Below are 72,089 nucleotides of genomic sequence, written 5' to 3' on the forward strand. Positions count from 1 at the left end.
GGTCCAGCAATAGGTTCCTACAGATCCTTTTTTTATTTTAACATCTTTATTGGAGTATAATTGCTTTACAATGGTGTGTTAGTTTCTGCTTTATAACAAAGTGAATCAGCTATACATATACATATATCCCCATATCTCCTCCCTCTTGCGTCTCCCTCCACCCACCCTATCCCACCCCTCTAGGTGGTCACAAATCACCAAGCTGATCTCCCTCCTACAGCTCCTTTTGAAGGAAAACTGGAAATTGTAAATGTCTCCAGTGTAGAGATTCCATTCTTTATATTCTCTGCCCTTTGACATAACATATCATTACTTCTACTGCTTACTTTTTCAACACTTTTTAGTGAAAGAAAAGGACAATAAACATCTGAGTAATCATGGTCTAGATTCCACAATTATTAACTTTTTACCCTATTTGTCCTATTATTTAAATTTCTGTTAAAATTTCCAAGTGAGTTGCAGACATCACGACACTTCACTACTAAATATGTTAGCTCATTTCTCTTGAGAATAAGCTCTCATACATAACCACAATATTACTAAAACACTGAAGAAAACTGACAAAAATAATTCCCTAATATCACGTCCTTATTGAATTTTGCCCAATTGTCCCCAAAATGTCTCTGCTCCAACATTTTATTTTGACATCTGTCAAAGAGCAAAGTTGAAAAAATTTTACAATGTACCCATATACCCACCTCCCAGATGGTGCCATTAATTTTTTACTATACTTGTTTTGCTATATCTTTACATTTATCCATCAATCCACGTTATTTTTTGACATATTTCAAGGTAAAGTGCATCCGCAGTTTACCCCTAAATATTCTGTATGCAAATTATTAGGTGGAGCCTAATACTTGTTTATAATTTTTTCTTTTGATGGAAAATTTACATACAATGAAATGCACAAATATTAAATTATATTTGCTGAGTTTCAACAAATACATACATCTACGTAACCCACATCCATACCAAGAAATAGAACATTACCAGGAGTTTCTTTCATGATCCTTCCTAGTCACTCCCCTCCCCCACACTCCACTCTCAAAGGCAAGCACTGTTCTGATGTTTTTCACCATAGATTCTTTTTACCCATTCTAGAACTTCATATAAATAGAATTATACAGTTTGTACTCTTTGGTGTTAGCTTCTGCCACTCAGAATGATGCTTTTGAGAATCATCCATGTTGTTGCATGAATCAGTCATTCATTTCTTTTATTGCTGAGAAATATTCCACCTGGATTGTTTCTAGGCTTTGGCTATTACAGATATAACTTCTATGAAAATTCTTGTACAAATGCTTTTCGTGAACGTGTGTTTTCATCTCTCTTGTATAAATACCTAGAAGAGGAATTGCTGGGCCTACAGTAGGTATATGTTTAGTTTTATAAGAAACTTCCAGACTTTTTTTCCAGAGTGAATATACCATCTTACACTCCCACCAACAGTGCATAAGATTTCCAATTGCTGTGTTTTCCTTTCTTCATTTCTGCTGTTATCTTTTTAAATTCCTTCCTTCTACTTACTCTGGATTTACTTCATTCTTCTTTTTCTATACCTTTTAAAGTAGATTCTTAATTACTGATTTTGACCTTTCTATTCTAATATAACAATTTCAAACTATGAATTTCCTTATAAGCATTGCTTTAGCTGCTTTCTTCACATTTTGATAGGTTGTACTTCTGTTTGTTTTTAGTTTAAAATATTTTCTAATTTCTTTTGTGATTTATTTCACTCATAAATTAACTGGAAGTGTTTTAATTTCCATAATGTTGGGGACCTCCTAGATATCTTATTATTATTGATTTATAATTTAATGACATTATGATCAGAGAACACAGTCTGCATAATTTCAGTCTTTTTTGAATTATTGAGGCTTATTTTATGGCTCAAAATATGGTCAGTGTATCTTGATGAGCGTACCGTGTACACTTGAATGTTTTTCCTTCAGTATTGGAGTATAATGTCTTATAAAAATCAATTAGGTCAAGATGGTTGATAGTCCTGTTTAGATTCCCTATATTTGCTGATTTTTTTTGCCTTATTTTCCTATTAATTGCTGAGAGATGAGTCTTTAGTCTCCAACTATGACTTTAGAATCATGTTTCCCCTTTCTTCTGTCAATTTTTATCTCATATATTTTCAAGCTCCAAAATGCATTTTACAACTTTTCTTTTCCAAAATGGATATAATCAAGTATCCTTACCAAAATGTTTAACCAGGGCTTCCCTGGTGGCGCAGTGGTTGGGAGTCCGCCTGCCAATGCAGGGGACACGGGTTTGTGCCCCGGTCCCGGAGGATCCCACATGCCGCAGAGCGGCTGGGCCCGTGAGCCATGGTCACTGAGCCTGCGCATCCGGAGCCTGTGCTCCGCAACGGGAGAGGCCACAACAGTGAGAGGCCCGCATAGCACACACACACACAAAAAAATGTTTAACCAGAATCTTATCAAGTCTTTAGGCCCATTTAATTTCCTGAAGAGGAAAAAGTTAAATAATATTATGAGGAAATAATCAGGCACATCCAGAATAAGGGACAGTCTACACAAGATAACTGGCAAGTTCTCTTCAAAATGTTAATGCTAATGTCATAAAAAGGGAGAGGTTAGGAGTACTGCCCTAATAAGACTTAGGAGATATATCAAGTAAATGCAATGCTTTCTTTTAAACAGCTGATCATTTTTGCATAAACAACCAAGACTTGAGAGACATAGCATTACAAATGTTCCAGTCTGAATATCAGAGAGGAAATATAGCCAGGTTACATAGTAGTGAGTGCACAAAGATGACAAGGCTGATTGAAGGCAAGAAGATCAACCCAATCCCAGGAAGAATCCTTCAGCAGTTTTCCTGCTAAATCTACACCATCAGGGTGTAGTGGAACTTTGTGTGATGGTGATAGAGGTAAAGAAAAGGAATTCTCACTGTACCCATTCATGCCATAATTCTGTTTCTGTCGGAAACCACCAACCACCATATAGGAAAGCAAAGTTGTTCACATAAGGTGCTCCCAACTTGGTCTTTGTCGTATATACCATGCTGTGCCGCCCAGATCCCCACTTCAAGAATGAAGGATTGGGTTCCCCACTGCTGAGAAGATTGTCAGATGACAGCTCTCTGCAAAGAGCCCTCCCTGGGAATTGCCTCAACAGAAAAGAGCCATGTCACCCAAAGTCACTGCCCCTTCATAGGTCAGGCTGTATTCAGTGCCTGGTCAACCTAGACACAGTGTCTGCTCCCTCACTCCAACTTGGTACAACTCTAAAGGACCACACCAGCCTCAGAGCTTCCCATGGGGTTGGTTGAGCCCTATTAGTTGGAACCACAGCCAATCCCTCCCTAGTACCCCTCCTGTGTGTTGATCTCCTTCTCAGAGTCGGTTTCCTGGAGAATCCAACCTGCAGTAAGGTTACACAGCCAGTTACCGTTAAAGAGCGCACAACACGTTCATTGATATTTCTATAGAAACAGAATTTACTCAGAATTTTCAGAAGGAGAAGTCAAGGCACAAAATTTCCGTGATTTTCTTGAGATTATCAGAGGTGCCAATACTGTGTGGAGCCAGTGTGCCACGGCATGCTCAAAAGCCACATAAGAATGCTGCCAAGTTTTCTTCTCTGTATAAAATTTATTTTTGCTACAATAGAGTAAAACTCACCATTCTAGCTATGTATGCCAGATGGAATGTTAAGATTCGTGGGTTTGCAGAGTGGGGTACAGAGCAGGGAGTAACAAGTTTAGAACAAGTGTTAAGAAGCAGAGTATTCAAAGAAAGATAGTGTGTTTATTGGAAATGTGATATACTCTCCTCATGAGTATACACAAGAATCTAGGCAGGACAGTAAATCTACTGAAACAGCAACATCACGCGGAAGGGTGACAGTGACTATTGCAATAACTGTGGGATAACTTTAGAGATGCTAGGAAAAATGGTTATACAGTAGGAGTAGTTACAGGGATGTTTCTGCTGTCCAGTTTAATATTTGGAGATTTGCCATCAAAATCTCCAGCTTTCAAACATCAGCACTGAATCCAAAAATGTTGAGACCCCTGAGCTGGGGATTAGAACCCAGGAAATAAGCATGCCTCTTCCCCGACCCGCACTGGCCCCACGAGTTCTGTCTGCACCCAGAAGTTAAAGTAGAAAAATAGATACAGTTTTTATTATCCCAAATTGAGAAGCTTGTGCTGTTTTCTAATAAAATTAAGCATATTGGCATTCAAAGCCTGTTACATAAGGACTGCTAATCAGAAGAGAATGTAAAGGATAGAGGAGGTATTTACTTAAGAAGGAAAACCAGCATTTTGATGTCCCTGGATCTGTTCAGCATAAAGATGTGGCCCCACAGAGTGAATACAAACATGGCACTTCATTTTGACAATGTCTAAACTGCCTTTTTCTATTTTCTTTTCTCTTAAAGTTTGTTGGCACATTTCCTCCAGCGGAGCCTATCAGCTCAGCACACAAAGCCTTCTTTGTACTCCTGAAACCGAGGTATTGATAAGCCCAAAGAAATCAGATGAGACAGGTTTCTGGTTCTTTCTGGCATCAGCGAGGTCCAGTTTTCAAAAGGTCTGTGGCTAAGGCTCCAGAGTCACATGTGAACTACTGTATTCTATGACTTATTGGCAAATCTGCAACTGTTTCACACAAACTAAAGCCAAAAGTCTGCTCTCCACCATCAAGACTGGTTGCGGTAATGACCGTAAATTCATCACGTTAACCACACAACTCTTTATTTCATATGAGCTAGTGAAAAGTCACAGGATTCACTTATGGGTCTTGCTATTTAAAACAAAAGAAATATTTTAACTATGAAGCGAAAAGTTGAGGAGAGTTTTAAATCTCGGCAACTTCTTATCTGCAATACCTCCTGATTATTCTTCTCCCGACAGGCTGGTCATTTTCGTTAATGTAGCTGGCAGCTCCGACTTCGCCTGGAGGGGAATGTAACCCAGAGCTGCCAACCAGAACTTGAAATTCTCTGGTTTTTGTCACTTGCAGTTAGCATCGCAGCCTTTTCTAAATTTAGGATAGTGAATCATACGAAACAGTGACCTGACTGCAAAGCTTCATCAAGTTTGTGCAGGGGTGCCATCGACAACACGTTGTATTGTAAAGGTCAACAAGGTGAACATTACAGAGCCTCCTACTGGTTCAACAGTAACAAAAGAAAATGACATTGTGAACTAGGCTTGCTTCACTGGACAGAATACAGATGTGCTCCCTTGCATTTTTTAGCTTCCTTTTCTAATGCTTCCAGTATAGTTTATGGATTCGTGGCATATGCATATGTCAGCTTGTGGCTCTAAAGGATTAATTTCACTTTATCCAATATGTTGCTAAACCTCTCAGGGAATTCGTGGTCTAGTGTGATGGGCTGACATAGCACAAATTTAACTCAGATTCTGTTTTTCATACTGTCACAATTTATGTGCAGCATTGTTTGTGGGAATTCAGATAAGGCTATTTAATGAAAGAAAAATGACAAGTAAGACATTCTTTAGCCATCCCTGGTTTTAGCCAATTCCTCACCCTTTACATCCAACAGATTACCAAGATCTAAAGACCCTAGTTCAGTCCAGCAGCCGGCATCTCCCCTCTCCCCGTTGCTGGTACCTGAGTTCAGATCTCTCTGGTTTTCCTCAGGGCCCTCACAGTGACCTCTTACCTGGTCTCCCTTTTGCCAGTCTCTGCTCTGAAACCAGGATTCATTCTGATCTGATCATGTCACTCCCTTCCTAGAATAGAAAAAAAAAAAAATGTGGCTTTATGGGAGTGCAAAGAAGTTCTGGCTTCATAACCTCGTTTGAATGAATGAATTCATCAAAGTCTGCAACCTTATCCTCATATCCATAAGCGCAGAAACTCGTGCAGTATCTCAGTGATGGACCCACATTAACTAATCCTGCAAGATTCATGTAAGAACCAAAATTGTCAGCATATTAATTTTCATTGAAATGTAGCTGCTAGGCAAGCCCTAATCCTCATCTTGGCCTGAGCTGCATGGGCCTCCCCCAGAAGCAGAGTTACATGAAAAGCCATATTATAATAAGGTTATTATAATACGGAGTCCCTGGAGGCCGCTCGGGAGAGTGAGTTGTTTGGCCATATGGGACCTTAAGAGCATGACGGTTCTGGCTGTGACCACGTCACCGCAAGTACGTGCACCACACACTGGGAGCTCTCTCCCATGACTCCGCTTTCCTGGGCTTCTATCTTCCACAATCCAGGCTGAGCAGCCATTTCCTGTCAGCACAAACAGAGGATTAAGTTTCCACATTTTGCATAGAATTCATGCACTTCCCGGAGATTGCTTCTGCCTTGGAATTCTAGGAGAGATTCTGGAAATCTTCAATAATAAACTCACGGATGGACCCAACTGATGAGTGCTTCACTCTCTCAATAACCAAACACATTCCATCTATGTCTTCTCAGCTTTATTTCCAGCTTCTTTGGGGTCTCTTCCTGTCACCCTTTAAAATCTGGCCCCAAACTGCCTCATCTCCAGCTACTCCCGCATATCTGTTCTCTCCAGACACACCAAACTCTTCACTCTTCTCCTTTCATGCTGGAGCAGTAGGTTCCTTAGGCTGCAAGCCCCAGAAACTGTTTCTGGTTAACTTAAGGGGCAAAGGGATTTACTAGGGTATATGGGGTAGCTTAGAGCATCAAGAAAAACAGGTTTGCAGAAAGGATGGAGACCGGGGTAGAGCTGAGGACCTAGATGGCGAGAACAGCTCTCTTCAGGGAGACCCCATGAGAAAGAATCAGCTCCAGCCACTTCCTATCCTGCCCAAGTCTCAGAGGCCCACATTCCACACTTCAGCTTGGGGAGGGCAGGGCACCTTTACTGGCAGACCTCCAAGACAGTTTAGAAAGAGATGAATAATTCTCAAAGGAAAGGCGGGTCCCAGAACTAAATACCACAGTGAGCGATGTGGGGAGCAAGGTTAATTGCGAGTGGATAAACTGGGAGACCGAAGTGTGGAGATGGACCTAAAGACTCAGAGAGCATAAATGCAGAGGCAATTTGAAAGTTAAAGGAGGAAATGTCCAGGGAGGCAACGCACTGTATAGAAAGAAAAAGGGAGAAATGGGGAGAGAGGTAAAGGAAGGAGCATTTTAGTCTATGTAAATGGTTCATGGACATCTTACATGCGATAAGAAAAGTGTAAGAATGCATAATGTGTATATACTTAATAATTAAAAACTTGGAGATTGAGTGAATTTAAAAGAATAGACGTTTACACAAATTCAAGGAATTAATTTTTGCAGCTGTATTTAAAGTCCCAGCTCTTCAAAAAGACCTTCATAATACAAAATTCTGGCCTGGATACTCCTCCCACTCTAGCTCTGCGTGCTTCGATGCTGCTCATTTTTTATTCCTTCAAACGCCAGCTCCCTCCCATCTCAGAGCCTATGCGTATGCGGTTCCCTCTTCTAAGGTCTTCTTCATCTGCTGTGTTAGCCAGTGTTCTCCAGAGAACAGAATCAATAGGAGATATATCTCTATCTGTTTATCTACCTACCTATCTATCTACCAACCTATCTATCTATCTATCTGGACAGATTTATTTTAAGGAATTGGCTTACTTGATTATGGGGGCTGGGAAGCTCAAAATTCTAGGGCAGCCAGCAGGCTGGAAACTCCAGCAAGAGCTGGTGTTGCAGTCTTTGTCCAAAGGCTGGAAACTCGGGCAGAATTTCTATGTTGCAGTCTGAAGGCAGAATTTCAATCCCTTTCTCTTTGGGAGACCTCAGTCTTTGTTTTTAAGACCTTCAATTGATTGGATGAGGCCCATCCATGTTATGGAATGTAATCTGCTTGAATCAAAGTCTACTAATTTAAAAGTTAACCACATCTAGGGCTTCCCTGGTGGCGCAGTGGTTGAGAGTCCGCCTGCCGATGCAGGGGACACGGGTTCGTGCCCTGGTCCAGGGAGATCCCACGTGCCGCGGAGCGGCTGGGCCCGTGAGCCATGGCCGCTGAGCCTGCGAGTCCGGAGCCTGTGCTCCGCAACGGCAGAGGCCAGAACAGTGAGAGGCCTGCGTACCGCAAAAAAAAAAAAAAAGTTAACCACATCTAAAAATAACCTTCATGGTATCATCTAGACTGGCGTTTGACCAAATACCTGGGCACCATTAGCCTAGCCAAGCTGACACATAAATGTTAACTATCACATTTCCTCTTCCTGTCCCCCTATGCATCCACACCTCCACCAGCCTTGATTAACACCACCTCCTTCACGCCTCAGCTCAAGGCTCAGTTCCCCGAGGAAGACTTCCTCAACCCTGTCTTACATGGACACTCTTAGAGCACTCTGGACCTTTCCTTCTTAGCACCTCCCACAGCCAGGGGTTAATATGTGTGTGCTTGGTGGGGGTGGGGGGGGTAGGTATAAAACTGTGTAACTGTTTACTACTATCTGTCTGTCCACTGAAATGTAAGCCCCATGAGGTTAGACTGTTCTTCTTATCACCCTTCCCCTAGCACCAGGCCCAGTGACTCCACATCATAGTCGCTCCATACATTTTTATTGAATGAATTAATCAAGGTATTCAGAAAAATGGTAGAGTTTGTGATCACAGCACATTTGTTGACTTTCAAAGGTTAAAACAGCCATAGACATCAGCAGAAACCTTTGCTTGCTCCCTAACTTTATTCCAACTTCCTACAAGGAGCATCACATAAAATGTTTTTCTAGACGTTTAATACAAGGTGCCTCATGGGACTGTACCCAGCCTGACAAGTAAATCCGGTCTAGTTTTCTCTTTCTTTTTATTCCTAATCCCAAGAACAGTGGAGATAAGAAGGGCCATTTGGGGTACAAAGAGCCTTCTTCCTGTAGTGAGCAGACCTCACTGGGGTCAGCAGGCAGAGACGCTGTGATGAATTGAAGTGCTCAAGGAAGCGTCTTCAAACATACGGAATGAAGACTGATATTACCCTGGGAATCATCTAAATACGTACAGTTTTTCATGCATGATGGATTTGTTAAGCATAGTTGGAATATTCTCCATTCTTAAATAGCTATGAATAATTGCAGTATTTGTAAATTACTATACATTAGCACGCTATGCAGGCACACTACAGTCAAATTAATTCATTAACCCTTTTCAGAACGCTGATCTTATAGGTTGAGACCCAGGAAAACTGAATTAATATATCCATAAATGTAAATCAAAAAACTTAATAAGATGCCTTCCTAAACAAAATACCACCAGTTTTCTTTTTGTCACGATGATTTAGTTTGATGAGACAAAAGACACGATGAAAAAGAAATGAACAAGCAAATATGTACGTATCATATAGTTGGAAAACATTTTATCCCTTTTGGTATCTTCCACATACCCTGAAGCCCATCTTTAACTTTCTTAAAACAAGCTTTTACTGCCTTTCCATTTTCCCCTCTTGTTCTTTCCCAACTTTTCCTCCAGATTTTTAGATAATGAGAAGGCAAAATAATAAGCCTAGACACTATATTGTTTTTATATTCTATTTGAAAGAGTACCTCTGAAAACTTATTTTGGACAATGCCTTCAATAATAAAATTCTGAATATGCCCTATAGCTGTCATTTGAAAACAAAGATATTGTAAAGCAATTATACTCCAATGAAGATGCTAAAAAAAAAAAAAGATACACCAGACACAGATGAGGCAATGAACAAAACATATGTACAGATATGGATGGTGGAGTCCTTTTTCAACATGACATGAGATGCCTAAGAAATAAAAGTCTATCTTTGTCCTTACAATCCAACTGGGATGGGCTAGAGCAGGGGTGGGGGACACCATTGATCACACTGGGTGTGTTAGAAATCCAAAGCAATGTATGAGAATACTCTTCACATGCCCACAGATTGATTTCTAAACTCAAGAATGTCTAGGTCAGTGGAACTGGACATGACAAACTTCTCAGGGAGTTGAGGGGAGGGGTGATGCACTAAGTCTAAGAGAATTTTTGGAGCTAGAAATGAGAGTGCAGAGTTGGAAGGAAGGAAGGAGAACATCAGACTAAGTATGAGATCACGAGTAAGGACAACGGGCATAAGACTGGTCCTTACACACCTGGTTGCAGAGGAAAAGAAATGATACTTAGGAAGGTCAGAGAGGTACGGATCAAAAATTCAGATGTGGAGGGTCTTGACTGCCAAGGGCTAAGAGGAGGTCTAATGAGCAAGATCAAATCAGCCCAGGGAATAATAGAAACTGCTGTTGGGGAAGTCAACAGTGGAATCAATAAAAGATTCTTTACTGCGTCTTCTTTTTGACTCAGAAAAAAAAAAAAAAAAAAAGCAACTTTAGAAGTAGCCCCTGATTCAGGACCACAGTAAACCAGTAAAAACATGTGGGTTTTACCAGCACTGGTGGAGTTCAGACCACAGCCTGGGGAAGTGGGATGTGTTCTGGTTAAACAGATATTTACCAGTAAATTATCTGTGTTTATTTTCAGGGGCAATTACATAGTTTATGCATGCTTTCAAGGGATTTAGATCATCCTCATTTGATACATGATGGTGATGAACTGTATCTAAAGATTTACCCAAGTGATTTCTAAATGCAGACATGTCAACTGAACAGCCATTTGAAAGAAACTCACCCTGGAGTTTGCATGGCACCATGGGTTTGAACACTCCTTCAAGAGCCTTCAGAACAATAAACCATGATGGTCTAATGCAAACCAGAAATTCACAAGCTCAGGCTTTCTGCAGTTTACTGACACTCCAGTCTCAGCTGGAAAACTAGCACTTCAAAAGCCAGGGTGGATAGTTCTAGCTGAAAAAGCCTCAGTTCTGAACAGCAGAAGAAAAGGGGATGGGGGCAGCAAAATGACCTTGCAAAGACAATTAAAGGAATTGGACAAGGCAGCATGAATAAAGAATAATTGATATTTAAGTTCCTCTTGCCCAGATGTGAACATCAGATTTCTGTCATTAAATTTTGGATTAGAAAGATGAGTAATCAGCAAAGCACAGCCAGAGCTAAAATTTGATTTTACTTTTCTAGGTTTCACTCCCAAAGAGGCTGAAATATCTGAAAAGACAGGCATTATTTTTTTTCATAGAATCATCGACCTAGACAGATCACTTGATTTGTCAGGAGAAAAATCAAATTTTACTTCCCAAAAGGATGGTTGATACTGTTTCAATCGTTAGTATGCTGGTAAGAACTATACTTCAGGTACTTTGAGTGTGTTTCCATGCAGAATATATGCATATTTAACTACAATGGCTGGCACTGAATGTTCACTACATGGGATGCACATGCTTTCCCCATATAGTCTAATCCTCCCAACTACCCAGTGAGGCTGGTACTCCTCTTATCTATATTTTACAAAAAAGACACTGAAGCAACTTTGTCAAGGGTAACCTCTGAATAGGACAAGCTGGGATTTGAACCCAGACAGTCTAATTCTCTTCTTAACCACTGTCATAGGTATGTTTGAAAATGTTTCAAAATAGCTTCTCTACAATGCTAATGAAAGTATTATTTCAGGAACAGGAAGGAATTACCTACACCAACTGGCAAGTAGTGTGTCAAAAAAATATCTAACTACTTGTGCACCATGAATTCAGGGTAGTTACTCTAAAGAGTTCAAGTAAGTAGAAAGTGTCAAGAAGACTCAATATGACCAAGGATTAAAATTTTTTGTCTGATGAAATCATTGCCCGTATAGCCCAAAGTTTAGTTTTTAAATTATCCAATGATGCTTTAGGGCTGGCCTCATGTAGACCACTTAAGGAAAGGTGAGCACAACTTGGTCACAGCGATGGTTGATTAACCTCTCCACCTTCACTCCGATCTCCTCTACAGTCCTTTGGTTTAATCAGACAAAAAGCTTTTAACAGAAGGTAAGGCCAGTGGTTACTCTTTTTTTAATGACAAATATTCATCAATGTCAAAACCTGAGAAAAAACAATTAGATATTTATTAGTGAGGATCCTGTTTATATTTTTTTTTACCAATTATTTAAAGGGGCTCTATCTTTTAAATGCACTAACATATATGAATTTTTAAGCTTGCTAGTAGATTCCTTCTCATAGTAGGTACCTAAACTCAGGTAACACCTTCAAGTATCAGCTCAAATAATCAAGTTACTGATTTTTCCTAAATCAGGAAATAGGAAAATTTTTCCTATTTTCACAACAAAACAATTAACAGTTCTAATGTGAAATTATCTGAGTTTACTAATTGCCCCTCTGCTTTTTGAAAATTGTTTCTGTTACAATGCAAAATGAAAGCCTGGGAGTAATCAACATTTTAAAAAGGAGAGAGGGTCCATATTAGCTTGAATGTATCAGCTAATATATCAGTAGTGCAATAGACAGGCATTCCGGCCAACCAACAGAAATCTCTCTTGCCTACAAAACTGCATCCAGTAAGAGAGAATTAGGCCCAGAATGGGGAAAAATTTCTTCCTTAGGAAATAAATTCTTAGCATTCTCCATGTGGGGAAAGAAGCCCATTTCTATGTTTAGAACTCAGTGAAAAAGCTGACAAGTGCAAAGCTTGTCAAATATATCAAAATGCCAAAATCCATCATTTTAGACACACGAAACTACACACATCTCTTTGAGCTTCTTGGCTTCACACTGCCCAGCAGGATCCAATTGATCTTGGTCCAGAAAATTAACAATGATGTAAATGTAAATAATCCTATAAATCAGAAGTAAATGGAATTATGTTTTCTCCCTACAGCCAGGACTCATCCATTTTTCCAAGGTTCTATGACAACCTTAGAACAGATCTGTGATTCATATTTAGATTTCCCCTCTCTAGCTAAATTTAAAATAATTATGTGTACCCTGCCTTAAGCAAAGCTAATGCATTGACAATTATTTACAAGAATAATTTACTTTCAGAATGATAGTTTATGGTACAAGATAAGTGTCTCTAGCATACTTTCATAAACTTGTACGTAGGTTATAACAAGTTTGCTTGATCTGAGCACGTATCTCCTCCTACTCTTAGAAAATTAGAAATTCTAAAGTATAACCAAGACTGTTTTGAAATTACTCAACAGCAGAGTGGTAAGAATGCAAGCTGAGGGTCTCATTGGCCCAGGGGATATCCTGACTGGGATGGAGTTTCAGTGTCCACACAGAAACATAAGGCATTTTTTTTTTTTTGATCCCATCATAAGCCAGAGGTTAGAACAGAGTCTCCTGCAAAACAAGGACTCCAGAAGGGCAGGCTCTAAACTTGCACTGCCTATGCAATAAAGAAATAGCAAACTGAGAAATTAATTTTTTAAAACAAGTCCTGGACCATTAAAACATTGGGACTCCCAGTAGAAACAAATATAAAATACCTTGTAGAGAAATGTCCACAACATGGACACAGGAAGCCTACGTAAAAACACCCCACTGAAGACAAGCTCACAATGAAAAACACAACCAAACGCTTGGAAATTATTTGCACTGGGGGAAAAATCAACAGACGTGACCAACAGGTCAATTAGGAATCCTAGAACTAGACAACAGAAGAGAGAACAATCTGAAAGAGACATAAAATAACAGTATTAAAAAAATTATAAATGGAAATAAAATTAGAAAGAAGTGACTAAAAGGCAAAAATATGCATTTGGAAATTTAAAAACATGCATCTGAATCATTCATAATCAATAAAGACACCATGCTGGAAATTTTTAATACTTGGAACTGAATAACAATGAAAACATAACATAAAATCTGTGAGAAGTAGCTAAAGTATTCTTTAAAAGGAAGTGTATATACTTTTAAATGCATATGTCAGGAAACAGAAAAAGAATAGTTATAAACCCAGCAACTCAAGAACTGAAAAGAACAGAGTAAGCCTGAAGGAAATAGCAAACGTAAAAGCCGAACTTAATAGAAGAGAAAACAAAGAAATATTAGTATTGATAAGTAAAACAAAAACTGATTTGGGGGGAAGAATACACACACACAAAGGAAATATAAATCTCCAGAAGACTGATCAAGGAAAAAAGGAAAAGATATTAGCAATAAATATTAGGGGGGGCTTCCCTGGTGGCACAGTGGTTGAGCGTCCACCTGCCGCTGCAGGGGACACGAGTTCGTGCCCTGGTCCGGGAAGATCCCACATGCTGCGGAGTGGCTGGGCCCATGATCCATGGCCGCTGAGCCTGTGCGTCCGGAGCCTGTGCTCCTCAATGGGAGAGGCCACAACAGTGAGAGACCCGCGTACCGCAATAAATAAATAAATAAATAAATATTAGGAACAAAGAAGTGATATAACTATAGATAGAATGGAGATGTTTTAAAGTGTAAAACTTTATGCCAATAAATGTAAACTTGAATGAAAATTCTAGAAAAATATAAATTACCAATATTGACTAATGAAAAGATGGAAAACCAGCATAACCCTATATAAAATTTAAAAGTGATCAGTAAATATCCAACTACAAAAAAAAATGCCTCCAAAGTTTTACAAGCAACCTTTACCAAATCTTCAAATAGCAGATAATTCTTATTTCATACAAATGATTCAGAGTTTAGAAAAACAGATAAAAGTTCACTATTCATTTTATGAAACTGGTATAACCTTAATACTAAAGCTAGCTAAGAACAGTATGGGAAAAAAATCACTGCCTAATGTCACTAATTATATAGATATAAAAACCCTAAATAAAATACTAGCAAAATAAATCCAGTTGTGCTATGGTTACCAAGGGGGGAGGTTGCAGGGGAGGGATAGTTAGGGAGTTTGGGTTGACATGTACACACTGCTATATTTAAAATAGATAACCAACAAGGACCTACTGTATAGGCCGGGAAACACTGCTCAGTATTCTGTAATAACCTAAATGCGAAAAGAATTTGAAAAACAATAGATACATGTATAACTGAATCACTTTGCTGTACACCTGAAACTAACACAACATTGTTAATCAACTATGTTCCAATATAAAAGAAAAAAAATTGTTTTTAAAAAGGGAAAACAGGGCTTCCCTGGTGCCGTGGTGGTTGAGAGTCCACCTGCCAATGCAGGGGACACGGGTTCGTGCCCCGGTACAGGAAGATCCCACATGCCACGGAGCGGCTGGGCCTGTGAGCCATGGCCGCTGAGCCTGCGCATCCGGAGCCTGTGCTCCGCAACGGGAGAGGCCACGACAGTGAGAGGCCCACGTACCGCAAAAAAATAAATAAATAAATAATAAAATAAAAAGGGAAAACATTATGCCCTTCCCCCCCAAAAAATGTTTCTCAAGGGAAAAACAAACACAATAATAAATGTAAACAAAATTTTCTTTTTCTAATCAATGTTAACATACATTTTTTTAATCTGGTAATAAATAAATAAATGAAGTTGACCAAAGCAAGTGGAAATTTCTATAAATAAATAAATCCAATTGTGTGTGTGTGCACACATGTGTGTCAAATTATGACCAAGTGGGGTTTATCCCAGATATGCAAGGATGATTCATTTATTGGTAATCTATTAATATAACTTACCCCTTAAAGACAAAAAACTATAAAATCATTCCAATATATGCCCCCCCCAAAAGACATCCAATAAACTTTAACATTGGTTCATGGTTAAAAAGAAAAACATACTCTTAGGAAACTAGGAATAGAAGGTAAAAACTTTAATCTAATGCATGTTGCTGCATTACAGTGAACATCATACTTAATTGTGAAGTATTAGAAGCAATTTATTTAAGATTGGGAACAAGCTGAGGATGTCTATTATTACACTTTCTGCTCACTATAACATTGGTGGTCTAACCAGTGCAATAAGATAAAAAAAAATAAGAAATTAATGATTAGAAAGAAAAAATATAATTCTCATTATATGCCAACAATTTAATTACACAGAGAAATATAAGAAAATACACAAATAACTAGAACTTAAGCAAGTTTAGCAAAGTTGCCTGATAAAAACTTACCACATAAATATTAATATTACTTACAGGACAACAACTGAAGAGAAAATTTTAATTTTTAAAAAAGGATCCATTTACAGAAGCAACAAAAAACATTAACAGAGAATACATGTAACATAAGATGTTCAACATTTCTGAAGAAAAATTTAACATATTGTCGTATGACCAAAAAAACTAAATAAATGGAGAAATATATAATGGTAAACAGTGGGAGACTCAATATCATTAAAATATTATTTCTTCCCATACTGATCTATAAATTTTAATGCAATTCCTATCAAATTGCCACAGGGTATTTTGCAGAATTTTACAAGTTGAAAGTCATATGGAGAAGAAAAGACTATTTGATGACTAAGGAGATATGCAAGTATGAAAACAAATGAAGTTATATTAACTTTAAGAAAACATGGTATCTGTCCAAAGGAAAAGAAAAAGACCAATGACTTAGAAGAGAAAGCTCGGGGGGGAAAAACACATGTATACAAGGTGTCATTACAAATCAATGGAAAAGTATGACTAGTAAAATGCATGTCACTGCAACTAAGGTTGTCCATATGCAAAAATAAAGGAACAACTTATTCCAACCCTACTTCATGGACAGATTAAAAACCCAAATGTCAGCATTAGAAATTTGAAAGAAAAAAATAGGGAGAGAATAGTTTTGTGAACATAGGGAAATAAACTGTTTCTTGAGAGAAATGTCATGGGAGCAAATCATAAAGGAAAAGGTTGATTTCCGTTTTTGATTATACTGAATTTGATTTTATTGAAAATTAAAATTTCCATGATATAAGATACAATAAACTAAGTTAAAATACAAACCACATACTTGGGAGAAGCTATTTGTCACACATAAATTTAAAAATAAGTATAATTCTTACAAATCAGTAAGAAAAATACAAATAATACAATAATAAAATAGTCAGTGGATATGAACAGGAAATTCACAGAAAAGAAAACTGAAACACCTAAAATTTCTCAGCCTCAGTAGTGATTAAGGAAATTCAAGTTGTTGTGAGATACCACTTCAGAAAAAGAAGATGTCTAATAGTTGAGGAGGATAAATTAGTACTAATTGTTGAGGAGGAAATGGAGAAACTGGAACTTTCCTAAGTGGCAGGTACAAATACTTTGATGGGTTATTTGGCAATATCTAGCAAAGCCGAAGAGGCACATTCCTATGGCTCAGAATTTCACTTCTAGATGCAAAACCCAGAACCATCCCACATGTGCCCAAGAAAGTCCATTGAAACTTTGTTTGAACAGCAAAAAATCAGAAGCAAGCTCAGTTAGTCACTAAGGGAAGAATAATTACATACAATGGGACACTGGACAGTAACTTAAAACTTGAAAAGCAATACTATGTATTATTTAGGGATATGTACATATATAATAAACACAAAAAATACAGATGGGGAAGATATACACCGATTTCAAGATAGTGGTTAACTCTAGGAAGGAAGGTAAAGGATAGAACAAGGAGCAATCAACTGCATTGCTAATATTTTGTTTCTGAAAAAAGGGGAAAATAAGGCAAATTTTACTAGTTTTAAAATCTAGTGGTTGGTACATGGGTATCTGTTATTCTCCGTATTTTTCATTTTTATAATTTAAAAAAATTAATAATTAAAATCAACAAATCACTTATATATCCATGATTTCATTTTGATAGACCCTCCTAAATAAGGTTGTTTGGTGTCCATTTTACAGATAAGAAGTAGGTTCCTTAAGGTTAAATTCATTACCAACCACCACAGAGCCAGAAAGGGGAAGAGCTGGGATTCCAACCTAAGTCACCTAACAAATACATTCCTCCTAAGCAAATAAATTCCTTATCTTGCAAAATGATTATCCATAGAATCCTGTAAAGATCAAGTTCTATTATTGCTTTGAATATTTATTTCAATTTACCAAAATTTGACTGGCAATCAACCTTCCAGGATAACACTGTTTTTTTTTTCCCATAAATTAGTGCATACCTGAATTCATGGTGGTTTACTCCGTACAGCTGACAAAAAAGAGTCTATAATAACGTCACTGTCTGGTTCCAGCTGGCATTTACATTGGAGGGTCTGGGATCCTGAGCACTGTGGCTCTAAAAGCACCCCTTTCCCCTGTCCAATACCCTTCCAAAGGGATAGAAAAGAGCCACCAAGAAACTCTTATCTGCATGGCCTGGAGCTATCTTGAGATTGCTGAAGAAAATCTGTGACTTGGCATTCATAATGACTTACAAGCTCAGTTTAAAAATATATGTTCAACAGGCAAGCAGCTGTTATTTCTCCTTCCTTTGCCAACTGATTATGTACAGCAAGTTTTGCCATTTTTCCATTATTCACAACTCTTAGGTTATCAAGTCTTCTGAACAAACGATAACAGGCTTTAGTGGAAGATAGACTGTTTGAAGATGGAGTTGGAAAATAAGTGATTCAGGGCAACTCAGAAGGAGTTTTGTGCATCAGATGGTTGTAATTAAAGGAATGATATCAAATCTGCTTCTACTTACAGAAGTGAGACACCTCCCAGGGTCTGAGATTAAAGTCTTTGTTAGTCTTTTCCACCAAAACTCTACCTGGGTCTTCTGAAGTTTTGTTTTCCTGTTAAATGCCAGAGAATCTTTGGTATATAACCATGGAAGGGAATGGGGAAAATGCTAGTGCCAGTGGCTTTCCCCAAAAAAGAAAGAGAGGGAGGGAGAGTAAGAAACTGTTATTGCTGTCATTTTTTCCTGTTTGTTTCTGATTTGTTTGTTATGTTTATGCAAAATCCTTATCTTCTAGAGTTTCGTTAGCATAGAATATGGGCGTAAAGACCGTAATCTTCCTCCAGCAATGATGGTCTCTTTTTCCAACAGAGAGTACATTTCTCAATTTCTCCTCCTTCTACTATCAGGCAATTGCTCTGAGCACCCTGCAGTTTATGATCAAGACCATCTCAATGTTCGAGAAGGCTGTTTTAGAACTCCATGTCATTGTTATAAAGATTATGGGTCTCCCACATTCACAATTTTTATCTAAGGCCCTTGACTTCACCTGTTATGCAGTTCCATGTGAATTTGTGATGCGCGCTCTACCTCCCCTGTCAAATTGCAGGCTTTTACTAAGTTCCTTTAAAATAATATTTGAAAAACATATTTCAAGATAAAATAATTCTTGTTTTTGTTTTTTTTCTTGTTTTCCAGTACGCGGGCCTGTCACTCCTGTGGCCTCTTCCGTTGCGGAGCACAGGCTCCGGACGCGCAGGCTCAGCGGCCATGGCTCACTGGCCCAGCGGCTCCGCAGCATGTGGGATCTTCCCAGACCGGGCATGAACCTGTGTCCCCTGCATCGGCAGGCGGACTCTCAACCACTGCGCCACCAGGGAAGCCCAAGATAAAATAATTCTTAATCAATCATCTTCCTGCTACCCAAAACTGCTTTGACCCAGAACTGTAGTGACAATAAAAGGTTTCTTTTAAAATTCAAATTGTGATACACCCTGGCCTGACCTATACAAAAAATACAATTCATCCATATCTCTATTATCCCAGAGACAGAGAAAAGAACTCATAAGGATACATTTACATCAAAAAGTAATCCCAAAACTTTATTTTCCTAAGTCTAGCCACCAACACAGTTGGGTGATAGTCTAATAGTAGAACTGATTTATTAAAAGTTTGTCTCTTTCTCATCTCTGATCCCCTCTAGCTCCACTAGGCAGATAGAAAAATTTCATGAAACCTAATTTCTAAAAAGTTTTCCAAAAGCACTTGACACAGTTCCTTAGATTTTCAAAAGGAAAAAATGGAAAAACTTGCCCCACAGCTTCCTAAGTAGTTCTGTCTAGGTAAACCAGCCTTGACCTCTGAGGCATATTCTGAATAAGCAGGGCCAGATCACCACATGGACTCGGAATGGAGAGAGGACAATCTTAGGTTTTTCTTGTTTCCCCAGTAATGATCACACAGCCCAACATATAGCAGATTCTCAATAATGAGTATGGAATAAACAAGCACACCTCCTCCCTGTAACCCACTTATCAACTCAGGTACAGTGTCCTCTGAGATTCATCTATTTACTCATTCATTCAACAAATATTTATTGAGTACAGCACAAGCATGGAGGATGCAGCAGAAACAACAATCCTGCTTCAGGGAGCTTACACTTTAGTGGATGGAGTCAGGCAATTAAAATAAATAAGTAAAATGCACAGTATTTAGGTACTAATAAGTGCCGTGGGGAAAAATTAGTCAAGGAGGGAAGATAGACGGTTTTGTGGAATGGGCTACTTCAATTATAAACATAGTAGTCAGGGAGAGGATTTCAGACAAAGGGACAATAAATACAAGGACTCTGGGGAAGGGCACGGAGGACACATGGCTAGAGCTGACTGAGGAAAGTGGAGAGTGACAGCCATGAGATCAGGGAGGAAATGAGGGGCTAGAAAATACAGGATAACATGGGTCATCTCTCAGGTGAAATAGGACAATCAAAGTAAAGGAGACTGTGGAAGTCAGGAGACCTCATGCCTTATCTAAAGGGAAGAGAACCGTTCAACCCCTGTCGAGAGTTTCCACGCAGGAATGTGGTCCAGTAAATCATCTGAGTTCTCAATAATGGAAATTCCTTTAAAAAACAAAAACAAAAAAAAAACGCATACAGAAGACAAAGGCTGTCTGAGGGTCATTCCTGCCCATGGCTGCCATGGAAGCTCAGGCCTGGACACTCCCTCCAGGCACTGCTTTCTGGTCTCATGGTCTTTGCACCACCAGGAGGTACAGTGCAACCCCTCAGAGGGTTCCCAGCCCCCTCCCCAGTCCAAGGGAATCATTTCCTAAAATTGGAAACAAGTCTCACTCTCTCCTTTGCTGTTTCTAAGCCTGGGAACTCTCTCTTTTCCTGGGGCTTTAACGTCTTAGAAACAAAAGCCAGAAAGACTTGCTCTCTGTTTCTGCCTGTGCACTGCCATCCCTGTCGTCGTCCCATGTACCTCCTCTGAGGGAATGTGAATTACAGCACCTGCCTGGTATGGGATGGGGGAGCAGGAACAGGAACGCAGAGTATTGAGATAGGACAGGAAAAACATACTAGGTGGCAAAAAAATGGTTAATCACTCAAAATATTATCCAGACACACATAAATCAGGACAGTGTGAAAATCACTTTTGGGAAAACAAAACAGTCCAAGGAAGAGTATTTGCCCTCTAGAAACTTATAATTAAGATGACAAAACACATACACACACATACATACAACTGTAAGTATAAAACATGAAATTTAAGACATCATGTTATTTCTAGCTGGAGTTATTAGGGAAAAGAGCTATGGAAAGTTGAATTTAAGCTTGGTCTTGAAGAGTAAATACATTTATATTTTTAAGTGAAAATTGTCACTTTTGGCAGGAGTGTAAATCGCATTTCTAGAAGACAATTTGCAACATTTACAAAAGACTTGAAAATGTGGATTCTGAATGCCCCAATGATTCTACTTAGAGTAATGTATGTTAAATGATATGTTCAATGATATATGAACAAAGATGTTCATAACAGGACTGTCTATAATAGCAAAAAAAAAAGAAAAAGAAAAAGTGGAAACAACCTAAATGTCCATAAGCAGGCAGACAGGTTAAAGAAATCATGGTATATCTATAAAGTGGAATATTACATAGGCAATCAAACACACAAAAAAATATATACTGACATAGAAAGATATCCACCAAAAAAAATGTAGACAAGTAATTTCACAGTATGAGTCATCTCATTTTTTAAAAGTAAATGTGTGTGTAGGTACACATGCCCTTGTACACTGAAAACTCTGAAAAAATGTATACAGCAAAATGTTGCTGGTGGTTATGGCAGATAACACACCCCTCCTGCCTTGGGTGGGGTATACATACCTCCTCGCAACAGTAATGTTGGGCTTGGCCACATGACTTGTGTTGAGCAATGGAATGTGAGCCGATGTGCCACCCGTCGAAGATAATGCTTTAAAAGTGAGGGTGTGGTTTGCTTCAACCCCTCGCTCTTCCCCTCTGCGGTGAGGATGGGGATGTCGCAGGGCTGCTCCTTCAGCCTGAGATTCAGAAAAGGATGACATGTGGGGCACATCCCAGAACCTGAGCTTATCCACAGCCAAACTACAGTCCTCCTGTAACAGGAGGGAAAAATAAAGGCTTGCTGTATAAGCCACTGCTAGTGTGTGTCATTTGGTACCAGAACAAATTTGAGAAATACAGTAACTACCACTAGGTGATTTTTTTTAATTGAAATTACAGGTAATTTTTACTTTAAAACAATTTATATATTTCTGTATTGTCTGAAATTTTAATAATGGGTATGAACTACTTTCATTATCAGAAAAAAGCAATAAAGATACAAAAAGAAAAAAATAAGTTTTTCTGTTTAAAATATCACTGAAAAAGTGTGGAAAAAAACCCTAAAAGTAACCCGTAATCCAACCACCCATAGATAATCTCTCTTGAGAGTTTTGGAATATGTATTTCTAGTGGTTTTTCCCCATTTTTTTAATTATTTGAGCTCATACTCTGTAGAGAATCTTTTCTTCTCTCCTATTGGAACATAAGTATTTTCTTACATTAACAAATTCGTTATGTTATGGTAATAAATATCTTAACAAACAACATATTTAACAACAATATATTCTCTATTTTATAAATGTGCCACACTTAATTCTCCTTTGCTAAACATTTAGGTTGTAACTTTTAATTATATAAGTAACTGTAATGGCCATTTTTGTACATTAGATGTTTTTCTATATGAAGAATTATTTCCTCAATAGTAGGAAAAGTTTAAGACCCAGTACATACTACCAAACAGCTTGATGGGTAAAAATTTGACCAAGAAAAAATGATGGAAGGGTATAAGTAGAAGCTCGGGGGCCACACTAAGTTGGGCAGGAGAGGAGCAAGTATACTCATACAGCTGCATAGGATAAGGTGTTTTAAGTTGATGAGGTCAGCAGTGGGGAACCACTGCAGGTCCTTGTGAAAGGATTGACAGAATGAACATGACATTTTAGGATGATTTCTGAGCCAGCTAGACCCACTGTGAACTAGAAGATACACAGGGCTGGAGGCAAGAATCTAGCTAAGAAGTTGTTACAGCAGCTTTGGTATAAGGTGATGAGGGTCTGGATTAAGGTGAGGGCAGCAGGAATACTGAAGACATCTGAGACAGCTGTATATGACAAAATAACAGCACTGGTTCTTTGCAACTTCATTATCAGCAGATCCATTAAGTAAGTTTCTCCACAGCTAGGCTCTGATAGATGAAAGCTTTTCATGGGCTTGCTATCCATGCATTTGTTTTTTTCATCAAAAAGCGGGGCCAGAACTATGCTTCTGCTTAACATTTGGTCACTCCAAAAGCTACCTAGGAATTTTTCCAATTACTCACAGAGTAACCTGTTTTGTTGTTGTTTTAATGACATGGGGGGCAGCAGTAATCTATATACCCTGAAATCCCACCAAATTACTGCTATATCAGAAAATCACACCAGGAAGTAACCCAGTCCTACACAGTTCACAAAACTGTCCAAAGTAGGCTCATCCTCAAGATGAATCTGGAAGAATCTGAGATCAGCTTGCTTTTTTAATGTATAATTATCATTCATAGTTTTGGAAATTCTGGTTTTGAAGGAACACAACAAAATAAATTGATCCTTGAACAAAAAGAGAGAAATTGAAAGAATTTTACTGTATTTTGTCATTAAAACCTATTCTACATGAAATTCTGATTTCATTCATATACAATTATTGCAAAATATGAGAGACAAGACAGATGAAGAAACAATAATGACAGCTCAGGAGGACATCGCTGGGTTTCATTGCTGAAATGTATGGCTTGAGCATGAGGACAAAGCCAACAGCATTTTTCTTGAAATGTACACTGAGTTCACAGATGTTATATAATCACGTTTAAATTAGTGGAATTATCTTTTCAAAATGCTTGTCTGTAAAAGTTTTTAGAACTGCAGTATGTCAGCCAAACATATACCGACTGAAACTTCATTTTTAAGGATAAATATAAGTTCTTCTTGAGGTGTTCCATGACTGGGATATTGCAGACGCTTTCATTTGAAGCTCCAGAGGATATGGAATTGGCATGAATAAGCGATTTTCAAATTATCTAATAAAAATGTCAAAACATTGACAGCCAGAATATCCTTCATACCCATGTAAAAATAATAGCAGAAAAACGGCAAACTAAAAGCAATGAATTCAAATAAAAGCTAATCAAAATAGACCTTAGCTATGAAATGTTTCAGCCCCCTTCCTAGAAGTCGTAACCTTCACAGAAAGAATCACAGAGATAATTCAAAGAAAGCATTTTTTGTGTCCTTCTTACCTCAAAAATTTATTCTAAAGTTTAAAAACCGCCTCAGATTTCTTTTAAATCATTCCTTTCTCAGTGGAAAAATTGTCCCACGGTTTAAAAATATCTTTCATCACATTAGCTGCCTATACATTTCATATATTACCTCAAAAGCATGAATACAATGAGTAACAGGGTCTAAGCTAAAATCATAGAAATCAGTAAATATTTCTATAGCCAGTTCAAAGTGTAAATATTTGGTTCTCAAAGAATCTCTATTATTGCCTGAAGACTAATCTTGTCTAATAAACTTCTTCAGATAAAGCAAAACTATGCTGGGAGAAAACTTCACTTAGTCCCACCCCCTTCCAAAAAAAAGGGAGCATTCTCTCTCCCCAACTGCCCCCCTAACTAGGCACAGGGATGTATGGTTCAAAAGTTTAACGTGGTATTTTTATTCCCACCACACCAAAAAATAACAACCTTTAGTGCTGTTTCAGAAATTTCGGAGCACCATTCAAACACATCAGGTTATTTGTTGAAGAACATGTGCTAAAACCCTGGAACTCAACCTCAAAGTCCATCCTAAAAAACAGACCAAATATTGGGACCTTTCCAAGCAAAATCAATTTATGATTAAAATCTCACCAAGACCAAGTCTTATATTTTGACAAGGAAAAAAACATTCTAGGTATTTTCATATGGCCAAGAGTTTCCAGAAATAGCAGCTTTGGGTGGATATCATCTGGTAGATTGGCAACAGCCTGATCCCAAACCTCCTCCAAGGAAAATCATGCAAAAACTGGAAAAGGAATCCTAAAAGTAGGTTAAGGGTCAACAGTGTAATTTCTAACAAGTATCTGCTTCCTGGCAACATGTGCAGTGGAGAAATCAAGAGTGCAGGTTTGAATCCAGCGACCCTAGATTGAAACTCTACCTCAGAATCTTCTTTCTCCCTAAATTGAAGGTGTTCTTTGACAGGAGCAAAAAAACAATCTACCCTTCCCAAAAGAAAACTCATAGTGACACAACTAGGGTTAGAGACCTCTCATCAGTAAGTCCCTCTCCATGACTAACAACAGCAAGGGCCACAGCGAAACCCCTAAGCCAGTACTTCTGCCTCTCATAACAGGCATTGTTCTGTTTCCTCCTTATCCCTAAGATTGTTTGTTTCTTTAATTTTTACATCCACTTCTATTTTAAAACTTAGTCAAATTCAGCACCTCTCAAAATGAGTTTGAGAAAACCCTACTAGAGGTACATAGATGCTCACAGGTGTTCCTCCCCAAAAAACTGTTCCATGATCCAATACTTTCAGGAAACTCTGAGTAAAATGTTTCACTAAATGTTTCCTTTCTTGTAGGACTTCTCAGAGCCTTTAATATGCTAATGTGTTTTGAAGATTGCTCATTTCCTAATTTCTTTGACCATGGGTGCTCTTGTTGTGCCACACTTATTAATATCTCACTAAAGAGTTTCACTAGTGAATGAAATATTTTTTGAGTTTAGCAAGAATCTATTTGACTATTTATCTGTTTGACACAAGACCAACCCTAGAATGTTAAACAATGACACACTTGTTCTCCTTTCTCCAGGTCACCTTCTCATGGTGCTAAACTTGAGGGATGTCTATTGTCCTTCCCCACAATCCCCATTTCCCTACAATAGTGTTTAACTCAAAATCAGTGGCAGAGAAATTTCAAAAGGCTTTCAGTTGGTCCTTGAGGTCCTTTGCACAGCTCCTTTGCCCATAAGACTTAGGGGGCCTTCCTACAAGCAGTGTCCTGAGTGTGTAAAAAGTATCCCACATCTCCTGAGAGACAAATGTGTAAGACATAAATAGCTGAAGTTGATGTATTAAGGAGAAAATGGATATGATAGCATTAGTTGTCATAAAATGAAAGAGATTATTTTCATTTTCACATCATTGTCAGCCCTTTTTCTATATCACCATGCACAATTAGGCACTTAACAAATACTTTTCAGTATTGTAATGATTGAGTAAACCGAATCCATACAATTTCAGTTTTGCAATTAAGTTTCTGAACCACAGAGATATGGAATGACATATAGTCAAAGTGGGGAGAGGTGGGAGCAAAGAGAAGCGTTGAAGCTAGTAATTAAGTAAATGAGTCTGCAACCCAGACCAACTGGTTTCACAAGTTGAGAGTTGCCCCCACAGGGGCCAGAGATGACATCATGGGAATACATATCAAGACCAGCTATGAGGTTTCATGGCTGAGAACCCCTAACCCATCTAAAAACCCAAGTACAAGTGTTCATTAGTGAGCCAGTGCTGCCAGGTATATGAAGACAAGAGAACATTCTGGATTAGCCAGAAATGTGAGCAATGACAGGGAAAGGGGGTCAAATATGAGAAGAAAGAATAGGAGGGAGGAGTTTAAAAGGCAGAGGTTCTCCCAATTCAGTACCATCAGAATTTCTGCTCTCTGGGAAGACTAGGACATTTGCATCTGACTTTAGAGTGACAGCTTCTGTGGGTCCCATGGCTTCCTGGAAAGAGTATCCCAGGCTCTACTGGTTCAAGAAGGGGCAACAAAGCATCAGCAACCCCAAAGCATCAGTTGATGTTGCCAACTCCCAGTCTATCTGGAGACCCCACTGAAAGGAAGCAAGAATGAGGGTGACTTCAGAAGCAGCTCTCAGGCTATCCCGGGGAAGAGGAGAGACTGGAGAGGGAGTCACTTAATTCCCATTTCTACCCCCGGTCAACTTTAATTCAAGGTAGAAATTAGGATTAACATTTCCCAGATATGATAACCTTTTGAAGGATGCAGTTTTTTAGGGGAAGTAATTAATATGAAAAAGCTTCTGCTAACTGGCTCTGGGAACTTGCAACATTTTTTTCTCAGTCCTTCAATGACCATATCTGTAAGAAGGGAGGAGCAAGAGATATAATGAAGGTGAAGGTGCTTTGGAACTGGCACTATGGCACATGAAAGGCCTGTTCTAGACTAGCCATGTACAACCTTTATAATACGTCTTACTTTTAATAGGCTGCAGCCATCCTCATACAGCCTAATGGACCCAGTTCCCTCTTTCATCCCACCTAAATGCCAAAATCATCCTGGGTTTAATCAAGAGACCCATGTTTATTCAACATACTTAGCTCAAGAAGGATAATCCATGAGACGCAATGCCTTCTTTTCTCTGTGTAGCCACTTGCCTTTTCTTAGTTATGTTTTTACTTTCTGTATGTGTCCAATTTTATTTTCAATGATTGACCTGGATTTTAGGTTCTAATAGCATAAATATCAAATTTTGTTAGTTCAGCTGTATAGTTAAAATGCTCTTATTCTTTTGCTCTTAATTAATGGATACCATTCAACAATGAAGGATTCTGTTTAATCTTTTTTTTAAATGAGTTTTAAATTATTCTTTGTTTGCACATGGCCCAAGAGAGGCTTTCCTGGGGGGTAGGTAGAAGAAGTGATATAAGTCCATATCCCTTAATAGAAAAAGATTCCCTGTGACTGAAAAATAGAGAGTTTCCCCACCTGGTAGTTATTTAGGAAACTGATTTTTTACCCTAATCACAGGATTTTCACACTTATATTAAATTCCACCTTTGTTAGTTTTGACTCAGCAATTCAGCCTGGATATCCGTTTCTAAATGAAGCTTTTACTGTGTTTTTTAAATACTTTTTAAGAATTCAGAGTACTGATAGTAAAGATGATACAAAATCTTGGAAATAGAATGGATAAAATAAAAGAAACATTTAACAAGACCTAGAAGAACTAAAGAGCAAACAAGCAATGATGAACAACACAATAAATGAAATTAAAAATTCTCTAGAAGGAATCAATAGCAGAATAACTGAGGCAGAAGAACAGATAAGTGACCTGGAAGATAAAAGAGTGGAAATAACTACCGCAGAGCAGAATAAAGAAAAAAGAAGGAAAAGAATTGAGGACAGTCTCAGAGACCTCTGGGACAACATTAAATGCACCAACATTCAAATTATAGTGGTCCCAGAAGAAGACAAGAAAAAGAAAGGGACTGAGAAAATATTTGAACAGATTATAGTTGAAAACTTCCCTAATATGGGAAAGGAAATAGTCAATCAAGGACAGGAAGTGCAGAGAGTCCCATACAGGATAAATCCAAGGAGAAACATGCCAAGACACATAATAATCAAACTATCAAAAATTAAATACAAAGATAAAATATTAAAAGCAGCAAGGGAAAAACAACAAATAACATACAAGGGAATCCCCATAAGGTTAACAGCTGATCTTTCAGGACAAACTCTGCATGCAAGTCAAAAGGGAGTGGCAGGACATATTTAAAGTGATGAAAGGGAAAAACCTACAACCAAGTTTTTCCACGCAGCAAGGATCTCATTCAGATTCAACAGAGAAATTAAAAACTTTACAGACAAGCAAAAGCTAAGAGAATTCAGCACCATCAAACGAGCTTTACAGCAAATGCTAAAGGAACTTCTCTAGGCAGGAAACACAAGAAAAGGAAAAGGCCTACAATAACAAACCCAAAACAATTAAGAAAATGGTAATAGGAACATACATACTGATAATCACCTTAAATGTAAATGGATTAAATGCTCCAACCAAAAGACATAGACTGGCTGAATGGATACAAAAACAAGACCCATATATATTTTGTCTACAAGATACCCACTTCAGGCGTAGGGACACATACAGACTGAAAGTGAGGGGATGGAAAAAGATATTCCATGCAAATGGAAATCAAAAGAAAGCTGGAGTAGCAATTCTCATATCAGACAAAATAGACTTTAAAATAAAGACTATTTCAGGAGAAAAAGAAGGACACTACATAATGATCAAGGGATCAATCCAAGAAGAAGATATAACAATTGTAAATATTTATGCACCCAACATACGAGCACCTCAATATATAAGGCAAATGCTAACAGCCATACAAGGGGAAATTGACAGTAACACAATCATAGTACGGGACTTTAACACCCCACTTTCATCAATGGACAGATCATCCAAATGAAAATAAATAAAGAAAACAAGCCTTAAATGACACATTAAACAAGATGGACTTAATTGATATTTATAGGACATTTCATCCAAAAACAACAGAATACACTTTCTTCTCCAGTGCTCATGGAATATTCTCCAGGATAGATCATATCCTATGTCACAAATCAAGCCTTGGTAAATTTAAGAAAATTGAAATCGTATCCAGAATATTTTCTGACCACAACGCTATGAGACTAGATATCAATTACAGGAAAAAAATCTGTAAAAAAAAAAAAACACATGGTGGCTAAACAATACACTACTGAATAATCAATACATCACTGAAGAAATAAAACAGGAAATCAAAATATACCTAGAAACAAATGAAAATGAAAACAAGACAACCCAAAACCTATGGGATGCAGCAAAAGCAGTTCTAAGAGGGAAGTTTATAGCAATACAATCCTACCTTAAGAAAGAAGAAACATCTCAAATAAACAACCTAACCTTACTCCTAAAGCAATTAGAGAAAGAAGAACAAAAAAACCCCAAAGTTAGCAGAAGGAAAGAAATCATAAAGATCAGATCAGAAATAAATGAAAAAGAAATGAAGGAAACAACAGCAAAGATCAATAAAACTAAAAGCTGGTCCTTTGAGAAGATAAACAAAATTGATAAACCATTAATCAGACTCATCAAGAAAAAAAGGGAGAAGACTCAAATCAATAGAATTAGAAATGAAAAAGGAGAAGTAACAACTGACACTGCAGAAATACAAAGGCTCATGAGAGATTACTACAAGCAACTATGTGCCAATAAAATGGACAACCTGGAAGAAATGGACAAATTCTTAGAAAAGCACAGCCTTCTGAGACGGAACTAGGAAGAAATAGAAAATATAAAGAGACCAATCACAAGCACTGAAATTGAGACTGTGACTAAAAATCTGCCAACAAACAAAAGCCCAGGACCAGATGGCTTCACAGGCGAATTCTATCAAACATTTACAGAAGAGCTAACACCTATCTTTCTCAAACTCTTCTAAAGTATAGCAGAGGGAGTAATATTCCCACACTCCCAAACTCATTCTACCATCACCCTGATACCAAAACCAGACAAAGATATCACAAAGAAAGAAAACTACAGGCCAATATCACTGATGAACATAGATGCAAAAATCCTCAACAAAATACGAGCAAACAGAATCAAACAGCACAATAAAAGGATCATACACCATGACCAAGTGGGGTTTATCCCAGGAATGCAAGGATTCTTTGATATATGCAAATCGATCAATGTGATACACCATATTACAAATTGAAGGATAAAAACCATATGATCATCTCAATAGATGCAGAAAAAGCTTTCAACAAAATTCAACACCGATTTATGATAAAAACCCTCAAGAAAGTAGGCATAGAGGGAACTTACCTCAACATAATAAAGGCCATATATGACAAACCCACAGCCAACATCATTCTCAATGGTGAATAACTGAAAGCATTTCCACTAAGATCAGGAACAAGACAAGGTAGCCCACTCTCACCACTATTATTCAGTATAGTTTTGGAAGTTTTAGCCACAGCAATCAGAGAAGGAAAAGAAATAAAAGGAATCCAAATTGGAAAAGAACAATTAAAGCTGTCACTGTGTGCAGATGGCATGATATTACATAGAGAGAATCCTAAAGACGCTACCAGAAAACTACTAGAGCTAATCAACGAATTCGGTAAAGTAGCAGGATACAAAATTAATGCACAGAAATCTCTTGCATTCCTATACACTAATGATGAAAAATCTGAAAGAGAAATTAAGGAAACACTCCCATTTACCATTGCAACAAAAAGAATAAAACACCTAGGAATAAACCTACCTAAGGAGACAAAAGCCCTGTATGCAGAAAACTATAAGACACTGATGAAAGAAATTAAAGATGACTAGAAGAATCAACATTGTCAAAATGTCTATACTACCCAAAGCAATCTACAGATTCAATGCAATCCCTATCAAACTACCACTGGCATTTTTCACAGAACTAGAACAAAAAATTTCACAATTTGTATGGAAACACAAAAGACCCCAAATAGCCAAAGCCATCTTGAGAAAGAAAACCAGAGCTGGAGGAGTCAGGCTCCTGGACTTCAGACTATACTACAAAGCTACGTTAATCAAGACAGTATGGTACTGGCACACAAACAGAAATATAGATCAATGGAACAGGATAGAAGGCCCAGAGATAAATCCGTGCACATATGGTCACCTTGTCTTTCATAAAGGAGGCAAGAATATACAATGGAGGAAAGACAGCCTCTTCAATATGTGGGGCTGGGAAAACTGGACAGCTACATGTAAAAGAATGAAATTAGAACACTCCCTAACACCATACATAAAAATAAACTCAAAATGGATTAAAGACCTAAATGTAAGGTCAGACACTATAAAACTCTTAGAGGAAAACATAGGCAGAACATTCCATAACATAAATCACAGCAATATCCTTTTTGACTCAGCTCCTAGAGTAATGGAAATAAAAATAAGCAAATGGAACCTATGGAAACTTAAAAGCTTTTGCACAGCAAAGGAAACCATAAACAAGATGAAAAGACAACCCTCAGAATGGAAGAAAATATTTGCAACGAAGCAACTGACAAAGGATTAATCTCCAAAATATACAAGCAGCTCATGCAGCTCAATATCAAAAAGCAAACAATCCAATCCAAAAATGGGCAGAAGACCTAAACAGACATTTCTCCAAAGAAGATATGCAGATTGCCAACAAATGCATGAAAGGATGCTCAACATCACTAATCATTAGAGAAATGCAAATCAAAACTGCAATGAGGTATCACCTCACACCAGTCAGAATGGCCACTATCAAAAAATCTACAAGCAATAAATGCTGGAGAGGGTGTGAGAAAAGGGAAAAGGGAACCCTTTTGCACTGTTTTAGGGAATGTAAATTGATACCGCCACTATGGAGAACAGTATGGAGGTTCCTTAAAAAACTAAAACTAGAACTACCATTTAATGCAGCAATCCCACTACTGGACATATACCCTGAGAAAACCATAATTCAAAAAGAGTCATGTACCACATTGTTCATTGCAGCTCTATTTACAATAGCCAGGACATGGAAGCAACCTAAGTGTCCATCGACAGATGAATGGATAAAGAAGATGTGGCACATATACACAATGGAATATTACTCAGCCATAAAAAGAAACAAAATTGAGTTATTTGTAGCGAGGTGGATGGACCTAGAGTCTGTCATACAGAGTGAAGTAAGTCAGAAAGAGAAAAACAAATACCATATGCTAACACATATATATGGATCTAAAAAAAAAAAAAGGTTCTGAAGAACCAAGGGGCAGGACAGGAATAAAGACGAAGACATAGAGAATGGACTTGAGGACATGGGGAGGGGGAAGGATAAGATGAATGAAGTGAGAGAGTGGCACGGACATATATACACTACCAAATGTAAAATAGATAGCTAGTGGGAAGCAGCTGCATAGCACAGGGAGATCGGCTTGGCGGTTTGTGACCACCTAGAGGAGTGGGATAGGGAGGTTGGGAGGGAGATGCAAGAGGGAGGAGTTATGGGGATATATGTATAGCTGATTCACTCTGTTATACAGCAGAAACTAATACACCATTGTAAAGCAATTATACTCCAATAAAGATGTTTTTAAAAAAAAAAAAGTAAAGACGTAAAAAGTCAAAAGAGCGTCTAGTCTTCTCTTTCTCCAGACCCCACTATGCCACAGTCAGAAAACAGAATTTTTGACTATCTATTCCAAACTCAATTTGGGTAGATGCATGGGAGGAATACCCTCAGAAGCTGTTTCTCAGCATTATGTATCCAGATATTATATTATTCTGAAAGTACCCCAAATGCCAGATGTTGTTTTGACCATCTACATGTTTCAGAGTTGATGGGGACATATAGCGCCCAACCCCTAAACACACACCTTGGCCTGTAGACTCTAAACATTTATTAGGTGAGCCCACTTTAGGGTATTGCTAAATTCTTTAGCTGGCAGCAATCTCGGTTTCCATCAGAGACAAGCTGCCTTAAAAAAATCCCTTGAAAGGATTTACTCCAGACCCTCAGAGAGAGGAGCTGCCAACTAATTTCAGGGGAGAATTCAGTTGCTCTGGAAACAGGTTTTGACAACGGCTCTGTGTGCCAAAGGGTTGAGCATGCAGAGGGCACTGGGTTCCTGCCCCTTGAATGACACTTGAGGCTCTGATCTCCAAACAGATGACTTCATTCTGACAACAATGCTTTTTTTTTCGAGAAGCTGCCAGTTCATACGCATTATAAAATAAATTCTCTCGTTGACACTGGAGTGGCAGGAACTGCAAACATTGCTTTTTAAAAAGCCTGTGAGTTGGAAAAGATAAGCTGGAAAAGGAACAGAATTTCTCCCCAAAAGAATTTGCGGTAACCATGGAAATGAATCACACAATCAGCAATCACTTTGTCAGCCCCAGTGTTAAGAAGGTATGTGGAGTTATGCACAACGACTTTATCTTAGGAAACTTTACCTCAGCCTGAATAAGGTGTTTTAAAGCATGGGTCTCAGAAATATCTAAGTCTTCTCTTCCCTTAGCCCTTCAGGAAGCCACAATACTAAAAGAAGAAAAGACCCAACACATAACCAGTCCCTATCCAACAGCTCACCAGTTTTTAACATCCCCTGTCCACCATCTTCCAAGGGGTACCAGAGAACAAGAGTACAGGCAAGGAGGAGTCTTTTACATCATTATTCTCCCATCAATGCAAACATTGAGGAGTTTAAGAGAAATCAAATTCTTCCCAGTTATGTTTAACCTGAGCCCACATACGCCATGGCTGTAAACACACCTGGATGACACAGAGAAAATGAGAGTTTGGACGTGATAAAACTATTTCATTACCTACCACCTTAAACCTTTGATTCCTTTCTCTATATGAGAGGTCCTCAACTTTTGCTATAAAAGTCCAGATGGCTTATATTTTCAGCTTTGCAGGCTGCATGTAATCCTCCTCCTTTTCCTCTTCTCCTCCTTCTTTTTATAACACTTTACAGGGTAAAAACCATTCTTAGATCGCAGATTTGACCCATGGACCATAATTTGTTGACCCTGTTCTACATTATGTCACAGAAGTTCTGACATCTCAGAATGTAGGTCACTATTTAATCCTAGTTTCAGGCAACCAATCAAGCACACTGTCAGGACCACCTCAAGCTAGTTAAGCTAACTCACTAAATCCAGTAGCTCTGGTAAATGCACCAATATCAATAAATTCAGCTTAACGTCACATTATATTCTATTCTCCTTGGTTTAATACACTTAGAATTTATTCCCACACATAGTCCATACTCCCCAGGTCTGAGCTGATATAAATTAACTAAATCATGCAATTCTCTTGGAATATATACTATCTCTTCACAAGTCAGATTTGCATTTGTACTCCTGTACACGGTGGGATCTGACTCTACCTATACGTCTAGAGGCAATAAAAAGTGGGTCTTGATGGCCTTGGCAGAATAAAATACTCTCACAAGACAACAGGGTCAGGTGAGATTAAATAGAGTTTTCAAGGAAGGGAGAGACCGTCTCCCATCAATAATATTTGTTCCACAACTATAAGAAATATAATGGTCTTTTATAAGACAACCATAGAAATTCTCTGTCTCTCTGAGGCTTAGGCAGAGAATTTAAAACACTGAGCTTGTCATTTTCTTTTTGTTATTCTTCTAGTGAAGACTGAAAAAAGCCATCATCCAACAGCCCTTGTCCTCATTATCACTACACAACAATCGAGTGCAGCTGTCACGTTGTCCCCCAAGGAACTTACTTTAACAGGAACTTTATTCCAAGTAACCATAGTTGATAAGGTAGTGATTATGCCACTGCATGCCATAGACTAAGAGTACAGTTGACCCTTGAACAACGCAGGGGCACCGACCCTCCCCAGCAGTCAGAAATCCGCATATAAATTATATTCGGCCCTCTTTTCGGCCCTCTACATCCAAGGTTCCTCCATATTGGCAGCACCACAGCCACAGATTCAACCAACCAGGGATCACGTAGTACTGTAGTACTTACTATTGAAAAAAATCCACATATAAGTGAAGCTACGCATTTCAAACCCATGTTGTTAAAGGGCCAACTACATTTTGTTTGTTTTTCTTTGGAAAGGAGCTTAGCGCTACATTCAAGGCCAACGTGATAACGGAACCAATCCAAGAATCCCATTGTTTGTAATATGTTTAATAAGACTATTCCTATTAGAAACATTCTGTTCATGGAAGGAAGGAAGGAAGGAAGAGAGGGAGGGAGGAAGGAAGGAAGGGAGGAAGGAAGGAAAAAAGGAAGGGGGAAGGAAGGAAGAAGAAAGAGAAATTACACCAAATATTTAAACATGATAACTGAAGGAAGAATCTACAACCCTTAGGATTAGGTGGAAAAAAGGGAAGTGGTTGGGATTATCAAAACCTAGAGGCTCAGAAGAGGGATACTCATTAAGCTGACTGGAGCTTAGCCCTCTGAGGAGACAATACTTCCAGCTGCTGAAAAAATCTGAAAATCTCAGAGAAGGATGTCCATGGAACTGGGAAAGGGGCAACATCTGGCTACCAGCAATATCCCTAAGCACGTAAAATATAGCTGGTTCTGACAAAGCTAAAAGAAGCCAAAGACAAGAGTAAACCTCCAAAGTCAAGGCAACACTGACAAGACTAAATAAAAATAAGAAGGAAACCTTTATTCCCCCGCTCCCACCTTTTCCAATCTAGTGATAGAAATTAACAGGACCCAACAGGAAGTCAGCTGGCAAAAGAGTATAGAATGGTGTGTTTGGGGCTCAGAGTCAATAAGTAAATGATTGCCACAGATAGTGGTAAGTTTCTCAGTTCCTTCTGTTTAAAATGGGTTGGGTGGCTTCTGTGATGCCTTTTAACTTTGTATACCTTTTCCATTCAGCATTTTACAATCCCATTCTTGTCTGTCACACCTGTGTCCAGGTCTCAGGCAGAACAACTATTTCTACAAGTCTTTTCCATGCAACATTTATGAATGACCACAATTTAACTTGAATATTCTTACCTCAGTTTTCTTCTTGGTTTTGGCTGGAAGATATTAATACTCAGGTAGATCTGTTATCTCAACCATCAAAATGTGTATCCTAAAGTATATGCTAAATAGAGTATGCAGATAAATACCATGAAAAAGCTAAAACAAGGCCAGAGGGGGGGCCAAGCTCATAGCATACCCTATCGAATGAGTCTTGGGATAATCAAAAAGCAAGATTATTGCATCTATAATGTATAATAACAGTAGTAAAACACATATTGAGCTAAGGCACTATGTACTAGGCACTAAGTTATTTACATGTATTAATTCATCACATCCTTCTACCCTTTACAGTGGGAATTAATATTACCCCTGTATTACAGATGAGGGAATTGAGAAACTAACCTCCACTAGTTTCATCTATACATTAAAACTGTAGTTATAATATATACATCTATAGCACATCTGTGTTTAGATAAATAGGTAGGTAGATAGTGTATGTATGTATATTTAACTTTCTAGGTCCACCCAGATAAAGAACCCAACAGCTTGACAAACAATGGTGCATTGTGTGATGGATGTCAGACACAGAAAGGGCCTTTGGCAGTTTCTTTGGTCCATTTCCAGTGAAAATAGAGAGCAATGAACTTGCTGTAGACTCTGATTCCACAACTTTTAGAGGCTGGAGATAGTGGTGATCTGTCTGTGAGGCCTCTGTGTTTATCATTTCTCAGAAGCCAGCTAGCAGACCAGGCCACCTGCCAGTATATGGTTAGCACATTTATGTCAACTGGTTTGTCAGCCAGGTACCATGGCACTTCCTAAGTTATGGCTTAAAACATAAAACCACAACGCAAAGCCAAGATAAGAGACCTCTCTATGTATCCCACACTAGTAGCTCTGTGAAAAGGTATGTGACATATTTTGTGCACTGTAACTGGCATCCAGAGCAGCACTGTCCCTTCTGATCTAATGTGTCTCTCCTCCATCTGTTTTGAATTCATTTTCTGTAGACAAGAACAGAGAAGGTGAGAAAATGAAGGATATTTTGATATTTGTTAAGAGAGAATGAAGCCAAGTTTCCTCCAAAATCATTTTGGAGTCCTGTCTGGTGGGCAAAGGACACATGAAATCAATTCACCTTTGAGAGTCTAGTTTCCTTACTGGTAATTCTTAATTTCTAAAAATTGAGCTAAGAGGATTTTTTTCAGTTAACCAGTCACCAAGTAAAACTATATATGCCTACAAAGACTAATGGAAAAGGATTATACCATTACCTTAAAATTCAATTTTATACTTCAAGTACGATATAGTAACTGATATTTGCCTTCGCAATATAAACCACTTAAAAAAAATAAATTTATTTATTTATTTATTTTTGGCTGTGTTGGGTCTTTGTTGCTGTGCACAGGCTTTCTCTACTTGCAGCGAGTGGGGGGCTACTCTTCATTGCGGTACATGGGCTTCTCATTGCAGTGGCTGCTCTCGTGCAGAGCATGGGATCTAGGTGCGTGGGCTTCAGTAGTTGTGGCACATGGGCTTAGCTGCTCCATGGTATATGGAATCTTCCCAGACCAGGGATCAAACCCATGTCCCCTGAATTGGGAGGCGGATTCTTAACCACTGAGCCACAAGGAAGTCCTAAACCACTTTTTTTAAGGGCAAAATATATGAAACAATTCTTTTCTAACATGGGCTGCAGACTGCACAGGACCTGACTCGAGAAAGAAAGGAAACAAATGAGATAAGTCCTAAAAATACCCCAGTTTTCTACTGAAGACTGGAGTGTATAAAAGCAAAACTCAAGTAGATCACAGGATCTCACTGAATTGAAGAGATAATATTAGAGTTTGGAGACTCTAGGGCAAAGTGTCAGAGAGGAGAGAGATATACAGAGAAAGAACTCCAGAAATCTGCATAGGTGGCCCCTTCAGTCTTTGACAAAATATCCATTTCTGTATGTGTGGTAAGACACCACTAAAACCAGGCAAAGAATAACTATGAGTGAAAGAACAACGAACAAGGAGCCGTAAGCTGAACAATTCCCAGAACTCATACAGGGCTGGGAGTCATCCAAGTTCTAACCAGTTGTGGTGGAAAAATCTCACTGAACAAGCAGGGCATTTAGAAGAGACTCAGAAGTATTAGGTCTAAACTATACTAGAGCAAGGCCACTGCAGACCTTCATGAAAAAACCTCAAAAGGGGTTTCCCTGGTGGCACAGTGGTTGAGAGTCTGCCTACTAATGCAGGGGACACGGGTTCAAGCCCTGGTCTGGGAAGATCCCACATGCCACAGAGCAACTAGGCCCGTGAGCCACAACTGCTGAGCCTGTGCGTCTGGTGCCTGTGCTCCACAACAAGAGAAGCCGCGATAGTGAGAGGCCCGCGCACCGTGATGAAGAGTGGCCTCTGCTTGCCACAACCAGAGAAAGCCCTTGCACGGTAATGAAGACCCAACACAGCCAAAAATAAATTAATTAATTAATTAATAAAATTAAATTAAATTAAATTAAAAACCTCAAAAGGATCAAGATCATCTGCAAGTAACTTATTTCTCTGCCCCAAAATAATCCAGTAATTTTTAAAAGAAGATACCAAAATCCACTTAACAATATGACAATTACAATGTCCAGTGTCCTATCAAAAATTACTAGTCCTGCACAACATTGTAAATCAACTATACTTCAATAAAAATTTTTTAAAAAATTACTAGCCCGGCTAAGAAGCAAGAAAATGGGACCTTTAGCTGGGGGGGAATGGGGGATAAGGGGGGGACAGGGACCGTGGGGGGAGTTAGCCAATAGAAACACACACACAAATTACAGAGATGACAGTATTCACGATTTTTAAAGTGATATTATACATATGTTCAAAGATTTCAAAGAAAATATAAACCAAAAAAACAGAGAAATTGAAGAAATAAAAGAGAACACAAATGGAATTTTTGGAGCTGAAAAATATATTATCTGAAATGAAAATTTACCGAATGAGATTAATGGCAGATTACACTAGAAAAGATCAGTGAACTTGGAGACATAAAAATAGAAACTATATGAAATAATGGCCAAAATTTTTCAAAATTTAATGAAAAATATAAGCTTACAGGTCCAAGAATAGCGATACAGCTTACACAGTGTAAACACAAAGAAAAACACATTAAGGCACATCATATTTAAATTTCTGAAAACTAGAAACAGAGAGGAAATATTAAACGTAACCAGAGGAAAAAAGACACACACTTGATATAGAATAACAAAAATAAGAAATCACTGACTTCATATCAGAAACAAAATAAGCCAAAGACAATTGAATGACATTTTTTTAAAGTACCAAAAGGAAGAAAAAAAAAAAGTAAATCTAGAGTTCTATATCCATCAAAAATATTGTTCAAAATAAAATGAAGACATTTTCAACAAAGATTGAGAGAATTTATGATCAGCAAACCTAAACTACAATAAATGTAAAAGGGAGTTTTTCAGGTTGAAGGAAAATGATAACAGAAGGAAATTCAGATCTACAAAAGGAACAAAAAAAGTCCAAAAATGCTAAGTATACAAATAAATACAAAAGAAGTTTATTTCATTTTTAGGGTTTCCCTGGTGGCGCAGTGGTTAAGAGTCCGCCTGCCAATGCAGGGGACATGGGTTCGTGCCCCGGTCCGGGAAGATTCCGCATGCCGCGGAGCGGCTGAGCCTGTAAGCCATGGCCGCTGAGCCTGTGCGTCCGGAGCCTGTGCTCCGCAACGGGAGAGGCCACAACAGTGAGAGGCCCGCGTACCGCAAAAAAAAAAAGAAGTTTATTTCATTTTAAAATTTCTTCAAAAGTTAACATACAGTTTAAAACAAAAATGATAACAGTGTACTGTGAGATCTATAATACATGTAGAAGTTTTATAGTTTTAGCTTCTATATCTAGTTTTCAGCACCTATTCTAGGTCCTTTGCTTTATAGCACTATAAGATTTTTAAATATCCATCAATTTCTTTTAAAAAGCTTCCTAAGATTTTGAATCTATAGATTCATTTTAAAATCTTATAGATAATTCAGGGAAAAGTGATCTATTTACAAAAATTAAGTTTTTTGATCCATGAACCCGTATATCTATTTATTTAGGGCTTTAAAAATTTGTCTCTGAAATAGTAATTTTTATTGTAGAGGTCTTAGATATTTTTCTTAAATTTATCGGTATTTTATGTTTTTTGATACTATTTGAATGGCACTGCTTTAGAGTTTTATTTTGCAATTCTTCATTGTCCTAGTATACAGAATAGCAAATGGTTTTTTAAATATTAATCTTGTATCTTGTAATCTTGCTATATTCATCTATTAGTTATAATGGTTTTTATCATAGATTCTTTAGGATTTTCAATATGTACAATCATGTCATCTGTGAATAAAGTAACTTTTACTTTTTCCTTTCCAATCTGTAGGCCTTTAATTATCTTTTTATTGCCTTATTGAGCTGGCAAGGATCTCCATTACAACACTGAATGGAAGTGATGAGATCATACATCCTTGCCTTATCCCCAGTATTAGGGTGAAAACATTCAGTCTGGCATTAAACATAACATTAGCTGTAGTTTTTTTTTTTTTGTAGATGCCTTTTATTGTGTTGAGGAAGTTCCCTCTACTCCTAGTTTGCTGAGGAACTTAAAAAATACATGTGTATGGTTGCTGCATTTCTCCAATACTTTTTCACCGTCTATCAGGATGGTTATACAGTTTTTCTCCTTTACTTCATTGATACGCTGTATTGCATTCATTATTTTCTAAGGGTAAACCAACTTGCATTCCTGAGATAATTCCCATTTAGTTACGATGTATTATCTTTTTCTATATTGCTGGATTCTATTTTGTAATATTTTACTGTTTATTGCATATATGTTAATGAAGGCTATCAGTATGTATTATCTTTGTCTGATTTTAGTATCAGGGTAATACTTCTCTCTTCACCTGTTTTCGGAAATACTTTGTGTGAAGTTGATATTATTTCTTCTTTAAACATATGCTAGAATTTACCATTGACACCAGCCAGGCCTGGAGATTTCTTTGGGAAAAGTTTTTAAATTCCAAATTTAATGTCTTTAAAAGAATGAGAGGTATTCAGATTTTAAATTTTTTTCTATGCCAGTTTGTGTCATTTATGCCTTTCAAAATATTTTTCTATTTCACTTAGGTTGTTCAATTTATTGGTATAAAGTAATATATAACAGCATATAATATTCTTTTATCTTTTTAATTTCTGTGGGATCTGTAGTGATGTCATATCATTCCTCATGTTGATAATTTGAAATTTTTTTCTTGATAACTCTAGCTAGATGATCATAAATCTTTTCAAAAAAAACAGCTTTGATTCCATTAATGTTCTCTATTTTTTTTCAACATCTTTATTGGAGTATAATTGCTTTACAATGATGTGTTAGTTTCTGCTTTATAACAAAGTGAACCAGCAATACATACACATACATCCACATATCTCCTCCCTCTTTCATCTCCCTCCCACCTTCCCTATTCCACCCCCCTTGGTGGTCACAAAGCACCGAACCAATTTCCCTGTGCTATGTGGCTACTTCCCACTAGCTAGCTATTTTACATTTGGTACTGTATATATGTCCATGCCACTCTCTCACTTCATCCCAGCTGACCCTTCCCCCTCCCCGTGTCCTCAAGTCCATTCTCTACATCTGCGTCATTATTCCTGTCCTGCCCCTAGGTTCTTCACAACCATTTCTTTCTTTTATTTTTTAGATTCCATATATATGTGCTAACATACTGTATTTGTTTTTCTCTTTCTGACTTACTTCACTCAGTATGTCAGGCTCTAGGTCCATCCACCTCACTACAAATAACTCAATTTTGTTTCTTCTTATGGTTGAGTAATATTCCATTGTATATATGTGCCACATCTTCTTTATCCATTCATCTGTCGATGGACACTTAGGTTGCTTCCATGTCCTGGCTATTGTAAATAGAGCTGCAATGAACAATGTGGTACATGACTCTTTTTGAATTATGGTTTTCTCAGGCTATACGCCCAGTAGTGGGATTGCTGCGTCATATGGTAGTTCTAGTTTTTTAAGCAACATCCATACTGTTCTTCATACTGGTGGTATCAGTTTACATTCCCACCAACAATGCAGAAGGGTTCCCTATTCTCCACACCCTCTCCAGCATTTATTGTTTGTAGATTTTTTGATGATGGTCATTCTGACCGGAGTGAGGTGATACCTCATTGTAGTTTTGATTTGCATTTCTCTAGTGATTAATGATGTTGCACATCCTTTCATGTGTTTGCTGGCAATCTGTATGTCTTCTTTGGAGAAATGTCTGTTTAGGTCTTCTGCCCATTTTTGGATTGGGATTTTTGTTTTTTTGATATTGAGCTGCATGAACTGCTTGTATATTTTGGAGATTAATCCTTTGTCAGTTGCTTCGTTTGCAAATATTTTCTCCCATTCTGAGGGTTGTCTTTTTGTCTTGTTCATAGTTTCCTTTGCTGTGCAAAAGCTTTTGAGTTTCATTAGGTCCCATTTGTTTATTTTTGTTTTTATTTCCATTCCTCTAGGAGGTGGGTCAAAAAGGATCTTGCTAAATCACCTTAAAACAACAAATATTTATTATCTCACACAGTCACTGTGGATTAGGAATCTAGGAATAGCTTAGCAGTGGTTTTGGCTCAGGCTCTAGTATGAGGTTGCAGTAAAGACACGGGCTAGGGCTTCAGCCATCTGAAAGTGTACCTTCAGTTCCTCACCACCTGGGCCTCTTCTTAACAATGTGACAGCTGAACTCCCCCAGAGTGAGTGACACAATTGGGAGTGAGGGGGACTTCTCTATTGCTTTTCTGTTTTCTATTTCACTGATATCCACTCTTTGTTTTTGATTTCTTCTATTCACTTAGGGCTTAATTTAGCTTCTTGAGTAGGATCTTATATTATTTATTTTAAAGCTTATTCTACCTTATGTAAGCATATAAAGCTGTATCCCTTTAAGCACTGCTGTGGCCACATTCTATACATTTTGACATGTGTGTTTTATCATGCAGTTTAAAACATTTGCAAATTTCCCTTGTGATTTCTTCTTTGACCCAGGGCTTATATGGATATGTTTTACAAAATTTCAAAAAACTGTGGGGATCCTCAAGTCATATTTTTGTTATTTATCTACAATTTATTTCCATTGTGATCAGAGAATATGCTTAATATGCTTTCAATTCTTCAAAATGCGTTGTACATAGGTCAACTTTCCCTGAATTGATCTATATATTCTATGCAATTCCAATCAAAATCCCAGGAAGCTTTTTTAAAGAAATTAATAGGCTATTATTAAAACATAGTGATGTAATGCAAAAGACCTAGAATAGTCAAACAAATTTTGAAAGGGAATCACAAACTTGGAAAACTTAAACTATCTGAATTTGAGACTGTCTATAAAGTTATAGAAATGGAGACAGTGTGGCATTTACATAAAAGGCATATAAATAAATGGAACAGAATAGACAGTTCAGAAACAGAACCAGACATAATCAAATGATTTTCAACAGAGGTAATTCAATAAGTAAAGGATAGTGTTTCCAACATAGTTCTAGAAAAATCAGATATCATATTTTAAAAATAAACCTTGACCCTTACCTCATGTAATACACAAAAATTAACTCAAAATTGATTATAGATAGAAGCTAAAACTAAAGACTTCTAGAAAAATACATAAGAGAAAATCTTTGTGACCATGGGATAGGTAAAAACATTTTTAGATAGAGCAAATTAGAAGCACAAAACATAAAAGAAAAAATTATAAATTAAACTTAATCAAGATTGAAGACTTCTAGTCGAAAAACACCATTAAAGAATAAAAAGACAATCCCCTAAAGATGCTACCAGAAAACTGCTAGAGCTAATCAATGAATTTGGTACAGTAGCAGGATACAAAATTGGTGTACAGAAATCTCTTGCATTCCTATACACTAATGATGAAAAATCTAAAAGAGAAATTAAGGAAACACTCCCATTTACCATTGCAACGAAAAGAATAAAATATCTAGGAATAAACCTACTTAAGGAGAAAAAATCCTGTATGCAGAAAACTATAAGACACTGATGAAAGAAATTAAAGATGATGTAAACAGATGGAGAGATATACCATGTTCTTGGATTGGAAGAATCAACATTGTGAAAATGAGTATACTACCCAAAGCAATCTACAGATTCAATGCAATCCCTATCAAACTACCAATGGCATTTGTCACAGAACTAGAACAAAAAATTTCACAATTTGTATGGAAACACAAAAGACCCCAAATAGCCAAAGCAATCTTGAGAACGAAAAACAGAGCTGGAGAATCAAGCTCCCTGACTTCAGACTATACTACAAAGCTACGTTAATCAAGACAGTATGGTACTGGCACACAAGCAGAAATATAGATCAATGGAACAGGATAGAAGGCCCAGAGATAAATCCACACACATATGGTCACCTTATCTTTGATAAAGGATGCAAGAATATACAACAGAGAAAAGACAGCCTCTTCAATAAGTGGTGCTGGGAAAACTGGACAGCTACATGTAAAAGAATGAAATTAGAACACTTCCTAACACCATACACAAATATAAACTCAAAATGGATTAAAGACCTAAATGTAAGGCCAGACACTATCAAACTCTTAGAGGAAAACATAGGCAGAACACTCTATGACATACATCACAGCAAGATCCTTTTTGACTCACCTCCTAGAGAAATGGAAATAAAAATAAACAAATGAGACCTAATGAAACTTAAAAGCTTTTGCACAGCAAAGGAAACCATAAACAAGATGAAAAAACAACCCTCAGAATGGGAGAAAATATTTGCAAACGAAGCAATTGACAAAGGACTACCCTCCAAAACATACAAGCAGCTCATGCAGCTCAATAACAAAAAAACAAAAAACCCAATCCAAAAATGGGCAGAAGACCTAAACAGACATTTCTCCAAAGAAGATATACAGATTGCCAACAAACACATGAAAGGATGATCAACATCACTAATCATTAGAGAAATGCAAATCAAAACTACAATGAGGTATCACCTCACACCGGTCAGAATGACCATAATCAAAAAATCTACAAACAATAAATGCTGGAGAGGGTGTGGAGAAAAGGGAACCCTTCTGCATTGTTGGTGGGAATGTAAACTGATACTGCCACTATGAAGAACAGTATGGAGGTTCCTTAAAGCACTAAATATAGAACTACCATATGACCCAGCAATCCCACTACTGGGCGTATAGCCTGAGAAAACCATAATTCAAAAAGAGTCATGTACCACAATGTTCATTGCAGCACTATTTACAATAGCCAGGACATGGAAGCAACCTAAGTGTCCATCGACAGATGAATGGATAAAGAAGATGTGGCACATATATGCAATGGAATATTATTCAGCCATATGAAGAAATGAAATTATTTGTGAGTTATTTGTAGTGAGGTGGAATTGAGTTATTTGTAGTGAGTTATTTGTAGTGAGTACAAGAGATATTCACTCTGTCATACAGAGTGAAGTCAGAAAGAGAAAAACAAATACCATATGCTAACACATATATATGGAATCTAAAAAACAAACCAAAAAAATGGTTCTGATGAACCTAGGGCAGGACAGGAATAAAGACACAGACATAGAGAATGGACTTGAGGACTCAGGGAGGGGGAAGGGTAAGCTGGGACGTAGTGAGAGAGTAGCATTGACGTATGCACACTACCTAATGTAAAATGGATAGCTAGTGTGAAGCAGCCTCATAGCACAGGGAGATCAGCTCAGTGCTTTGTGACCACCTAGAGGGGTGGGATAGGGAGGGTGGGAGGGAGATGCAAGAGGGAGGGGATATGGGGATATATGTATGCATATAGCTGATTCACTTTGTTCTACAGCAAAAACTAACACAACACTGTAAAGCAAATATATTCCAATAAAGATGTTTGAAAAAATAAAATAGGGCTTCCCTGGTGGCGCAGTGGTTGAGAGTACGCCTGCCGATGCAGGTGACACAGGTTTGTGCCCCGGTCTGGGAAGATCCCACATGCCGCGGAGCGGCTGGGCCCGTGAACCATGGCCACTGAGCCTGCACGTCCGGAGCCTGTGCTCCGCAACAGGAGACGCCACAACAGTGAAAGGCCCGCGTACCGCAAAAAAAAAAAAAAAAAAAAAAAAAACAAAAAAAGGTCTTTCTAAATCTTAAAGAAAAAAAGGCAATCCACAGACTTTTAGAAAATATTCCTAATACACATACCTAATAAAGGTCTTTTGTCGAGAATATTTAAAGAACTCTTACAATTAGACAGGAAGAAGACCAAAAAAAATTAATGGGCAGAAGATTTGAACAGACACTTCACAAAAGAAGATATACAAATGTCCAGTAAATGCATGAAATAATGCTCAACATCTTTGATCATCAGGAAAATGCACTTTAAACCTCTACACATCATTGAATTATCTAAAAATAAAGATGGACACCTTCAAGTTTGGTGAGAATTTGAGGCTACCAGAACTCTCATATATTATTGCTGGGAATGCAGAATGGAACAGCCACTCTGGAAAACAGAATAACAGTTATAAAGTTCAACATATGAATGTCCTTTATGACCCAGCAATCCCACTCCTAGATATTTATCTAAGAGAAATGAAAATGTATGACTCCACAAAAATTTGTACATGAATGGTTATAGCAACTTTAGTCATAATAGCCAGAAACTGTAAACAACCCAAATGTCTACAAACTGGAAAATGGATAAACAAATTGTAGTATATACATACAGTGGAATTCTGCTCAACAATAACGTTGATACATACAACAATGGATGAATCTCAAAAATATGCCAACGAAAGAGTACACACTGTAAGATGCCATGAAAATCTAGATCAGGCAAAACTAATCAATAATAACTGAAAGCAGATCAATGGTTGCCAGAGGTCAAGAATGACAGGGATTTATGCAAAGGAGCACAGAATTTGGAGAGTAATAGAAATATTCTGTGTCTTGATTGGAGTGGTTGTCGCAGTTGCATACATTTGTCAAAGTTTATTGAGCTGTACACTTTAAATGTGTGCATTTTATTGATATAAATTATACCTCAATGAGGCATTTTATATACAAAAGAAATCAGATTTCACAGAATGACCAATGTATATTTTACCATTCAAACTGGTATACAAGATTTCAAGACCACAGAGCTTCCTAAAAGGCCTATTTGCACTTGGACTGTCCTTCTTGTGATCCTTTTGTCTTGAGCAGCACTGTACCTATGACAAATTGTATTTTCCAAAAACAGCAGCATCCCACAGGCTATACTACAATATGACCTTGATATTCTTCCCATCAAAAAATGGGGTCTGTGTTCCCTCCCCTTACTTCTAAGTACACTTAGATGTGCTTAGAACCAACGGAAATGCAGCAGAAGTGACACTGCATGCCTTTCAAAGCTTAGTTGGTAAGGGTGACATAACCTCCCCCTGACTCACTGGAGCAAAATAGTATTAGAACCCTGGTCGACCATGTAACATTCCAACTCCCTGAGGCCACCATGCTGTGAGGAAGTCCAACTTATCCCAAGTGGAGAGACCATATGGAGAAGCTCTGAGACTACATGGAGCGAGAGAGAAAGATCCCCAGCCAGACCCTAGCTCCTACAGGCACCTGCTGTTCCAGCTCCAGCCATCACTTAACTACACCCCTGGAGAGACCCCATGCCAGAACAACCTATCATAGCTCTTCCCAAATTTCTGACCCACAGAAACTGTGGTGTGATTTGATATGCAGAATAAGTAACTGGTACAATACCCCCAGCAACACCACACTTGACACAGTGCTCAAAATCAATGGAAGGAGGAGGTGTGGTATCATCATTCTTTGTAATAAACCTAGAACTATTCCCCTCCCTTCAGACTCACTGCTCCAATATAGAAATCAGCACATCTTTTACTTCAGAGCCTGGCAAAACATATGCAGTAAATGATGCCCTGTTACCCGAGAAGAGTGGCATTGAATTAATCACCAGTGAGACAGCCTGGCTCTTTTATAGGAGTGGTGACAGATAAACTGCTAAACCCACAAGCACAACACATTTCTCTTTTCTGCACCCCGGACTCCCTTGGAGGCTACTGGAAAAAGAATTTTACCAAAAGTAAATGGGCAAGCAGGATTGCCCTAGGCTGAAGGGCCCTTCAGAAACATGGGCCTGTTGTTTCTTTCTCAGTGAAGGTTCATTATATACAGTATTATGTAAGACCTGGCACTAGACCAGGAACTGGCCTAAACAGACTTTGAAAAATAATTCCACCTCAAAACACATCCATCTTGCTGCATCGGCATGTTGACAAACAAGCTGAACTTCAGGGAGGCCTACGCACTGGTAGGCATAAGTCCCATCATGGCAGGTTATGGGCAAACTGCTTTTGTGCTGATCAAAATCCATCCATTCATGTCTGCTTGGCAGCCACAGTGAAAGAACTTGAAGCAAACCAAAAATGTAGCCACAGACAGACAGATAGACACACACACACACACACACACACACGCACACACATCTTTCTTCCTCACTAGTTGAGGAAAGGGTACAAATAGAAATTAAGTATGTGCATGTGTTTATTTTAAACTGGGTGTTTATTTTCCAGTTTCCATAGGAAATAAGCAAGCTAATATTATCTTCCAAAAGTAAGTAACTTTATGCAAAACTCCCTAAAATTGATTTCAGGCCAAGATTCCTGCTGCAGCCTCCTCCTGCCCTCACGCCTCCAAATTCTCACACTGTGGTCTAAGCACAGAGGATTGTTAACAGAGAGGCATGGCCTTGCTTCTTCCCTCAGCTCTTCCGAAAGTTGAATCACAGGGTCTTTTCTATCCCTCTTGCCAGATCCTACTGCTTGAGACAAGAGATAAAATCTGATGGGAAAACAAAAATGTGAAGGCCCATGGAGGTTTGACCCTGTCAGCTCCTCTTGGCTCTAGACACTTCATGCAGCCAATTAATATCCTTACTGCATCTTTTCTGGAATTATGTAAACCAGGAGGGCTGCAGTTTGTTTTTGTTTGCGTTTTTGTGAAGCCCTGTGGATTTTGTGTTGCTGTGCTTTTAATAGTACATATATTGCATTTGGGGGTTTTGTTTGCTTGCCTCAGTAAAGGACACTTACTAAGATCCTTCTCACAAAGCACTCTCTTCTTCATCAACACCAGCAACAACCTTTTAATATCATCTGCCTAATTTTAAAAGAACCAGATACTTCAAATGTGTACGTAATGACCACTATGCTTTGTTTTGTTTTTTTTATCACCAAAGGCTACATTTTCTAGGCACCATCCTTTTTAGGAAATGCAGTAAACTCCTGACATTTTGAGGGGACAGGTCCAAAGACCTTCTCCAACCCCAAAATCTCAGACACAGGAATGTTTATTCAGGCCTCTGGCGCTGGGTCAAGAGTCCTGAATTTCCTCTGTATGTCATCACTCTAACCACATCTTGACCTGGATAAATGCATATAAATGGAGAAAACATAACCAACTACAGGCTGATACTCAGAAAAAGATTAAATTATTGAAGATAAGTATGAATGGAGACCTGAAAGGAATCCAAGCTTTCTGCTCTTAATAGGAATTAAGCTCATGTATACTAAAGATCAGTTGTTGAGAGGGGCGGAGTCAAGGTGGCATACGAGGAGGACGTGGAATTCGCGTCTCCTCACAACTAGGGCACCTACCAGGTACTGGTGGGGGACCACGGACACCTAAGGAAACTGGAGGACCCTCCAGAAACCGGGAAGGATGTGGGGCGTGGGGGGAGTGAAGGGGGAGAAGTGGAGGCAGGACGGGACTGGCGCCCCTGAGAGGCGGCTGGGGGAGGGAAAGGGATCCCACGCCGAAGGGGAAAATTGGGGAACCACTGGGAGTGCAGAGGATCTAAAGGGAGAATGGCCAGGTTCCCCCTGCCCACTTGGGCCCCCAGGAACCTTCTGAGATCCCGGGCCTGATCCTCTGCCCCCTGAGACCCCCTCCAGCCACACGGGTCCTGAGGAGTGGGAGGGAGGGAAGGGGGAGCAAAAGTAAAGTCTGGACCTCTGGGACCGGCACCCCTGAGGGGTGGCTGAGGGAAGGGAGGAGTTCCTATGCCCAGCGGGACCCAGCCACGGTTAGGAGTCCACCAGTGACAGGGGAGACCCTGGGGGAGACGGTGGGGGAGGAGCGAGAAGGAACGGAAGGGGATGCGGCCAGTGCCTTCCCTGTCCACTTAGGCACCAGGGAGCCTGCTGGGCTCGGGCCTAATCCTCTGCCCTCGGAGCCTCCCTCCTGCCACTCAGAACCCGAGCCCTGCCCCTACACCCCCACCCAGGGCCCCACCTCTACACTCGGAGACCCCTCCAATGCACTGGGACTAAACCCCACCCACACACCCTCACTCAGGGCCCTACCTCCAAACTCCGGAACCCCACACTCCAGAGGCCCTCCTTTCCACCTGCTGCCTCTCCCCTTCCACGCAGGTCCTAAGCAGAGGCCCCACCCCATGCCTGAACGTCACCCCACCTAGGTCCTGACCCATGTTCAAATGTCACCCCCCCACCTGCCTAGGTCCCATCCCAATCTAAACCCCACCCCTGCCTAAGTTCCACACCCACCTAAACTCCACCACCATGGCCAAGGCTTTTCTTTTTTTTCTTGTCTTTTTTCCTCTCTTAGATTGGGGTTCTGTCTTACCTTGTTGATTCATTGTTGCTGATCCTTTTGTATTTTTATTTTTCCTAAAAAATCTTTTAGTTTTCTAATTTTATTTTATTCTTTATACTTTGTTAGTGATCTCTCCTTTGGCTTGTTTCCCACCCCCCTTTACTTTTCTTTTTTCTGTTGTGGTTCTATTTTACCTTGTTGCAGTTGTTTCAATTATACTTTTATTTTTCCTAATATATTTTTTATCTTTCTAATTTTATTTTGTTTTTTATTTTTTGATATTGTACTGCTCCTTTTTTCTTTCTTTCTTCCTTTTTTTTTTTTTTTTTTTTAACCATGCCATAAAGCTCGCAGGATCTTGGTTCCCAGGCCAAAGGTCAGGCCTGAGCTCCTGTGGTGGGAGCTCCGAGTCCAAACTGCTGGACTAACAGAGAACCTCAGACCCCAGGGAATATCAATCAGAGTGAGGCCTCCCGGAGGTCCTCATTTCAGCATCAAGACCCAGCTCCATCCAACTGCCTGCAAACTCCAGTGCTAGATATCTGAGGCCAAACAACCAGTAAGACAAGAATACAGCAACACCCAGCAAAAAAAAAAAAAAAAAGAAAAGAAACAACAAAAAAATTTGTTACAGATGAATGAGCAAGGTAAAAACCTAAAAGACCAAATAAGTGAAGACAAAATAGGCAACCGACCTGAAAAAGAATTCAGAGTAATGATAGTAAAGATGATCCAAAATCTTGGAAACAGAATGGAGAAACATTTAACAAGAATCTAGAAGAACTAAAGAGCAAACAAACAGTGATGAACAACACAATTACTGAAATTAAAAATACTCTAGAAGGAATCAATAACAGAATAACTGAGGGAGAAGAATGGATAAGTTACCTGGAAGATAAAATGGTGGAAATAACAGCCAGGGAGCAGAATAAGTAAAAAAGAATGAAAAGAATTGAGGACAGTTTCAGAGACCTCTAGGACAACGTTAAATGCACCAACATTCGAATTATAGGGGTCCCAGAAAAAGAAGACAGAAAGAAAGGGTCAGAGAAAATATTTGAAGAGATTATAGTGGAAAACTTCCCTAACATGGGAAAGGAAATAGTCAATCAAGTCCAGGAAGCACAGAGAGCACCATATAGGGTAAACCCAAAGAGAAACACACGGAGACACATATTAATCAAACTATCAAAAATTAAATACAAAGAAAAAATATTAAAAGCAGCAAGGGAAAAACAACTAATAACATACAAGGGAATCCCCATAAGGTTTACAGCTGATTTTTCAGCAGAAACTCTGCAAAACAGAAGGGAATGGCAGGACATATTTGAAGTGCTGAAAGGGAAGAACCTACAACCAAGATTACTCTACGCTGCAAGGATCTCATTCAGATTGGATGGAGAAAATAAAACCTTTACAGATAAGCAAAAGTTAAGATAATTCAGCACCACCAAACCAACTTTACAACAAATTATAAAGGAACTCCTTTAGACAGGAAACACAAGAGAAGGAAAAGACCTACACAAACAAACCCAAAACAACTAAGAAAATGGTAATAGGGGCATACATATCGATAATTAACTTAATTATAAATGGATTAGATGCTCCAACCAGAAGACACAGACTGGCTGAATGGATACAGAAACAAGATCCATACATACAGTGTCTACAAGAGACCCACTTCAGACCTAGGGACACATACAGACTGAAAGTGAGGGGATGGAGAAAGATATTCCATACAAATGGAAAGCAAAAGGAAGCTGGAGTAGCAATTCTCATATAAAACAAAACAGACTTTAAAATACAGACTGTTACAAGAGACAAAGAAGCACGCTACATAATGATCAAGGGATCAATCCAACAAGAAGATATAACAATTGTAAATATGTCTGCACCCAACATAGGAGCACCTCAATACATAAGGCGACAGCTATATGCTGTCAGCTGTATGCTAACAGCCGTAAAAGGGAAATCAACACTAACACAATAATAGGGGGGGACTTTATCACCACAGTTTCACCAATGGACAGATCATCCAAAATGAAAATAAATAAGGAAACACAAGCTTTAAATGCCACGTTAAACAGATGGACTTAATTGACATTTACAGAACATTCCATCCAAAAACAACAGAATAAATTTTCTTCTCAAGTGCTCGTGGAACTTTCTCCAGGATAGATCATATCTTGAGTCACAAATCAAGCCTTAGTATATTTAAGAAAATTGAAAGCATATCAAGTATCTTTTCTGACCACAATGCTATGAAACTAGATATCAACTACAGGAAAAAAACTGTAAAAAAATACAAACATATGGAGGCTAAACAATATGCTACTAAATAACCAAGAGATCACTGAAGAAATCAAAGAGGAAATTAAAAAATACCTAGAAACAAATGACAATGAAAACACAAAGACCCAGAACCTATGGGATGCAGCAAAAGCAGTTCTAAGAGGGAAGTGTATAGCAATACAATCCTACCTCAAGAAAGAAGAAACATCTCAAATAAACAACCTAACCTTACACCTAAACAATTAGAGAAAGAAGAACAAAAATACCCCAAAGTGGGCAGAAGGAAAGAAATCATAAAGATCAGATCAGAAATAAATGAAAAAGAAATAAAGGAAACAATAGCAAAGATCAATAAAACTAAAAGCTGGTTCTTTGAGAAGATAAACAAATTGATAAACCATTAGCCAGACTCATCAAGAAAATAAGGGAGAAGACTCAATTCAAGAGAATTAGAAATGAAAAAGGAGAAGTAACAACTGACACTGCAGAAATACAAAGGATCATGAGAGATTACTACAAGCAACTCTATGCCAATAAAATGGACAACCTGGAAGAAATGGACAAATTCTTAGAAATGCACAACCTTCCAAGACTGAATCAGGAAGAAATAGAAAATATAAAGAGACCAATCACAAGCACTGAAATTGAAACTGTGATTAAAAATCTTCTAACAAACAAAAGCCCAGGACCAGACGGCTGCACAGGTGAATTCTATCAAACATTTAGAGAAGAGCTAACACCTATCCTCCTCAAACTCTTCCAAAATACAGCACAGGGAGGAACACTCCCAAACTCATTCTACAAGGCCACCATCACCCTGATACCAAGACCAGACAAAGATGTCACAAAGAAAGAAAACTACAGGCCAATATCACTGATGAATATAGATGCAAAAATCCTCAAAAAAATACTAGCAAACAGAATCCAACAGCACATTAAAAGGATCATACACCATGATCAAGTGGGGTTTATCCAAGGAATGCAAGAATTCTTCAATATATGCAAATCAATCAATGTGATACACCATATTAACAACTTGAAGGATAAAAACCATGTGATCATCTCAATAGATACAGGAAAAGCTTTTGACAAAATTCAACACCTATTTATGATAAAAACTCTCCAGAAAGTAGGCAAAGAGGGAACCTACCTCAACGTAATAAAGGTCATATATAACAAACCCACAGCCAACATTGTTCTCAATGGTGAAAAACTGATACCATTTCCTCTAAGATCAGGAATAGGACAAGGTTGCCCACTCTCACCACTATTATTCAACATAGTTGTGGAAGTTATAGCCACAGCAATCAGAGAAGAAAAAGAAATAAAAGGAATCCAAATCAGAAAAGAAAAAGTAAAACGGTCACTGTTTGCAGATGACATGATGCTATACATAAAGAATCCTAAAGATGCTACCAGAAAACTACTAGAGCTAATCAATGAATTTGGTAAAGTACCAGGATACAAAATTAATGCACAGAAATCTCTGGCATTCCTATACACTAATGATGAAAAATTTGAAAGAGAAATTAAGGAAACACTCCCATTTACCATTGCAACAAAAAGAATAGAATACCTAGGAAAAAACCTACCTAAGGAGACAAAAGACCTGTATTCAGAAAACTATAAGACACTGATGAAAGAAATTAAAGATGATACAAACAGATGGAGAGATATACCATGTTCTTGGATTGGAAGAATCAACACTGTGAAAATGACTCTACTACTCAAAGCAATCTACAGATTCAATGCAATCCCTATCAAACTACCACTGGCATTTTCACAGAACTAGAACAAAGCATTTCACATTTTGTATGGAAACACAAAAGACCCCGAATAGCCAAAGCAATCTTGAGAAAGAAAAACAGAGCTGGAGGAATCAGGCTCCCTGACTTCAGACTATACTACAAAGCTACAGTAATCAAGACAGTATGGTACTGGCACACAAGCAGAAATATAGATCAATGGAACAGGATAGAAAGCATAGAGATAAACCCACGCACATATGGTCACCTTATCTTTGAAAAAGGAGGCAAGAATATTCAATGGAGAAAAACAGCCTCTTCAATAAGTGATGCTGAGAAAACTGGACAGCTACATGTAAAAGAATGAAATTAGAACACTCCCTAACACCATAAATAAAATTAAACTCAAAATGGATTAAAGACCTAAATGTAAGGCCAGACACTATCAAACTCTTAGAGGAAAACATAGGCAGAACACTCTATGACATACATCACAGCAAGATCCTTTTTGAACCACCTCCTAGAGAAATGGAAATAAAAACAAAAATAAACAAATGGGACCTAATTAAACTTTAAAGCTTTTGCACAGCTAAGGAAACTATAAACAAGATGAAAAGACAACCCTCAGAATGGGACAGAATATTTGCAAATGAAGCAACTGACAAAGGATTAATCTCCAAAATATACAAGCAGCTCATGCAGCTCAATATCAAAAAAACAAACAACCCAATCCAAAAATGGGCCAAAGACCTAAATAGACATTTCTCCAAAGAAGATATACAGATTGCCCACAAACACTTGAAAGGATGCTCAACAACACTAATTATTAGAGAAATGCAAATCAAAACTACAATGAGGTATCACCTCACACTGGTCAGAACGGCCATCATCAAAAAATCTACAAACAATAAATACTGGAGAGGGTGTGAAGAAAAGGGAACCCTCTTGCACTGTTGGAGGGAATGTAAATTGATACTGTCACTATGGAGAACAGTATGGAGGTTCCTTAAAAAACTAAAAATAGAACTACCATACGACCCAACAATCCCACTACTGGGCATATACCCTGAGAAAACCATAATTCAAAAAGAGTCGTGTACCACAATGTTCATTGCACCTCTATTTACAATAGCCAGTGCATGTAAGCAACTTAATTGTCCATCGACAGGTGAATGGATAAAGAAGATGTGGCACAAATATACAATGGAGTATTACTCAGCCATAAAAAGAAATGAAATCGAGTTATTTGTAGTGAGGTGGGTGGACCTAGAGATGTCATACAGAGTGAATAAGTCAGAAAGAGAAAAACAAATACCATATGCTAACACATATATATGGAATCTAAAAAGAAAAAATGGTTCTGATGAACCTAGGAGCAGGACAGGAGTAAGGACACAGATTTAGAGAATGGAGCTGAGGACAAGGGGAGGGGGAAGGGTAAGCTGGGACGAAGTAAGAGAGTAGCATTGACATATGCACACTACCAAATGTAAAATAGATAGCTAGTGGGAAGCAGCTGCATGGCACAGGGAGATCAGCTCAGTGCTTTGCGACCACCTAGAGGGGTGGGAGGGGAAACGTATGAGGGAGGGGATATGGGGATATACGTATGCATATAGTTGACTCACTTTGTTATACAGCAGAAACTAATACAATATTGCAAAGCAATTATACTCCAATAAAGATGTTAAAAAAAAAACATCAGTTGTTGGGACTTCCTCGGCAGTCCAGTGGTTAAGACTCCCTGCTTCCAATGCAGGGGCACAGGTCTGATCCCTCGCTGAGGAACTAGGATCCCATATGCTGCACAGCACAGCCAAAAAAAAAAAGTTTAAGTAAATAAATAAATACATTATGTTTGTAAAATAAATAAATAAAGATCAGTGGTTGAAATCCTTATGCTGACTACAGAAATATCATTAAGACTTTTTATCATTACAAAGTGTGTATTCTGTTGTTACTCAAAATATTCGCTGGATGAATTCTAGCCTTACTATAAATCTTAAAGCCTTTTTGTGTCATTATAACAAATGTCAAAACACTGTAACATCACCCAAAAGACACACTTGTAAAGACTATTAAACAAGCCAAAGTAAGTATTCAGGAAAACATTCAAAAGAGTCCATTGATGATACAGAAAATTTGCATTCAACCAAAATGTCCAACAAAGGAAAACAATTAAGGAAATCATTGTTCATCCGGTCAATCAACTATAAGGCAAATATTAAGATTATTAGTGTGTGATCATTACATTGTAAATGCCACCAGCCCAAAGAGCCCTGGGTTCTTTAGAGAAAATTATTCCATTCATTCAGCTTAAGCCCCCATTCAGTAATAATCATCTTGGACAACTAAGCATTCCCTACTTGCAGGCACTGATTCTATTTTTCATTTATTCAGCAAGTTCCAGGATATTGATACTGGAATGCTAACCTCATGATTGAGTTTAGTCAAAAAATAATGCTATTGATAATAATAGCCAGCATCTTCAATGATTTACTTCAATGATTCCAACCCTTGGCTTGGAATCCCAACTCTGCCACTGGGTGTGTGACTTGGGGAAAGAAAATGAACCTGTCGATTCTTTAGTTTCCTTATTTGTAAATAGAGTAGATAACACTTTCTGTTGTGAGGATAAAGTAAGATAACATATGTAAAGTGCCTAGCATGTATATAAGGCTCTCTTGACAGGTATTATTGTTTTTCTTCTTACTTCAACATACGCCATTGTGTCTGCCTACCATTCAACAATTCACAAACATACAAAATCAAATGTAATTTACACACATAAGAAACATGCTGTTTATCTTCCTTAGATATTTATAATTCATGGTAGAAATTAAGTGGTCTCCTTTTCCAAGGTGGAATGTCAGCTAAGACCTGTATGCTCTACCTCTCCTCAAAACTGAGCCCTAAGGTTGTGTAAATCAATATATCATGTCATCACAAAAGAAGAAAGGATTATTCATAAAAGTCAATTACATTCTAGGCACTATTTGAGGCATATATACTATTTGAGGCATATATATACTTTATCACATTGCTATCCCCATTTTAAAGATGAAGAAACAGAGGTTCAAAATGGTTGAATAACTTGTCCTAGATTCCAAAGAAGTAAATGACAGAATCAGGATTCATATTTGGATCTGTTCAATTTCAAAGACCGTACACTTTCCCTTATGTTCAGCTTCAAAGTTTTAGTTTCTTACCACAATGTCATGAACTATTGTTACAAGAAAATGAGACCACTGTTTACTATCTGTCATGGCTAGGTTTTAAATCAAGCCTAAGGATATAAAACTTATGACCTCTACATCTTAAGTAAAAGCCCACTTGAATTAAAACAAAACAATGGGAAATGCCTTAGTAATAATATTTGAAAAATCTTCAGAATGTGAGCTATCAACTTGCTTTGTTCAGTGGAATGTCCCTGCACAGAGCTGGATGGATGTCTGTGGGTGTCAGAGCGGTCAGTTTCGCCAGAGTAGAATACGTGAGTCTAAAGCTATGTGTTCTCTGCTCCTGATCAGCATGCCATAAGTTCAACTCTGCCATAATTATCCTTTTCTACAGTTTGTAAACCTTCATCCCAACAGGATTATAGATTCTAACTAGGCTTAGTTTTAAATGGAAAAACAAATTTGTTTCATTCTTTCAGTATATGTCATGTAGGCAAAGAAAACTGTGGCTGGTATTACCTTTTCTAGTTCTACAATGCTCTGACAATGCACACTTCTCCAAGGAGCCACTACCCAAGGCTGGGCCCTGGAGGTGGTAGCCCTCTCCCTGTGCCACCATCGCCAGCCCCTGCCACAAGCCATGGGTAGTTCTTAACCCAGTACCTGGTACAGCATCTGGTACATAGTGGATGTTCAGTAAATATTTGTTCAATGAATAAATGAATGCAACTGTGTCTGCCCAAGCCAGCAAAGGAACTTAAAATCAGTCCTTCCTTATTCCTCATACTAAGATTGGTCTTTCTGTCTGTGCCTCCTGGCTACCAACTAAAACTTCCCAACTCACAGGCCAAAGGCAGTCTCAGGTTTTCACCTGCAAGGTCACGATACCTGTCTACCTCCCAGATCTTAAGAGGATCAAAATGGATGAGGTTGTCAGAAGCTTGGGAACCAAAGTATATGCCCCATACCCTTCAGAACGGGACAGAAGGAATGTGTCTGATTTTCATCCTTGGCCGCACATTAAGATCATTTGAGAAGCTTTCAAATGACAGAAACCCACTGCAGTGAAATCAGAATCTCTGAAGATGGGCCATGACTACAAAGATTATTTACATGTCCCCCTGGTAATTTGAAGGTGTAGCCAAGATTGAAGATCGCAAGGCTGGAGAAGACCAAAAGGGGCAACATTAGCCCCACACAAGTAGGAAGAAGCATCTTGGTCTCTTCGAAGGGGAAGGTAAGAGGACTGGAAAGGCAACATGGAGCAGCAGCTACCGATGTTGACAAAATGCCCGTTCCCAGCCCTGTAGTCCTCACTGCTGCCCTTGGCCCACCTGCACCACCCCCTCCTACTCCTCCAAATTGTCCTGGAGCAGGCTATAGTCTCATCTTGGACTGGGCAATGGGAACCTGCTCAAGCAACCTCCTCTTGTAAAAGAGAATTCGCCTCTAGGTCCTGCTCTCTACCCACCATCCCAGCCCCAGTCCTCACAAAGCCTGTTCTGTCTCCACCCTAGCCCCACCCCTTCCTTAAAACTAGAGGCTCCTAGGTGACAAGCCCCAAATGAGTATGGATGGACTGTGCATAATCCCAGGGCACTGTAGAAAGGACCATATCTCAGTAAGTCCTAAAGGCAAGCTGGAGGAGGGAGCATGAACAGAGACCCAAAACGTCAGAGCTCCTAATTTCCAAAATATTCAAACAGTTCATATGGTTCAGTATCAAAAAAATAAACAATCCAATCAAAAACTTGGCACAGGGCTTCCCTGGTGGCGCAGTGGTTGAGAGTCTGCCTGCCGATGCAGGGGACATGGGTTCGTGCCCCAGTCTCGGAAGATCCCGTATGCTGCATAGCAGCTGGGCCCACGAGCCATGGCCGCTGAGCCTGCGCGTCCAGAGCCTATGCTCCGCAACGGGAGAGGCCACAACAGTGAGAGGCACGCGTACCGCAAAAAAAAAAAAAAAAAAAACTTGGCAGAAAACCTAAATAGGCATTTCTCCAAAGAAGACATACAGATGGCCAACAGGCACATGAAAAGATGCTCAACATCACAAAGTATTAAAGAAATACAAATCAAAACTATAATGAGGTATCACCTCACACCAGTCAGAATAGCCATCATCAAAAAATCTACAAACAACAAATGCTGGAGTGGGTGTGGAGAAAAGGGAACCCTCCTGCACTGTTGGTGGGAATGTAAATTGGTGCAGCCACTATGGAGAAGAGTATGGAGCTTCCTTAAAAAACTAAAAATAGAGTCACTATATGATCCAGCAATCCCACTGCTGGGTATATATCCAGAAAAGACAAAAATTAATTTAAAAAGGTACATGCATCCCAGTGTTCATAGCAGCACTATTTACAATAGCCAAGACATGGGAACAACCTAAGTGTCCATCAACAGATGAATGAGTAAAGAAGATGTGGTTTGTATATATATGTGTGTGTGTATATATATGTGTGTATATATATATATATATATATATACACACATATATATACACACACACATATATAATGAAATATTACTCAGCCATAAAAAAGAATGAAATAATGCCATTTGCAGCCACACGAATGGACCTAGAAATTATCATACTAAGTGAAGTAAGTCAGACAGAGAAAGACAGATATTATATTATATCACTTACATGCGGAATATAAAAAAAATGATACAAATGAACTTATTTCCAAACAGAAACAGACTCACAGACATAGAAAACAAAGTTATGGTTACCAAAGGGAGAGGTGGGGGTGAGGGATAAATTAGGAGCTTACTAACATATACACACTACTGTATATAAAATTAACAACAAAGTCCTACCAGTAGAGCACAGGGAACTATATTCAATATCTTGTAATAAACTGTAATTTAAAAGAATCTGAAAAAGAAAAAAATGTATACATATATGTGTGTATGTATATATGTATATCTGAATCACTTTTCTGTACACCGGAAACTAACGTAACATTGTAAATCAGCTACAGTTCAATTAAAAAGAAAAGTGTCAGAGCTCCTTCTGTCCCCTGTGTCATGTGAGTCACTGATGCATCGTGCTGGAAAAAAATGCCTCTAGTGTTGTGTGGAAAATATAAACGTACACACACACACCCACAATTTGGAGGCTAAAGCCCTAAGTTCACAGCCCAAATGTCTGTAGACTAAATGTGTCTCCCAAAATTCATATGTTGAAGCACTAAAGCCCAATGTGACTGTATTTGGAGATGGGTCCTCTAAGGAAGTAATTAAGATTAAATGAGGTCATAGGAGTGGTGCCTTGGTCCAACAGGATTAGTGTCCTTATAAGAAGAAACACCAAAAAGCTCAATTCCTTTCTCTGCCTTGCGGGGACACAGCGAGAAGACTGCATGCCAGGAAGACGGTTCTCATCAGGAACTGACGCTACCAGACCTTAATCTGGGACTTCTGGCCTCCAGACCCATGAGAAAATAAATGTCTGTTGTTTAAGCCACTCAGTCAATGGTATTTTGTTGCTAATACACCAACCTTAGACAAGTCACAACATCTCCAAACCTCAGTTTCCTCATCAATAAAAGAGAGATAAATCCTACCTCTTCATAAACATCAAATGAGGTAATGTATATTTTTAAGGGCTCTGCAAACAGTAGAGTATTAAATAGGTATTAATCATCATTAATCTCCACCTCTGTGCTCTCATACTTTAATCCTTGTGCTAGCCAAGCATATACCACATTGCATTAGATTGAATTTTTTCCTGTTTCCCTTGTAGACGGTGAAATCCTTTTGGCCAGGAGCCAAGTCTCATTCGTCTTTGTACATCCAATGCCAAGGCACACAATCACTGCTCAAGAAATGACTGTGGAATGACCCCCAGGTGGCCTTAGATACCCTTTCTCTGTGTCCCATAATTTCTCCACACATTTTTCCATCACTTAACATCAGGTGTTGAAGTTATTAATTTTTGTGTTTTTCTTCCCCACTGGAGTATGAGCTTCCAGATGGTAGAGACCACATAGAATAATTATGGTATCCCTAATGACTAGTACAATGCCTGGCACCTAGTAGGAAATCAGTAAATACTGATGGATAGAAGGGAAATAATGCATTTTTTGAGGGATTTGCACTCTTGAATTTCAGAGCTCAAAGTTGCCCTGTATTCAATCCACCATCTGCAATGAAACCAACTAAATGTCCTTCATCCCACTCAGTCTTTGTTCAAAAGGCTCCTAAAAGGTCCCAGCTCATGCAGCTCTTTTATCCTAGTATAACCAGCAAAGGATCTGAATGCACTGTTTTATTGTACAAATCAATATCATCCCCCAGAGAACCAACACTAGTCATTACATCAGCAGTTGCTATGCAACCACCCTCCAAAGTTCAGGCTGAAAGATCCAGGGCTAAGGTAGTGATTTTTTCCCACCTGGAAGGGACCATAAATTCTACGGAAAACCACATCATTATGCAGAGTCACTCAATCTTCTTACAAAAGGGAATTTAACCACATTAGAAAAGTATACTCTCTAGGTTTCCTAAGCTATGCATGTATAGCATTTTATAAAGAAATGTGTACATTTGCTACTGGATCCCAAACACACACACTGTATAAACACATATTATGTATAAATGTATATCATTTATAAATATTCCTATATTTATAAATATTTATATATGTACATTAGAAAGAGAGTAAATACCATTTTTTTATGCCAAAGTAGTTTCAGGGAGTCAAATCACCCCATTTCTTTTTACAGAGTAAATATTTTAAATAAATTTCTATTTTCTAGGGGCCAAAAAAAAACTTTCAGAAAATATAGAAATATTTAAAGAGAAAATAAAGAAGCCATATCAAACAGCCTAGTTAAAACCACTGTTAGTATTTGCTTGTAACATTCCAGATGTTTATATATAAGAATATTAAAAAGCATTATATATATATGTATATATGTTATCATTATATATAATGTTCTTATGTATGTAGAAACATCTGGAATATATATATTATATATTTAGTTAGAATATATATTTTCTTTCTAAAATGGGAACATATTCTACACATAGTTTGGATACCTCTTTTCTTTAAAACTTCACACCATTCCATGGATGTCTTTCCAAGTTAGCATATAGTTATAGCATTATTTTTAAGGCTGCATAATATGTCAATATCTAGTTTAACTATATCAAAGTTTATATAATTATTTTCCTGTGGCGTCCATTTTTCACTATTATAAATAATGTTGTGAAAAAGTCCTCATGCTCACATCTTTGAAAACTCATCTGATTGTTTCAGTAAGTTCAATTCATGGATTAGATCAAAGATTATGCATTTATTTTAAGGCGTTTAGGTTATTTACAAGTACATTACCTAATCCTAGGCATTTATCCCCCAAACCAGGATTTTAGGTCAATATAAATTTAGTCACAACTTTGAAGAATTTTAAATATTTTAAAAACAATAATTCAAGATTTTCAAGGACATATTATGATAAAGATAACTTTGTCTCTCCTCTCATTTGACTGTACAACAATCCACTCTATGTCCTGCTGCCCTTTGCAGAACAAACAAAGCTGTCTTTGTTCACTAAGTTGGTATTTCTTACCTTCACTTCCTATAGCTCCTCCTCTTGATCATAATTGTTGTTGTCACCAGCTGCATTTTAGGATTGGCTGTTGATTGCTTTACCTAGGCTCACAGCTGAGCCTGAAGAATAGCTTCAGAAACCCCATGTAAGATCTGGAACAAGTTCATGATTCACGTGGCTATGAAAGTTGGTCCTAAAAACATTTCATTTGGAGTATATTGACACTTGCCTTCCAACAGACATGTTGACTTCTGTTCAAACTTCTTTCCTCTTTGTTGAAAACAGTTAAAACACTACTTTCCCCACTTTCAACCTTGGTTTGTTTTTCAAAGTCAACACACGAGGCTTCCAGGAAGATGGAAGAAGAGTAAGACGCGGAGATCACCTTCCTCCCCACAGATACACCAGAAATACATCTACACGTGGAACAACTCCTACAGAACACCTACTGAACGCTGGCAGAAGACCTCAGACCTCCCAAAAGGCAAGAAACCCCCCCACGTACCTGGGTAGGGCAAAAGAAAAAACAGAGACAAAAGAATAGGGACAGGACCTGCACCAGTGGGAGGGAGCTGTGAAGGAGGAATGGTTGCCACACACTAGGAAGCCCCTTCGTGGGCGGAGACTGCGGGTGGCGGAGGGGGAAGCTTCGGAGCCACGGAGGAGAGCACAGCAACAGGGGTGAGGAGGGCAAAGCGGAGAGATTCCCGCACAGAGGATCGGTGCCGACCGGCACTCACCAACCCGAGAGGCTTGTCGGCTCACCCGCCGGGGCAGGCGGGGCTGGGAGTCGAGGCTCGGGCTTCGGTCGGAGCGCCGGGAGAGGACTGGGGTTGGTGGCGTGAACACAGCCTGCAGGGGTTAGTGCGTCACGGCTAGCCGGGAGGGAGTCCGGGGAAAAGTCTGGACCTGCCGAAGAGGCAAGAGACGTTTTCTTCCCTCTTTGTTTCCTGGTGCGCAAGGGGAGGGGATTAAGAGCGCTACTTAAAGGAGCTCCAGAGACGGGCGCGAGCCGCGGCTAAAAGCGTGGACCCCAGAGACAGGCAGGAGACACTAAGGCTGCTGCTGCCGCCACCAAGAAGCCTGTGTGCGAGCACAAGTTACTATCCACACCCCCCTTCCGGGGAGCCTGTGCAGCCAGCCACTGCCAGGGTCCCGGGATCCAGGGACAACTCCCCCGGGAGAATGCACGGCGCGCCTCAGGCTGGTGCAACGTCACGTCGGCCTCTGCCGCTGCAGGCTCGCCCCGCATCTGCACCCCTCCCTCCCCCCAGCCTGAGTGAGCCAGAGCCTGCGAATCAGCGGCTCCTTTAACCCTGTCCTGTCTGAGCGAAGAACAGACGCCCTCCGGCGACCTACACGCAGAGGCGGGGCCAAATCCAAAGCTGAGCCCTGGGAGCTGTGCGAACAACGAAGAAAAAGGGAAACCTCTCCCAGCAGCCTCAGAAGCAGAGGAATAAAGTTCCACAATCAACTTGATGTACCCTGCATCTGTGGAATACATGACTAGACAACGAATCATCCCAAATTGAGGAGGTGGACTTTGAGAGCAAGATTTATGATTTTTTCCCCTTTTCCTTTTTGTGAATGTGTATGTGTATGCTTCTGTGTGAGATTTTGTCTGTATAGCTTTCCTTCCACCATTTGTCCTAGGGTTCTCTCCGTCCATTTTTTCTTTGTTTTTGTTTTTTTAAAATTTTTTTCTTTTTTTCCTAAAAATTATTTTATTTTAATAACTTTATTATATTTTATCTTTATTATATTTTACTTTATCTTCTTTCTTTTCTTCCTTCCTTCCCTCCTTCCTTCCTTCCTCCCTCCCTCCCTCCTTTCTATTGCTTTCTTTCTTTCTTTCTTCTTCTACTACTAATTCTTTCTTTCTACTTTTTCTCCCTTTTATTCTGAGCCATGTGGATGAAACGCTCGTGGTGCTGCAGACAGGAGTCAGTGCTGTGCCTCTGAGGTGGGAGAGCCAACTTCAGGACACTGGTCCACAAGAGATCTCCCAGCTCCACATGATATCAAATGGCGAAAATCTTCCAGAGATCTCCATCTCAACACCAGCACCCACCTTCACTCAACGACCAGCAAGCTAGAGTGCTGGACATCCTAGGCCATACAACTAGCAAGACAGGAACACAACCCCACCCATTAGCAGAGAGGCTGCCTAAAATCATAATAAGTCCACAGACACCCCAAAACACACCAACAGATGTGGACCTGCCCACCAGAAAGACAAGATCCAGCCTCGTCCACCAGAACATAGGCACTAGTCCCCTCCACCAGGAAGCCTACACAACCCACTGAACCAACCTTAGCCACTGGGGACAGACACCAAAAACAACGGGAACTACGAACCTGAAGCCTGCAAAAAGGAGACCCCAAACACAGTAAGATAAGCAAAATGAGAAGACAGAAAAACACACAGCAGATGAAGAAGCAAGATAAAAACCCACCAGACCTAACAAATGAAGAGGAAATAGGCAGTCTACCTGAAAAAGAGTTCAAAATAATGATAGTAAAGATGATCCAAAATCTTGGAAATAGAATAGACAAAATGCAAGAAACATTTAACAAGGACCTAAAGAACTAAAGGTGAAACCAACAACAATGAACAACACAATAAATGAAATGCAAAATACTCTACATGGGATCAATAGCAGAATAACTGAGGCAGAAGAACGGATAAGTGACCTGGAAGATAAAATAGTGGAAATAACTACTGCAGAGCAGAATAAAGAAAAAAGAATGAAAAGAACTGAGGACAGTCTCACAGAACTCTGGGACAACATTAGACGCACCAACATTCGAATTATAGGGGTTCCAGAAGAAGAAGAGAAAAAGAAAGGGACTGAGAAAATATTTGAAGAGATTATAGTTGAAAACTTCCCTAATATGGGAAAGGAAATAGTTAATCAAGTCCAGGAAGCACAGAGAGTCCCATACAGGATAAATCCAAGGAGAAATACGCCAAGACACATATTAATCAAACTGTCAAAAATTAAATACAAAGAAAACATATTAAAAGCAGCAAGGGAAAAACAACAAATAACACACAAGGGAATCCCCATAAGGTTCACAGCTGATCTTTCAGCAGAAACTCTGCAAGCCAGAAGGGACTGGCAGGACATATTTAAAGGGATGAAGGAGAAACATCTGCAACCAAGATTACTCTACCCAGGAAGGATCTCATTCAGATTTGATGGAGAAATTAAAACCTTTACAGACAAGCAAAAGCTGAGAGAGTTCAGCACCACCAAACCATGTTTACAACAACTGCTAAAGGAACTTCTCTAGGCAAGAAACACAAGAGAAGGAAAAGACCTACAATAACGAACCCAAAACCATTAAGAAAATGGGAATAGGAACATACATATCGATAATTACCTTAAATGTAAATGGACTAAATGCTCCCACCAAAGGACACAGATTGGCTGAATGGATACAAAAACAAGACCCATATATTTGCTGTCTACAAGAGACCCACTTCAGACCTAGAGACACATACAGACTGAAAGTAAGGGGATGGAAAAAGATATTCCATGCAAATGGAAACCAAAAGAAAGCTGGAGTAGCAATTCTGGTGTCAGACAAAATAGACTTTAAAATAAAGACTATTAGAAGAATCAAAGACAGACACCACATAATGATCAAGGGATGGATCCAAGAAGAAGATATAACAATTGTAAATATTTATGCACCCAACATAGGAGCACCTCAATACATAAGGCAAATACTAACAGCCATAAAAGGGGACATCGACAGTAACACATTCATAGTAGGGGACTTTAACACCCCACTTTCACCAATGGACAGATCATCCAAAATGAAAATAAATAAGGAAAACAAGCCTTAAATGATACATTAAACAAGATGGACTTAATGGATATTTATAGGACATTCCATCCAAAAATAGCAGAATACACATTTTTCTCAAGTGCTCATAGAACATTCTCCAGGATAGATCATACCTTGCGTCACAAATCAAGCCTTGGTACATTTAAGAAAATTGAAATTGTATCAAGTATCTTTTCCGACCACAATGCTAAGAGACTAGATATCAATTACAGGAAAACATCTGTAAAAAATACAAACACATGGAGGCTAAACAATACACGACTTAATAAGTGATCACTGAAGAAATCAAAGAGGAAATAAAAAAATACCTAGAAACAAATCACAAGGGAGACAGGACAACCCAAAATCTATGGGATGCAGCATAGGCAGTTCTAAGAGGGAAGTTTATAGCAATACAATCCTACCTTAAGAAACAGGAAACATCTCGAATAAACAACCTAACCTAAAGCAATTAGAGAAAGAATAACAAAAAAACCCAAAGTTAGCAGAAGGAATGAAATCATAAAAATCAGATCAGAAATAAGTGAAAAAGTAATGAAGGAAACGATAGCAAATATCAATAAAACTAAAAGCTGGTTCTTTGAGGAGATAAACAAAATTGATAAACCATTAGCCAGACTCATCAAGAAAATATGGGACAAGACTCAAATCAATAGAATTAGAAATGAAAAAGGAGAAGTAACAACTGACACTGCAGAAATACAAAAGATCATGAGAGATTACTACAAGCAACTCTATGCCAATAAAATGACAACCTGGAAGAAATGGACAAATTCTTAGAAATGCACAACCTGCCAAGACTGAATCAGGAAGAAATAGAAAATATGAACAGACCAATCACAAGCACTGAAATTGAAACTCTGATTAAAAATCTTCCAACAAACAAAAGCCCAGGACCAGATGGCTTCACAGGCGAATTCTATCAAACATTTAGAGAAGAGCTAACACCTATCCTTCTCAAACTCTTCCAAAACATAGCAGAGGGAGGAACACTCCCAAACTCATTCTACGAGGCCACCATCACCTTGATACCAAAACCAGACAAGGATGTCACAAAGAAAGAAAACTACAGGCCAATATCACTGATGAACATAGATGCAAAAATCCTCAATAAAATACTAGCAAACAGAATCCAACAGCACATTAAAAGGATCATACACCATGATCAAGTGGGGTTTATTCCAGGAATGCAAGGATTCTTTAATATACGCAAAACAATCAATGTGATAAACCATATTAACAAATTGAAGGAGAAAACCCATATGATCATCTCAACAGATGCAGAGAAAGCTTTCGACAAATTTCAACACCCATTTATGATAAAAACTCTGCAGAAAGTAGGCATAGAGGGAACTTTCCTCAACATAATAAAGGCCATATATGACAAACCCACAGCCAACCTCATCCTCAATGGTGAAAAACTGAAAGCATTTCCACTAAGATCAGGAACAAGACAAGGTTGCCCACTCTCACCACTCCTATTCAACATAGTTTTGGAAGTTTTAGCCACAGCAATCAGAGAAGAAAAGGAAATAAAAGGAATCCAAATCGGAAAAGAAGAAGTAAAGCTGTCACTGTTTGCAGATGACAAGATACTATACATAGAGAATCCTAAAGATGCTACCAGAAAACTACTAGAGCTGATCAATGAATTTGGTAAAGTAGCAGGATACAAAATTAATGCACAGAAATCTCTGGCATTCCTATACACTAATGATGAAAAATCTGAAAGTGAAATCAAGAAAACACTCGCATTTACCATTGCAACAAAAAGAATAAAATATCTAGGAATAAACCTACCTAAGGAGACAAAAGACCTATATGCAGAAAATTATAAGAAACTGATGAAAGAAATTAAAGATGATACAAATAGATGGAGAGATATACCATGTTCTTGGATTGGAAGAATCAACATTGTGAAAATGACTCTACTACCCAAAGCAATCTACAGATTCAATGCAATCACTGTCAAACTACCACTGGTATTTTTCAAGGAACTAGAACAAAAAATTTCACAATTTGTATGGAAACACAAAGGACCCCGAATAGCCAAAGCAATCTCGAGAATGAAAAATGGAGCTGGAGGAATCAGGCTCCCTGACTTCAGACTATACTATAAAGCTACAGTAATCAAGACAGTATGGTACTGGCACAAAAACAGAAAGATCAATGGAACAGGACAGAAAGCCCAGAGATAAACCCACACACATATGGTCACCTTATCTTTGATAAAGGAGGCAGGAAGGTACAGTGGAGAAAGGACAGCCTCTTCAATAAGTGGTGCTGGGAAAACTGGACAGCTACATGTAAAACTGGACAGATTAGATCACTCCCTAACACCATACACAAAAATAAGCTCAAAATAGATTAAAGACCTAAATGTAAGGCCAGAAACTATCAAACTCTTAGAGGAAAACATAGGCAGAACACTCTATGACATACATCACAGCAAGATCCTTTTTGACCCACCTCCTAGAGAAATGGAAATAAAAACAAAAATAAACAAATGGGACCTAATGAAACTTCAAAGCTTTTGCATAGCAAAGGAAACCAAAAACAACACCAAAAGACAACCCTCAGAATGGGAGAAAATATTTGCAAATGAAGCTACTGACAAAGGATTAATCTCCAAAATTTAGAAGCAGCTCATGCAGTTCAATAACAAAAAAACAAACAACCCAATCCCAAAATGGGCCGAAGACCTAAATAGATATTTCTCCAAAGAAGATATACAGACTGCCAACAAACACATGAAAGAATGCTCAACATCTTTAATCATTAGAGAAATGCAAATCAAAACTACAATGAGATATCATCTCACACCGGTCAGAATGGCCATCATCAAAAAATCTAGAAACAATAAATGCTGGAGAGGGTGTGGAGAAAAGGGAACCCTCTTGCACTGTTGGTCGGAATGTAAATTGATACAGCCACTGTGGAGAACAGTATGGAGGTTCCTTAAAAAACTACAAATAGAACTACCATATGACCCAGCAATCCCACTACTGGGCATATACGCTGAGAAAACCATAATTCAAACAGAGTCATGTACCAAAATGTTCATTGCAGCTCTGTTTACAATAGCCCAGAGATGGAAACAACCTAAGTGTCCATCATCGGATGAATGGATAAAGAAGATGTGGCACATATATACAATGGAATATTACTCAGCCATAAAAAGAAATGAAATTGAGCTATTTGTAATGAGGTGGATAGACCTAGAGTCTGTCATACAGAGTGAAGTCAGAAAGAGAAAGACAAATACCGTATGCTAACACATATATATGGAATTTAAGGGAAAAAAATGTCATGAAGAACCTAGGGGTAAGACAGTAATAAAGACACAGACCTACTAGAGAATGGACTTGGGGATATGGGGAGGGGGAAGGGTAAGCTGTGACAAAGCGAGAGAGAGGCATATACACTACCAAACGTAAGGTAGATAGCTAGTAGGAAGCAGCCGCATAGCACAGGGAGATCAGCTCGGTGCTTTGTGACCGCCTGGAGGGGTGGGATAAGGAAGGTGGGAGATGCAAGAGGGAAGAGATATCGGAACATATGTATACGTATAACTGATTCACTTTGTTATAAAAAATAAATAAATAAATAACTATCCATTAAAAGAAAAAGTCAACACACACCCATCTGCCAGAATAATCTTCGTAAGTATGCAACTCTGATCATTCTAGATCTTGTTCAAAAACATTAAGGCCTCCTACACTCATAAAATACAAGTTCCTAAGAGTGACGTTCAAGGTCTCTCCACTCCCACCCCATACTAATCTTACCCCTGTACCAGACTCTTTGCCATTCTGTGCACACAACCTATTTCTATCCAAATCATTTGCCCACACTGCTCCTATTGCCCTGTACTTTCCATTTTCAAGTACAATTGTACATTGCCCCAAAAATCTATCCATTCTTCAAAGTTTCTTTCTTATGTCACCTCCTTTAAGAAATCATCCCCAGGGCTTCCTTGGTGGTGCAGTGGTTGAGAGTCTGCCTGCCGATGCAGGGGACACAGGTTCGTGCCCCGGTCCGGTAAGATCCCACATGCCGTGGAGTGGCTAGGCCCGTGAGCCATGGCCGCTGAGCCTGCGCGTCCGGAGCCTGTACTCCGCAACGGGAGAGGCCACACAGTGAGAGTCCCACGTACCGCAAAAAAAAAAAAAAAAAAAAAAAAGGAATCATCCCCATTTCCTACAGTCAAAATATTGATAGAATCTCCCCATCTAAAAAAATGATACAAATGAACTTATTTACAAAACAGAAACAGACTCACAGACTTAGAAGACAAACTTATGGTTTCCAAAGGGGAAAGGGGGTGAGGGAGGGATAAAGTAGGAGGTTGGGATTAACATACACACACTACTGTATATACAATAAATAATCAACAAGGACCTACTGTATAGTACAGGGAACTCTACTCAATACTCTGTAATAACCTATATGAGAAAAGAATCTGAAAAAGAATAAGTATACATATATGTAAAACTGAATCACTTCGCTGTACACCTGAAAATAACACA

At 38.6% G+C, this 72,089-nt stretch overlaps 1 long non-coding RNA gene across 1 annotated transcript; it reads right to left on the reverse strand.

The window, feature by feature from the left end:
- Window positions 1-31,477: 31,477 nt before the first annotated feature.
- On the reverse strand, window positions 31,478-55,744 carry LOC125960930 (uncharacterized). Its single transcript, XR_007471124.1, has 3 exons — window positions 55,480-55,744; window positions 44,869-44,962; window positions 31,478-31,589 (listed from the first exon to the last, which is right to left on the reverse strand). It is a non-coding gene; the product is annotated as an uncharacterized LOC125960930 (long non-coding RNA).
- Window positions 55,745-72,089: the final 16,345 nt, after the last annotated feature.

Source organism: Orcinus orca, chromosome 13 (genome assembly GCF_937001465.1).
Source record: "Orcinus orca chromosome 13, mOrcOrc1.1, whole genome shotgun sequence".
Classification (NCBI taxonomy): Eukaryota; Metazoa; Chordata; class Mammalia; order Artiodactyla; family Delphinidae; genus Orcinus; species Orcinus orca.